This window comes from Aulonocara stuartgranti (genome assembly GCF_965226115.1).
Source record: "Aulonocara stuartgranti genome assembly, chromosome: 16".
Taxonomy (NCBI): domain Eukaryota; kingdom Metazoa; phylum Chordata; class Actinopteri; order Cichliformes; family Cichlidae; genus Aulonocara; species Aulonocara stuartgranti.
This window is the reverse complement of record NC_138952.1, coordinates 34727499-34798329: the sequence shown is the minus strand read 5'-3', so window position 1 is coordinate 34798329 and position 70831 is coordinate 34727499. Positions and strand designations below refer to the sequence as shown.

General features: G+C 38.6%; 1 protein-coding gene and 5 long non-coding RNA genes across 6 annotated transcripts; all 6 read left to right on the top strand.

Moving 5' to 3' along the window:
- Window positions 1-3391: 3391 nt before the first annotated feature.
- On the top strand, window positions 3392-6801 carry LOC309691312. Its single transcript, XR_014271950.1, has 2 exons — window positions 3392-6150; window positions 6280-6801. It is a non-coding gene; the product is annotated as an uncharacterized lncRNA (long non-coding RNA).
- Window positions 6802-7400: 599 nt separating this feature from the next.
- Window positions 7401-9783, top strand: LOC309691189. The gene is made up of 3 exons (XR_014271910.1): window positions 7401-7468; window positions 7965-8008; window positions 9078-9783. It is a non-coding gene; the product is annotated as an uncharacterized lncRNA (long non-coding RNA).
- Window positions 9784-44827: 35044 nt separating this feature from the next.
- LOC309691386 lies at window positions 44828-47959 on the top strand. The gene is made up of 2 exons (XR_014271986.1): window positions 44828-47308; window positions 47438-47959. It is a non-coding gene; the product is annotated as an uncharacterized lncRNA (long non-coding RNA).
- Window positions 47960-48558: 599 nt separating this feature from the next.
- LOC309691337 lies at window positions 48559-50839 on the top strand. Its single transcript, XR_014271963.1, has 3 exons — window positions 48559-48626; window positions 49123-49166; window positions 50236-50839. It is a non-coding gene; the product is annotated as an uncharacterized lncRNA (long non-coding RNA).
- A 2631-nt stretch (window positions 50840-53470) lies between these two features.
- On the top strand, window positions 53471-57782 carry LOC309690485. The gene is made up of 2 exons (XR_014271739.1): window positions 53471-57131; window positions 57261-57782. It is a non-coding gene; the product is annotated as an uncharacterized lncRNA (long non-coding RNA).
- Window positions 57783-60661: 2879 nt separating this feature from the next.
- On the top strand, window positions 60662-65481 carry LOC309691052 (uncharacterized protein). The gene is made up of 2 exons (XM_082508568.1): window positions 60662-60713; window positions 61121-65481. Exon 2 carries the CDS (start codon window positions 61695-61697, stop codon window positions 64566-64568), a length of 2874 nt encoding a protein of 957 aa, XP_082364694.1. The 5' UTR covers window positions 60662-60713; window positions 61121-61694; the 3' UTR covers window positions 64569-65481.
- Window positions 65482-70831: the final 5350 nt, after the last annotated feature.

Sequence of the window (70831 nt, the reverse complement as noted above, 5' to 3'; positions counted from 1 at the left end):
GCACTGAGGTCTGCTTATTGTAAATATCTTGTACTTGTTTTTACACCTTTTCATGTCAAAGTTGGCCTCTGTGCTTATCAGTGTTGGAAAGACTCTTTCTTGCACTGAGGTCTGCTTATTGTAAATATCTTGTACTTGTTTTTACACCTTTTCATGTCAAAGTTGGCCTCTGTGCTTATCAATGTTAGAAAGACTCTTTCTTGCACTGAGGTCTGCTTATTGTAAATATCTTGTACTTGTTTTTACACCTTTTCATGTCAAAGTTGGCCTCTGTGCTTATCAGTGTTGGAAAGACTCTTTCTTGCACTGAGGTCTGCTTATTGTTAATATCTTGTACTTGTTTGAACACCTTTTAATGTTAAAGTTGGCCTCTTTGCTTTTTCCGTGTTGGAAAGACTCTTTCTTGCACTGAGGTCTGCTTATTGTTAATATATTGTACTTGTTTGAACACCTTTTAATGTTAAAGTTGGCCTCTTTGCTTTTTCCGTGTTGGAAAGACTCTTTCTTGCACTGAGGTCTGCTTATTGTAAATATCTTGTACTTGTTTGAAGACCTTTTAATGTCAAAGTTGGCCTCTGTGCTTTTTCAGTGTTGAAAAGACTCTTTCTTGCACTGAGGTCTGCTTATTGTAAATATCTTGTACTTGTTTTTACACCTTTTCATGTCAAAGTTGGCCTCTGTGCTTTTTCCGTGTTGGAAAGGCTCTTTCTTGCACTGAGGTCTGCTTATTGTAAATATCTTATACTTGTTTGAACACCTTTTCATGTCAAAGTTGGCCTCTGTGCTTTTTCAGTGTTGGAACGACTCTTTCTTGCACTGAGGTCTGTTTATTGTAAATATCTTGTACTTGTTTTTACACCTTTTCATGTCAAAGTTGGCCTCTGTGCTTATCAGTGTTGGAACGACTCTTTCTTGCACTGAGGTCTGCTTATTGTAAATATCTTGTACTTGTTTTTACACCTTTTCATGTCAAAGTTGGCCTCAGTGCTTGTCAGTGTTGGAACGACTCTTTCTTGCACTGAGGTCTGCTTATTGTAAATATCTTGTACTTGTTTGAACACCTTTTAATGTCAAAGTTGGCCTCTGTGCTTATCAGTGTTGGAACGACTCTTTCTTGCACTGAGGTCTGCTTATTGTAAATATCTTGTACTTGTTTTTACACCTTTTAATGTCAAAGTTGGCCTCTGTGCTTGTCAGTGTTGGAAAGACACGTTTTTGCACTGAGATCTGCTTATTGTAAATATCTTGTACTTGTTTGAAGACCTTTTAATGTTAAAGTTGGCCTCTTTGCTTTTTCCGTGTTGGAAAGACTCTTTCTTGCACTGAGGGCTGCTTATTGTAAATATCTTGTACTTGTTTTTACACCTTTTCATGTCAAAGTTGGCATCTGTGCTTTTTCCGTGTTGGAAAGACTCTTTCTTGCACTGAGGGCTGCTTATTGTAAATATCTTGTACTTGTTTTTACACCTTTTCATGTCAAAGTTGGCATCTGTGCTTTTTCCGTGTTGGAAAGACTCTTTCTTGCACTGAGGGCTGCTTATTGTAAATATCTTGTACTTGTTTGAACACCTTTTCATGTCAAAGTTGGCATCTGTGCTTTTTCCGTGTTGGAAAGACTCTTTCTTGCACTGAGGGCTGCTTATTGTAAATATCTTGTACTTGTTTGAAGACCTTTTAATGTTAAAGTTGGCCTCTGTGCTTTTTCAGTGTTGAAAAGACTCTTTCTTGCACTGAGGTCTGCTTATTGTAAATATCTTGTACTTGTTTGAACACCTTTTCATGTCAAAGTTGGCCTCTGTGCTTTTTCAGTGTTAGAAAGACTCTTTCTTGCACTGAGGTCTGCTTATTGTTAATATCTTGTACTTGTTTTTATACCTTTTAATGTCAAAGTTGGCCTCTGTGCTTTTTCAGTGTTAGAAAGACTCTTTCTTGCACTGAGGTCTGCTTATTGTAAATATCTTGTACTTGTTTTTACACCTTTTCATGTCAAAGTTGGCCTCTGTGCTTATCAGTGTTGGAACGACTCTTTCTTGCACTGAGGTCTGCTTATTGTAAATATCTTATACTTGTTTGAACACCTTTTCATGTCAAAGTTGGCCTCTGAGCTTATCAGTGTTGGAAAGACTCTTTCTTGCACTGAGGTCTGCTTATTGTAAATATCTTGTACTTGTTTGAACACCTTTTAATGTCAAAGTTGGCCTCTGTGCTTTTTCAGTGTTGGAAAGACTCTTTCTTGCACTGAGGTCTGCTTATTGTTAATATATTGTACTTGTTTTTATACCTTTTAATGTCAAAGTTGGCCTCTGTGCTTTTTCAGTGTTGGAAAGACTCTTTCTTGCACTGAGGTCTGCTTATTGTAAATATCTTGTACTTGTTTTTACACCTTTTCATGTCAAAGTTGGCCTCTGTGCTTTTCAGTGTTGGAAAGACTCTTTCTTGCACTGAGGTCTGCTTATTGTAAATATCTTGTACTTGTTTTTACACCTTTTCATGTCAAAGTTGGCCTCTGTGCTTTTCAGTGTTGGAAAGACTCTTTCTTGCACTGAGGTCTGCTTATTGTAAATATCTTGTACTTGTTTGAACACCTTTTAATGTCAAAGTTGGCCTCTGTGCTTATCAGTGTTAGAAAGACTCTTTTTTGCACTGAGGTCTGCTTATTGTTAATATATTGTACTTGTTTTTATACCTTTTAATGTCAAAGTTGGCCTCTGTGCTTTTTCCGTGTTGGAAAGGCTCTTTCTTGCACTGAGGTCTGCTTATTGTAAATATCTTATACTTGTTTGAACACCTTTTCATGTCAAAGTTGGCCTCTGTGCTTTTTCAGTGTTGGAAAGACTCTTTCTTGCACTGAGGTCTGCTTATTGTAAATATCTTCTACTTGTTTGAACACCTTTTAATGTCAAAGTTGGCCTCTGTGCTTGTCAGTGTTGGAAAGACACGTTTTTGCACTGAGGTCTGCTTATTGTAAATATCTTGTACTTGTTTGAACACCTTTTAATGTCAAAGTTGGCCTCTGTGCTTTTTCAGTGTTGGAAAGACTCTTTCTTGCACTGAGGTCTGCTTATTGTAAATATCTTGTACTTGTTTTTACACCTTTTCATGTCAAAGTTGGCCTCTGTGCTTTTTCAGTGTTGGAAAGACTCTTTCTTGCACTGAGGGCTGCTTATTGTAAATATCTTGTACTTGTTTGAAGACCTTTTAATGTTAAAGTTGGCCTCTGTGCTTTTTCAGTGTTGGAAAGACTCTTTCTTGCACTGAGGTCTGCTTATTGTAAATATCTTGTACTTGTTTGAAGACCTTTTAATGTTAAAGTTGGCCTCTGTGCTTTTTCAGTGTTGGAAAGACTCTTTCTTGCACTGAGGTCTGCTTATTGTAAATATCTTGTACTTGTTTGAACACCTTTTAATGTCAAAGTTGGCCTCTGTGCTTATCAGTGTTGGAAAGACTCTTTCTTGCACTGAGGTCTGCTTGTTAAATAAAAAAGTGTAAAATTAAATTTCAATAAACTAACCATAATGCCAGCTCATATGCTCTTAACGCTGCATCTCTAACTCTTTTACAGGATTTGCAGTCTTCTGATTCCTGATGAGTTCCGTAAGTGACAAGCTTACTGACTGTGTTTACTCTTCTGTGTATTAGGTATTAGGAGTAGGTATGGGTGCAGGGGAAGGCTGTGTCCTGGCTGACTCTATTCATGAAAAATATAATCTGTGTTACAACAAGATTGAAATTGAGACTCAGCATTGTTTCCCAATTTTCCAAACCCATATGAACTGTAGCCTCAGCTTTCTGTGCTTAGCTGACAGGAGGGATAGCAGAACAGATGTGTTATAAAATTTTGAGCAATGTCCTTGTACAATATTTAAGCTGCTTGTAAAGTGAAGAAAGTAGACACTTTAATCAGCCCACTCCTACAACCTGAAATGTGTGAAAGTCTAAATATTTATCAGAGGGGCTCACTAAAGATGATTTCAACAGGACAAAACTGCTTAAACTACTTCAATCTCCCACTGTGACCACTGGTGCAGGGCAGGATGAGGGTTTGTAGGTCAGTTCCTGCTATTGCAGCATCACTGAGTGTCTATCTTAAGATAAACATCATTTATTTTTGAGGTCGGTTTTGATCAAGAACATAAGTATAGCCTGCATGAAACAACCAGAGCAGGAGGTTCAATCAAGAACACATATGACATATGACACATATCTGCTTGACACGAAAGCAGTGCACACTGAACTCAGGTAACATTTGTTATTAGAGGAGGTCAAAAAGTGTGTCAGTGAGAAATATCCATCAAAAGCATGATTTACACTAGCTGCAGCTCACAGTCAGCAACTCATCAGTTTTGTTGTTCAAACCAAACAAGAATTTTTCACATCATGTTGTCCTGCAGGAACTCACCAGATCACCTCTCCAGCACTTTGATCCCAAGACAGGAATACAATATGCAGAGTTAGTTTAATTGATTGGAATTCAGCTGTCATCTTCAGAGTGTTTCATTTGATAAAGTTAAGAACGAGAAATCAAGTGGTCAGAGCTATCATGGTGATATTCAGGGTCAGATTCTGTGCTAGTGCAAAACCTTCTTTTGGCCTGAAAAAGCTACTGTGGGGTTTACAACAGAGGAGCAATTGAAAGCCTGCAGGTCAAATTAGCGTCAGGATGCATTTGCAAAAATGTTTCGTGTGAGTAGAAAGTTCTCTGGGTGATCCAACCGTGCGTTAGTTGATATACAAACATGCAATGAGAACATTTCAGTAATTAGCTGTTAAGTGTCACCCAAACATGAGGAGGCCAGTGAAGGAGCCAGTGACGGTTTAACAAAAAGAATACAGTGTGAGTGCAGGTTTACATGTTTCTCTCTGAGAAAAAGAGACGTCGATGTGTTTCTATTAGTGTGAAATCCTTTTTAGAAATTAGGCACTGTGTGAGGTCATTTAGTAAGAGTCAGTGAATCTTTCACAGTTGTAAAACACATAAAAAGAAACAACATAAGTAACGTATGTTTTTTCCCGAGGGTGGTGGGGTAGGACTTCATGTGTGGGTGACTGAGAATGTCCATTTTATTAGATATGTTGTTGTAACTGTTTCAAAGTCAGTAATGCATGAATCTGCAATGATTTTTCTTCCTTAAAAGAGGACTGTGTACAGTGTCCATTTGTGTCTGTCTCCACGTTGGGTGATTGTGGAGTATGAATATGTGTGCATGAGGGTGGGAATGCCCGTTGGTGGCTGCGTGCGCCTGTTCGACTGTGTCTGTATGTCAGGTCGGTTACACTCCACGTCTCTGGGAACATCTCAGGCCCTCCAAGGTATGGAGGCCTATCTCGATTCACCACACTCCTTGCCGTTAGTTGATGCCCTCAGGCGTCGGTGTGTTGGTGGTTCTGGTGTCCGGGGCTGGGCGCTCAGGTATGTACCGGCTCACTCCCAGTGACTGCTTGGCGAGGTCTGGCACCCGTGGCTCCGTCAGGCCACTTCCGGGGGGTGGGGGGCTCTCAGTCCTCTGGCCTCTGGGCCTGTGGCTCAGGTCACTCTGCCACAGCTGTCTGCCGGCAGAGCCCACAGCCACATCACGGGCCCCCTGTGGCTTCTGCTCCGTGGCTGCTGGGTGACCTCTAATCTGGGGCTCTCCTCAGCGCTTCCCAGGAGGGTGGCATGGCTGCAACTCCGATGGTCCTCCTTGGGCTCTCACATTCTGGGGGCCTCTGGGTGTCTGGGGCCTGGATTTCCTCCATGCCTGCTACATGCACTGGGGGACAGACTATGGCTCCCTGTTAAAAGTAGAATGGGAGGCAGAGTCTTCAGTTTTATCTTTTGTCCTGTCTTCCTCTGCTCATCCCAACAGGTTGTGGCAGATGGCTGTCCCTTCCTCAGCCTGGTGCTACTGGAGGATTCTTTCTTTTAAAATGGAGTTTTTCCTTCCCACTGTTGTCAAAGCGCATGCTCATCAGAAATCATATGATTATTGGGTTTTTTCTGTATTTTTCAAAGATCCACATCAAAAGGAGCAGGTTAAAGTGGTTCTGGCATCTGACAAGGATTCCTCCTGGACGTCTCCCAGGTGAGGTGTACTGGACGAGCTCCCACCAGGAGGAGGCCCTGAATCAGACCCAAGACATGATGGAGTTCCCCTAGATAAGCTGGAGGAGGTGGGTGTGGAAAAGGAGGTCTGGAGTTCTCTGCTTAGGCTGCTGCCCCCACAACCCGGCCACAGATAAGTGAAATAAGTAGATCAAATATAACTTGGTGTTCTAAAGAATATTGTTGTTTCCTTGCAGGACACCAGGAGAGATGAGCCCTCCATCACAGATGGTGTGGTCACCTGCAGGTTCAAGGTCATTGCATCTTCAGCCCACATCTACTGCCACTGTACTTAAGGGAAGTTGGGACAATGTTAAAGACTTTCTTCAGACAATTGCATTTGGATGAGCTAAATTCATGACAGGCACTCAAGCAGTAATGCCTCGACTGACAAACGAACATACCAAGCTTCTGTGTTGTTTGAGCCAGAGACTGCACTTGTGGATGAACAATAAAAACATTTTATATTTATTATATTAGTAATGTAACTTGCAATAAAAAGTTATGGGAAGCTTAAACTTAGTTTCAGAATAATTAAATCTGAGACTTTGTTTCATTGAAAAGTTATTAAAGTTTTAAAGTGTGTGACAAATAAAATAATAAATTATTAAGTAACACCAGCTACAATATTGGAAATATGTGTGTTGTTCAGCAGAACAGTGTCCAGTATGTTGGCTGAAATGCTTTAAATTTGAAAATAAAAGTTGGGCTGATTTTAACGCATTACAAGAAGTGTTTTAATTATTATTTTCTAAATAAGCAGTGTTTATATTACGTGTAATGAAATAAGTTCAAGGATAATAAAAGGTAATGAGATTTAATTGCATTCAACTTATGTGCAGCAAAACTAAAAATAAGTTACGGAAGTGTTCAAATAATATGTGTGCTTTTAAAAATGCTCGTCTATTTAAAGACTACACAATCTGTGTTAATTCTAATTATACCACAATCCCTTGCCTGTTGTGTTAAATATACATAAACAGTATGTGTTATCAGATGAAAGTACAAAACTCTCAAGAACCCCCCTCCTAAATTTCAGGTGGCATTTTAAAAACATGCCATGACATAACACACAGCTGCTATAATCATTCAGTGAGGTCAAATGTCAATTATAGTTATAGGTTCTTGCTATATGTTATAACATAAACACAGCACAGTTGTAAGAATAATAGTTTCTAGGTTCTAAGGCTTTTTGTCAGTTTAATAGTGAGCTTTACGAGACTCATTTTCGTGCCAAAGGCTCGCACAGGCCTAAGTTCCCTTATGACAACTAGAGCTGGAAACAAGACCTCAAGCGATCCTAAGGCTAATTAATTAGCACGGCTAGCATTTAAAAAACATCTGTTAAATGTTGTCATTGCTAGCATATACCTGTATTACAGCATGGTAAGTAGCGAGAACGCAAAGTTTTTGTTACCTTTGAAAAGAAAAATGTGAAGCTATAATATTAGCATGAGCTATGCTAATGTTATTCACTGAAACAAACATCTCAGGTACTGACTTACTGCTTTCTAATATCTGTGTTTATTTCTGGATATACCTACATGGTTATTAGACATCCCACATAAAGGGTGACAAAGGCAGTAACTATAAATGACCATAACTTTACTGTAAATTACACTGATGGGCTCAGTTCATATAGTTATATCACGTGCACACGCATGTTAGCAACCGTAACCATGCAGGCTGTTGGTATATGAATGCTGCGCAAGGTTCCAGCTGTTCCTTTACACTTGCTCTTGGATTTGTCTTGACCTGCTCCAAGCTCAGCTTGTGGAAAGATAACTTTTGGAGAATATTTCTACAGAAAGCGGATTTTACTACAAAGCAACAACAACTACTGCATCTTTGGATCTTTTGTACTTGTGTTTCATCATAACAGCAAAGCTTGAAGATCGTGGACCCCGACTCGTCGACAGCCACCAGGTACATTTCAAAATTTCTTCAATTATTTCAAGAATCACTAGATGACTATAGTAATTTTACAGGTTCCAGTGTGAATATCACGTTTTAATGTGATCAAAATAAGTGTGTTCTAAGACTTTTCCTGGCAAATCGCTTTTATGCTTTAAATTTTCCAGGAGAGGTGTAGAATTTATTACCGACTGGTGTATGAATGTGAAAAAAGGTTTTACTTTGATTTGAAGCCTTCAAATTTGACACTTTTTTCCAATGAAATGGTTAAAATTAGCTTAAAATTCGTAAAATGCCCCCCTCCCCAAATATACATATGTATATGTGTATATCGGTTTCTATGGTAACAGCATCTCCTCACAATGTTAGGACATATAGGAGTAAACACACCAGGTCCCCTGTAGGTCCTGACATCATTTTCTTCTCAAAGGCTTCATTTGAATAAACTATAACTTTTTCCCAGCTACATATGCGATGATAAATAAAATAAAATGAAATAATATAAAAAAGAATATTAAAACATCAATCATAGTCAAAAATAATCATAAAGTCAAACTGTTACAAAAATGTGTTTTATTTTTAAAATTGTGTGTGGAGTTCTACTGCCTTTTTTGCATTAGCAATATTTAGGACATGGAATTGGTACATGGGGAGATTAAATGTTTCGTTATATTTTACATCGTTAATGAAAGAATTAAAAAAAATATGAGAATGAGCTGCTAAATTATTTATGGATTTTCTGCAGTATGCTATTCATGTCCAGTTCTTTACAAATCAGTACCTATTATCCATGACCTAGTCCAACGTAGTGTTTGCATAAAGGTTTAAAAAGAACAAATAAACAAAATGAATGTATACAAAATACAATACTGTTACCTTAAAAGTGTAGTGTGCACAGAGTGAGCTGCCTTGGCAGAGATTTGGATGCTTCACTTAATGATTGTGGACATAGTTGAAATCTTGTTTTCTTCTCACATGAACAAGTAAAGTGTCATTCAGTCTGATATGAATGTAGCCTGTAGCTTTAGCACTGGGTGCTTACTACATTCCTACTGTTATTTTAAACTTTGTTTCCTTACAGGCTGTCTTGACTACATTGTTGAACGTCCCAAGAACGAGACCTTTCTGAAGTCATCAGGATCCTTGATGACAGTCTCCTGAGCGCCATCTCTTCTGATGAAGCGTGGGACACTGATACCGTGCGTGTCAGTAAAGGTGAGTACATCGCCCTCTCATCCTCCCCCTCTTCTCATGAAGAACTGGATGCTGATGCGTGTCAGTGAAGTGGAAGGTGAGTACCCCCTCCCCACCTTGCTTTCTTGCACTGAGGTCTGCTTATTGTAAATATCTTGTACTTGTTTTTACACCTTTTAATGTCAAAGTTGGCCTCTGTGCTTTTTCAGTGTTGGAAAGACTCTTTCTTGCACTGAGGTCTGCTTATTGTAAATATCTTGTACTTGTATTTACACCTTTTAATGTCAAAGTTGGCCTCTGTGCTTATCAGTGTTGGAAAGACACTTTCTTGCACTGAGGTCTGCTTATTGTAAATATCTTGTACTTGTTTGAACACCTTTTCATGTCAAAGTTGGCCTTTGTGCTTTTTCAGTGTTGGAAAGACACTTTCTTGCACTGAGGTCTGCTTATTGTAAATATCTTGTACTTGTTTGAACACCTTTTCATGTCAAAGTTGGCCTTTGTGCTTTTTCAGTGTTGGAAAGACTCTTTCTTGCACTGAGGTCTGCTTATTGTAAATATCTTGTACTTGTTTGAACACCTTTTCATGTCAAAGTTGGCCTTTGTGCTTTTTCAGTGTTGGAAAGACTCTTTCTTGCACTGAGGTCTGCTTATTGTAAATATATTGTACTTGTTTGAAGACCTTTTAATGTCAAAGTTGGCCTCTGTGCTTTTTCAGTGTTGGAAAGACTCTTTCTTGCACTGAGGTCTGCTTATTGTAAATATCTTGTACTTGTTTTTACACCTTTTAATGTCAAAGTTGGCCTCTGTGCTTTTTCAGTGTTGGAAAGACTCTTTCTTGCACTGAGGTCTGCTTATTGTAAATATCTTGTACTTGTTTTTACACCTTTTCATGTCAAAGTTGGCCTCTGTGCTTATCAGTGTTAGAAAGACTCTTTCTTGAACCGAGGTCTGCTTATTGCAAATATCTTGTACTTGTTTTTACACCTTTGAATTTCAAAGTTGGCCTTTGTGCTTTTTCATTGGTGGAAAGACTCTTTCTTGCACTGAGGTCTGCTTATTGTAAATATATTGTGTTAACTTGTTATTTTCTGTTTTATCGCGAGAGTACTGTTGCCCGCGAAGGGTTGTTGTTGTTGTCCGTATGAAAAATGGCGGAATGAATAAAGCGCTGTGAATGAGAGTACGACGTCGTGTCTTTTGAGTTAACATTGGTAGCAGAGGATGGTTTCCAATTACAAAGTACCACCAAAGCTTGATGAAGCCAGGCCATACGAATGCTGGAAGAATGAAGTCAACATCTGGAGACGAGTTACGGAGCTGGATAAAAAGAAACAGGCACTCGCGGTGGTGCTGGGCCTTGAGGGAAGAGCCAGAGAAACGGCCATGGAGATACCCGCAGAAGATTTGGACAAAGATTACGGTATGGAAATACTGCTTGCAAAACTTGACGCGGTGTTTCAGAGAGAAGAGAAAGACCGCGCTTATGAAGCCTACTCGTGTTTTGACTCCATTGCAAAGAACCACAGCGTGTCCATGGCAGACTACATTATAGACTTTGAACAGCGTTATAACCGGATGAAAAAGTGGAGGAGTGTAACATTACTTTGTACACTAAAGCCTCAATGACAGACGCTGAAATTTTCCTGACTGAGGCACTGGGGTCAACCATTATTGATACTGCATGTACACGTACAGTTTGTGGTCAGAAGTGGCTAGATAGTTACATGCGTGACCTCAGCCAAGGCCAAGTAAACAAGCTGTTGCAATCAGAAACCCCCAGCTCCAGACCATTTCGCTTTGGGGATGGTATTGTAGTGTATTCCAGCAGAAAAGTGAAACTTCCAGCCAAAATTGGACAAACAAAATGTGACATTGAAAGTGAAGTAGTTCCTGTTGACATTCCACTACTACTGAGCAAAACGTCTCTCAAGAAAGCAGGGACTGTTCTAGACATGGAGAATGACAGTGTTGTCATGTTCAAGCAGCCTGTTCCTCTAGAGCTCACTAGTTCGGGACACTATTGCGTGGACATTAGAGATGAAAATACTACAGAAAGTTGCAATGAAAATGAAGTTCTCATGGTAACTGCTGAAATGTCTATAAAAGAGAAACAGAAAGTCCTTGTGAAACTTCATAAGCAGTTTGGTCATGCATCTGCAGAGAGGTTATTGAGGCTCATCCAAAGCTCTGGCAATACAGATAAACAATGTGCAGTTATTCTACAAGAGATAGTTCATGACTGTGACATTTGTCAGAAATATTGCAAAACCAAGCCGAGACCTGCTGTTGGTCTACCCCTGGCTTCTGAGTATAATGAGACAGTAGCGATGGATCTACATGAGCTGGAGCCCAATGTGTGGTACCTTCACATCATCGACCACTTCACACGCTTCAGTGCCGGCAGCATCGTAAAGACAAAGAAAGCTGCAGAGATCATCAACTCCTTCATTCACACCTGGATAAGCATTCACGGTGCCCCCAGACGGCTCTACACAGACAACGGCGGAGAGTTCAACAACACAGACATTCGGGACATGGCTGAAAACTTCAACATTGAGGTAAAAACAACGGCGGGGTATAGTCCCTGGAGCAACGGACTACTGGAGAGACATAACATGACACTTACAGAAATCCTCCTGAAGGTAAAAAAGGAACGTGGATGTGACTGGCACACTGCGCTAGACTGGGCCCTTATGGCCAAAAACAGTATGCTTAATGTACATGGTTATAGTCCACATCAACTTGTGTTTGGCCAAAACCCCAACCTTCCTTCTGTGTTGATGGATAAGCCACCTGCCTTAGAGGGCACAACTGTAAGTGCAAGAGTAGCTGAACATATCTCAGCATTACATGCTTCCAGGAAAGCATTTACTGAGGCAGAGTGTTCAGAAAGGATCAGGAGAGCACTACGCAAACAACTTAGGCCTACAGATGACAAATATGAGGCAGGAGATAAAGTATACTACAAACGAGTCGACTGTACAGAGTGGAAGGGTCCAGGTGTAGTTATTGGGCAGGATGGAACTGTTGTATTTGTAAGACATGGGGGGACTCTTGTAAGAGTACACCAGTCAAGATTGACTAAAGTGGATTCACAGACTGGAGATAAACAAATACCACACAGTACTACTGATGATGACAACAAAGACGCAGTTGAAAATGATGACACTGACACACCCGATGGTGAACAGAGTATTAGTGAGGAAGAAGACATCACTATTGACAGAGAAACCAACACTACAGAAAACATGTCTGTCACACAAACTGCAAATGAGCCCTCTACACCCACTGATCACGTCTCTGCAAATGTAAAATTAAGATCAGGACAGCTGATTGCTTTTACCAACAGAGACAACGGTGTTCAACACACAGCCAGAGTGCTAGGCAGAGCGGGAAAAGCAAAAGGGCAATACAAAAACTGGTACAATGTGCAATATCTTGAGCATGATGGTAGTGAAGGTGAAAACAGAGATGCAGATGTACTCATAACAAAAGATATTTCCTTTGATTCTGATAAGCAGCAGGAGATTGAGAGCTGGCAAAGTAATGGTGTGTTTGATGAAGTGAAAGACCTGGGTCAAAAATGTCTGTCTACTAGATGGGTCTGTACACTCAAAGAAACTACTAATGGTGTTGTCCCAAAGGCTCGACTTGTGGCACGGGGGTTTGAAGAGGTAAATACTAAAGAACTACAGAAAGACTCTCCAACATGTGCGTCTGAGTCCCTCAGACTGGTGCTAGCTGTGATATGTCAAAACAAGTGGAGAGTAAATTCAATGGACATTAAATCTGCCTTCTTGCAGGGAATGGAACTGTCAAGAGGCATCTATCTTCGTCCCCCACCTGAAGCTGGCAAGGACAATGTTCTATGGAAACTGAAAAAGTGTGTTTATGGACTTGCAGATGGTTCACTTTATTGGTACAATAAGGTCAAAGACATTATGCTCAAAACTGGTGGTAAAATATCACAGGTTGATCCTGCAGTGTTCTATTGGCAGAATGAACAATCTGAGGTTACAGGAGTGCTTGCATGTCACGTTGATGATTTCCTTTGGGCTGGTTCAAGTCACTTTGCAACTCATATCATTCCTGTACTGAAATCTACCTTCCTTGTGGGCCGTGAAGAACATGACAGCTTTTCTTATGTTGGTATGGACATTTGTACAGTTAATGATGTAATAGAGGTGCATCAACAACTTTACATTGACAACCTACAACCGGTTCAGTTACAAGCAGCACGGGCTGTACAGAGGGAGGCTTCCTTAAGTGAAACAGAACGTGAGCAACTCAGGTCAAAAATAGGACAGATTTTGTGGGTTGCCAAACAAACAAGGCCTGATGTTATGTTTGACACATGTAGCCTTGGATCTAATATCAAAGATGCAACTGTACAGTCTATTCATGAAGTGAACAAAGTAATCCGTAAACTTAAGGCAGAGAAAGTGACTCTTAAGTTTCAGCACTTGGGTAACAGTGAGGATCTGGCATATCAGTGATGCTTCATTTGGCAACCTTCCTGATGGCGGTACTCAAGGAGGGGCATTAATCGTCCTTATGGGTAAAGGAGGAAAGTTTTGTCCTCTCTTCTGGCAGTCTAAAAAAATCAGGCGCGTGGTCAGAAGTACACTGGCAGGAGAAACTCTTGCCATGTCAGATGGAATAGACAGTGCAGTCTTCCTGGCAACACTTTTTTCTGAGCTTACAACTGGTAACACTGGTCTAAACGCTCTTCCTTTGATCTGTGTGACTGATAATCATTCCTTGTTTGATGCACTCAAGTCTACTAAGCAGGTTACAGAGAAGAGACTGGGGCTAGAAATGAGCAGCATTAAAGAGCTCATACAAGGCAAGAAAATCAGACAGGTTTGTTGGTCAGATTCAAAATCTCAACTTGCTGATTGTCTGACAAAAAAGGGAGTTTCACCTTTAACCCTTCTAAAGGCGCTAGATGAAGGACTCTGGATACTGTAATCCTTTGTTTACAAAGTTGTCTTTGCATTCAAATGTACCATTGTTTATTGTGTGCAATGATAGTATGCTTTAAGTAAAGCAAAGCACTTTTGAAAATTTTTTTTTGTTTATATAAATATATACATATATGTATACAAATGTTTACAGGGGTGTGTTTATACTTTTATTTTATTTTATTTTAAGAAAGAGGGAGATTGTTAACTTGTTATTTTCTATTTTATCGCGAGAGTACTGTAGCCCGCGAAGGGTTGTTGTTGTTGTCCGTATGAAAAATGGCGGAACAAATAAAGCGCTGTGACTGAGAGTACGACGTCGTGTATTTTGAGTTAACACTTGTACTTGTTTTTACACCTTTTAATGTCAAAGTTGGTCTCTGTGATTTTTCAGTGTTGGAAAGACTCTTTCTTGCACTGAGGTCTGCTTATTGTAAATATCTTGTACTTGTTTGAACACCTTTTAATGTCAAAGTTGGCCTCTGTGCTTATCAGTGTTGGAAAGACTCTTTCTTGCACTGAGGTCTGCTTATTGTAAATATCTTCTACTTGTTTGAACACCTTTTAATGTCAAAGTTGGCCTCTGTGCTTTTTCAGTGTTGGAAAGACTCTTTCTTGCACTGAGGTCTGCTTATTGTAAATATCTTGTACTTGTTTGAACACCTTTTAATGTCAAAGTTGGCCTCTGTGCTTTTTCAGTGTTGGAAAGACTCTTTCTTGCACTGAGGTCTGCTTATTGTAAATATCTTGTACTTGTTTGAACACCTTTTCATGTCAAAGTTGGCCTCTGTGCTTATCAGTGTTGGAAAGACTCTTTCTTGCACTGAGGTCTGCTTATTGTAAATATCTTGTACTTGTTTTTACACCTTTTAATGTCAAAGTTGGCCTCTGCGCTTCCTCAGTGTTAGAAAGACTCTTTCTTGCACTGAGGTCTGCTTATTGTAAATATCTTGTACTTGTTTTTACACCTTTTAATGTCAAAGTTGGCCTCTGTGCTTGTCAGTGTTGGAAAGACTCTTTCTTGCACTGAGGTCTGCTTATTGTAAATATCTTGTACTTGTTTTTACACCTTTTAATGTTAAAGTTGGCCTCTGTGCTTATCAGTGTTGGAAAGACTCTTTCTTGCACTGAGGTCTGCTTATTGTAAATATCTTGTACTTATTTGAACACCTTTTAATGTCAAAGTTGGCCTCTGTGCTTATCAGTGTTGGAAAGACTCTTTCTTGCACTAAGGTCTGCTTATTGTAAATATCTTGTACTTGTTTTTACACCTTTTAATGTCAAAGTTGGCCTCTGTGCTTTTTCAGTGTTAGAAAGACTCTTTCTTGCACTGAGGTCTGCTTATTGTAAATATCTTGTACTTGTTTGAACACCTTTTAATGTCAAAGTTGGCCTCTGTGCTTATCAGTGTTGGAAAGACTCTTTCTTGCACTGAGGTCTGCTTATTGTAAATATCTTGTACTTGTTTGAACACCTTTTCATGTCAAAGTTGGCCTCTGCGCTTGTCAGTGTTGGAAAGACTCTTTCTTGCACTGAGGTCTGCTTATTGTAAATATCTTGTACTTGTTTGAACACCTTTTAATGTCAAAGTTGGCCTCTGTGCTTTTTCAGTGTTGGAAAGACTCTTTCTTGCACTGAGGTCTGCTTATTGTAAATATCTTGTACTTGTTTGAACACCTTTTAATGTCAAAGTTGGCCTCTGTGCTTTTTCAGTGTTGGAAAGACTCTTTCTTGCACTGAGGTCTGCTTATTGTAAATATCTTGTACTTGTTTTTACACCTTTTAATGTCAAAGTTGGCCTCTGTGCTTTTTCAGTGTTGGAAAGACTCTTTCTTGCACTGAGGTCTGCTTATTGTAAATATCTTGTACTTGTTTGAACACCTTTTCATGTCAAAGTTGGCCTCTGTGCTTATCAGTGTTGGAAAGACTCTTTCTTGCACTGAGGTCTGCTTATTGTAAATATCTTGTACTTGTTTTTACACCTTTTAATGTCAAAGTTGGCCTCTGCGCTTCCTCAGTGTTAGAAAGACTCTTTCTTGCACTGAGGTCTGCTTATTGTAAATATCTTGTACTTGTTTTTACACCTTTTAATGTCAAAGTTGGCCTCTGTGCTTGTCAGTGTTGGAAAGACTCTTTCTTGCACTGAGGTCTGCTTATTGTAAATATCTTGTACTTGATTTTTACACCTTTTCATGTCAAAGTTGGCCTCTGTGCTTATCAGTGTTGGAAAGACTCTTTCTTGCACTGAGGTCTGCTTATTGTAAATATCTTGTACTTATTTGAACACCTTTTAATGTCAAAGTTGGCCTCTGTGCTTATCAGTGTTGGAAAGACTCTTTCTTGCACTAAGGTCTGCTTATTGTAAATATCTTGTACTTGTTTTTACACCTTTTAATGTCAAAGTTGGCCTCTGTGCTTTTTCAGTGTTAGAAAGACTCTTTCTTGCACTGAGGTCTGCTTATTGTAAATATCTTGTACTTGATTTTACACCTTTTAATGTCAAAGTTGGCCTCTGTGCTTTTTCAGTGTTGGAAAGACTCTTTCTTGCACTGAGGTCTGCTTATTGTAAATATCTTGTACTTGTTTGAACACCTTTTAATGTCAAAGTTGGCCTCTTTGCTTTTTCAGTGTTGGAAAGACTCTTTCTTTCACTGAGGTCTGCTTATTGTAAATATCTTGTACTTGTTTGAACACCTTTTAATGTCAAAGTTGGCCTCTGTGCTTTTTCAGTGTTGGAAAGACTCTTTCTTGCACTGAGGTCTGCTTATTGTAAATATCTTGTACTTGATTTTACACCTTTTAATGTCAAAGTTGGCCTCTGTGCTTTTTCAGTGTTGGAAAGACTCTTTCTTGCACTGAGGTCTGCTTATTGTAAATATCTTGTACTTGTTTGAACACCTTTTAATGTCAAAGTTGGCCTCTGTGCTTATCAGTGTTGGAAAGACTCTTTCTTGCACTGAGGTCTGCTTATTGTAAATATCTTGTACTTATTTGAACACCTTTTAATGTCAAAGTTGGCCTCTTTGCTTTTTCCGTGTTGGAAAGACTCTTTCTTGCACTGAGGTCTGCTTATTGTTAATATCTTGTAGTTGTTTGAACACCTTTTCATGTCAAAGTTGGCCTCTATGCTTTTTCAGTGTTGGAAAGACTCTTTCTTGCACTGAGGTCTGCTTATTGTAAATATCTTGTACTTGTTTGAACACCTTTTAATGTCAAAGTTGGCCTCTGTGCTTATCAGTGTTGAAAAGACTCTTTCTTGCACTGAGGTCTGCTTATTGTAAATATCTTGTACTTGTTTGAACACCTTTTAATGTCAAAGTTGGCCTTTGTGCTTTTTCAGTGTTGAAAAGACTCTTTCTTGCACTGAGGTCTGCTTATTGTAAATATCTTGTACTTGTTTGAACACCTTTTCATGTCAAAGTTGGCCTCTGAGCTTATCAGTGATGGAAAGACTCTTTCTTGCACTGAGGTCTGCTTATTGTAAATATCTTGTACTTGTTTTTACACCTTTTCATGTCAAAGTTGGCCTCTGTGCTTATCAGTGTTGGAAAGACTCTTTCTTGCACCGAGGTCTGCTTATTGTAAATATCTTGTACTTGTTTGAACACCTTTTAATGTCAAAGTTGGCCTCTATGCTTTTTCAGTGTTGGAAAGACTCTTTCTTGCACTGAGGTCTGCTTATTGTAAATATCTTGTACTTGTTTTTACACCTTTTATGTCAAAGTTGGCCTCTGACCTTATCAGTGTTGGAAAGACTCTTTCTTGCACTGAGGTCTGCTTATTGTAAATATCTTGTACTTGTTTGAACACCTTTTAATGTCAAAGTTGGCCTCTGTGCTTTTTCAGTGTTGGAAAGACTCTTTCTTGCACTGAGGTCTGCTTATTGTAAATATCTTGTACTTGTTTGAACACCTTTTCATGTCAAAGTTGGCCTCTGTGCTTTTTCAGTGTTGGAAAGACTCTTTCTTGCACTGAGGTCTGCTTATTGTAAATATCTTGTACTTGTTTGAACACCTTTTCATGTCAAAGTTGGCCTCTTTGCTTTTTCCGTGTTGGAAAGACTCTTTCTTGCACTGAGGTCTGCTTATTGTAAATATCTTGTACTTGTTTGAACACCTTTTAATGTCAAAGTTGGCCTCTTTGCTTTTTCAGTGTTGGAAAGACTCTTTCTTGCACTGAGGTCTGCTTATTGTAAATATCTTGTACTTGTTTGAACACCTTTTCATGTCAAAGTTGGCCTCTGTGCTTATCAGTGTTGGAAAGACTCTTTCTTGCACTGAGGGCTGCTTATTGTAAATATCTTGTACTTGTTTGAACACCTTTTAATGTCAAAGTTGGCCTCTGTGCTTATCAGTGTTGAAAAGACTCTTTCTTGCACTGAGGTCTGCTTATTGTAAATATCTTGTACTTGTTTGAACACCTTTTCATGTCAAAGTTGGCCTCTGTGCTTGTCAGTGTTGGAAAGACTCTTTCTTGCACTGAGGTCTGCTTATTGTAAATATCTTGTACTTATTTGAACACCTTTTAATGTCAAAGTTGGCCTCTGTGCTTATCAGTGTTGGAAAGACTCTTTCTTGCACTGAGGTCTGCTTATTGTAAATATCTTGTACTTGTTTTTACACCTTTTCATGTCAAAGTTGGCCTCTGTGCTTATCAGTGTTGGAAAGACTCTTTCTTGCACTGAGGTCTGCTTATTGTAAATATCTTGTACTTATTTGAACACCTTTTAATGTCAAAGTTGGCCTCTGTGCTTATCAGTGTTGGAAAGACTCTTTCTTGCACTGAGGTCTGCTTATTGTAAATATCTTGTACTTGTTTTTACACCTTTTCATGTCAAAGTTGGCCTCTGTGCTTTTTCAGTGTTGGAAAGACTCTTTCTTGCACTGAGGGCTGCTTATTGTAAATATCTTGTACTTGTTTGAACACCTTTTAATGTCAAAGTTGGCCTCTGTGCTTATCAGTGTTGGAAAGACTCTTTCTTGCACTGAGGTCTGCTTATTGTAAATATCTTGTACTTGTTTGAAGACCTTTTAATGTCAAAGTTGGCCTCTGTGCTTTATCAGTGTTGGAAAGACTCTTTCTTGCACTGAGGTCTGCTTATTGTAAATATCTTGTACTTGTTTGAAGACCTTTTAATGTCAAAGTTGGCCTCTGTGCTTATCAGTGTTGGAAAGACTCTTTCTTGCACTGAGGTCTGCTTATTGTAAATATCTTGTACTTGATTTTACACCTTTTAATGTCAAAGTTGGCCTCTGTGCTTTTTCAGTGTTGGAAAGACTCTTTCTTGCACTGAGGTCTGCTTATTGTAAATATCTTGTACTTGTTTGAACACCTTTTAATGTCAAAGTTGGCCTCTGTGCTTATCAGTGTTGGAAAGACTCTTTCTTGCACTGAGGTCTGCTTATTGTAAATATCTTGTACTTGATTTTACACCTTTTAATGTCAAAGTTGGCCTCTGTGCTTTTTCAGTGTTGGAAAGACTCTTTCTTGCACTGAGGTCTGCTTATTGTAAATATCTTGTACTTGTTTGAACACCTTTTAATGTCAAAGTTGGCCTCTGTGCTTATCAGTGTTGGAAAGACTCTTTCTTGCACTGAGGTCTGCTTATTGTAAATATCTTGTACTTATTTGAACACCTTTTAATGTCAAAGTTGGCCTCTGTGCTTATCAGTGTTGGAAAGACTCTTTCTTGCACTGAGGTCTGCTTATTGTAAATATCTTGTACTTGTTTTTACACCTTTTCATGTCAAAGTTGGCCTCTGTGCTTTTTCAGTGTTGGAAAGACTCTTTCTTGCACTGAGGGCTGCTTATTGTAAATATCTTGTACTTGTTTGAACACCTTTTAATGTCAAAGTTGGCCTCTGTGCTTATCAGTGTTGGAAAGACTCTTTCTTGCACTGAGGTCTGCTTATTGTAAATATCTTGTACTTGATTTTTACCCCTTTTAATGTCAAAGTTGGCCTCTGTGCTTATCAGTGTTGGAAAGACTCTTTCTTGCACTGAGGTCTGCTTATTGTAAATATCTTGTACTTGTTTGAAGACCTTTTAATGTCAAAGTTGGCCTCTGTGCTTTATCAGTGTTGGAAAGACTCTTTCTTGCACTGAGGTCTGCTTATTGTAAATATCTTGTACTTGTTTGAAGACCTTTTAATGTCAAAGTTGGCCTCTGTGCTTATCAGTGTTGGAAAGACTCTTTCTTGCACTGAGGTCTGCTTATTGTAAATATCTTGTACTTGATTTTACACCTTTTAATGTCAAAGTTGGCCTCTGTGCTTTTTCAGTGTTGGAAAGACTCTTTCTTGCACTGAGGTCTGCTTATTGTAAATATCTTGTACTTGTTTGAACACCTTTTAATGTCAAAGTTGGCCTCTGTGCTTATCAGTGTTGGAAAGACTCTTTCTTGCACTGAGGTCTGCTTATTGTAAATATCTTGTACTTGATTTTACACCTTTTAATGTCAAAGTTGGCCTCTGTGCTTTTTCAGTGTTGGAAAGACTCTTTCTTGCACTGAGGTCTGCTTATTGTAAATATCTTGTACTTGTTTGAACACCTTTTAATGTCAAAGTTGGCCTCTTTGCTTTTTCCGTGTTGGAAAGACTCTTTCTTGCACTGAGGTCTGCTTATTGTAAATATCTTGTACTTGTTTTTACACCTTTTCATGTCAAAGTTGGCCTCTGTGCTTATCAGTGTTGGAAAGACTCTTTCTTGCACTGAGGTCTGCTTATTGTAAATATCTTGTACTTGTTTGAACACCTTTTAATGTCAAAGTTGGCCTCTGTGCTTTTTCCGTGTTGGAAAGACTCTTTCTTGCACTGAGGTCTGCTTATTGTAAATATCTTGTACTTGTTTTTACACCTTTTCATGTCAAAGTTGGCCTCTGTGCTTATCAGTGTTGGAAAGACTCTTTCTTGCACTGAGGTCTGCTTATTGTGAATATCTTGTACTTGTTTGAACACCTTTTAATGTCAAAGTTGGCCTCTGTGCTTATCAGTGTTAGAAAGACTCTTTCTTGCACTGAGGTCTGCTTATTGTAAATATCTTGTACTTGTTTGAACACCTTTTAATGTCAAAGTTGGCCTCTGTGCTTTTTCAGTGTTAGAAAGACTCTTTCTTGCACTGAGGTCTGCTTATTGTAAATATCTTGTACTTGTTTTTACACCTTTTCATGTCAAAGTTGGCCTCTGTGCTTATCAGTGTTGGAAAGACTCTTTCTTGCACTGAGGTCTGCTTATTGTGAATATCTTGTACTTGTTTGAAGACCTTTTAATGTCAAAGTTGGCCTCTGTGCTTATCAGTGTTAGAAAGACTCTTTCTTGCACTGAGGTCTGCTTATTGTAAATATCTTGTACTTGTTTGAACACCTTTTAATGTCAAAGTTGGCCTCTGTGCTTTTTCAGTGTTAGAAAGACTCTTTCTTGCACTGAGGTCTGCTTATTGTTAATATATTGTACTTGCTTTTATACCTTTTAATGTCAAAGTTGGCCTCTGTGCTTTTTCCGTGTTGGAAAGACTCTTTCTTGCACTGAGGTCTGCTTATTGTAAATATCTTGTACTTGTTTGAACACCTTTTAATGTCAAAGTTGGCCTCTGTGCTTTTCAGTGTTGGAAAGACTCTTTCTTGCACTGAGGTCTGCTTATTGTAAATATCTTGTACTTGTTTGAACACCTCTTCATGTCAAAGTTGGCCTCTGTGCTTTTTCAGTGTTAGAAAGACTCTTTCTTGCACTGAGGTCTGCTTATTGTAAATATCTTGTACTTGTTTGAACACCTTTTCATGTCAAAGTTGGCCTCTGTGCTTTTTCAGTGTTGGAAAGACTCTTTCTTGCACTGAGGTCTGCTTATTGTAAATATCTTGTACTTGTTTGAACACCTTTTAATGTCAAAGTTGGCCTCTGTGCTTATCAGTGTTGGAAAGACTCTTTCTTGCACTGAGGTCTGCTTATTGTAAATATCTTGTACTTGTTTTTACACCTTTTATGTCAAAGTTGGCCTCTGACCTTATCAGTGTTGGAAAGACTCTTTCTTGCACTGAGGTCTGCTTATTGTAAATATCTTGTACTTGTTTGAACACCTTTTAATGTCAAAGTTGGCCTCTTTGCTTTTTCCGTGTTGGAAAGACTCTTTCTTGCACTGAGGTCTGCTTATTGTAAATATCTTGTACTTGTTTGAACACCTTTTAATGTCAAAGTTGGCCTCTGTGCTTATCAGTGTTGGAAAGGCTCTTTCTTGCACTGAGGTCTGCTTATTGTAAATATCTTGTACTTGTTTTTGCACCTTTTATGTCAAAGTTGGCCTCTGCGCTTCCTCAGTGTTGGAAAGACTCTTTCTTGCACTGAGGTCTGCTTATTGTAAATATCTTGTACTTATTTGAACACCTTTTAATGTCAAAGTTGGCCTCTGTGCTTATCAGTTTTGGAAAGACTCTTTCTTGCACTGAGGTCTGCTTATTGTAAATATCTTGTACTTGTTTGAACACCTTTTAATGTCAAAGTTGGCCTCTGTGTTTTTTCAGTGTTGGAAAGACTCTTTCTTGCACTGAGGTCTGCTTATTGTAAATATCTTGTACTTGTTTTTGCACCTTTTATGTCAAAGTTGGCCTCTGCGCTTCCTCAGTGTTGGAAAGACTCTTTCTTGCACTGAGGTCTGCTTATTGTAAATATCTTGTACTTGTTTGAACACCTTTTAATGTCAAAGTTGGCCTCTGTGCTTTTTCAGTGTTGGAAAGACTCTTTCTTGCACTGAGGTCTGCTTATTGTAAATATCTTGTACTTGTTTGAAGACCTTTTAATGTCAAAGTTGGCCTCTTTGCTTTTTCAGTGTTGGAAAGACTCTTTCTTGCACTGAGGTCTGCTTATTGTAAATATCTTGTACTTGTTTGAACACCTTTTAATGTCAAAGTTGGCCTCTGTGCTTATCAGTGTTGGAAAGACTCTTTCTTGCACTGAGGGCTGCTTATTGTAAATATCTTGTACTTGTTTGAAGACCTTTTAATGTCAAAGTTGGCCTCTGTGCTTTTTCCGTGTTGGAAAGACTCTTTCTTGCACTGAGGTCTGCTTATTGTAAATATCTTGTACTTGATTTTACACCTTTTAATGTCAAAGTTGGCCTCTGTGCTTATCAGTGATGGAAAGACTCTTTCTTGCACTGAGGTCTGCTTATTGTAAATATCTTGTACTTGATTTTACACCTTTTCATGTCAAAGTTGGCCTCTGTGCTTATCAGTGTTGGAAAGACTCTTTCTTGCACTGAGGTCTGCTTATTGTAAATATCTTGTACTTGATTTTACACCTTTTCATGTCAAAGTTGGCCTCTGTGCTTATCAGTGTTGGAAAGGCTCTTTCTTGCACTGAGGGCTGCTTATTGTAAATATCTTGTACTTGTTTTTATACCTTTTAATGTCAAAGTTGGCCTCTGTGCTTATCAGTGTTGGAAAGACTCTTTCTTGCACTGAGGTCTGCTTATTGTAAATATCTTGTACTTGATTTTACACCTTTTCATGTCAAAGTTGGCCTCTGTGCTTATCAGTGTTGGAAAGACTCTTTCTTGCACTGAGGTCTGCTTATTGTTAATATATTGTACTTGTTTTTATACCTTTTCATGTCAAAGTTGGCCTCTGTGCTTATCAGTGTTGGAAAGACTCTTTCTTGCACTGAGGTCTGCTTATTGTAAATATCTTGTACTTGTTTGAACACCTTTTATGTTAAAGTTGGCCTCTGACCTTATCAGTGTTGGAAAGACTCTTTCTTGCACTGAGGTCTGCTTATTGTAAATATCTTGTACTTGTTTGAACACCTTTTCATGTCAAAGTTGGCCTCTGACCTTATCAGTGTTGGAAAGACTCTTTCTTGCACTGAGGTCTGCTTATTGTAAATATCTTGTACTTGTTTGAACACCTTTTATGTTAAAGTTGGCCTCTGACCTTATCAGTGATGGAAAGACTCTTTCTTGCACTGAGGTCTGCTTATTGTAAATATCTTGTACTTGATTTTACACCTTTTAATGTCAAAGTTGGCCTCTGCGCTTCTGCAGTGTTAGAAAGACTCTTTCTTGCACTTAGGTCTGCTTATTGTAAATATCTTGTACTTGTTTGAACACCTTTTCATGTCAAAGTTGGCCTCTGTGCTTATCAGTGTTGGAAAGACTCTTTCTTGCACTGAGGTCTGCTTATTGTAAATATCTTGTACTTGATTTTACACCTTTTAATGTCAAAGTTGGCCTCTGCGCTTCTGCAGTGTTAGAAAGACTCTTTCTTGCCCTGAGGTCTGCTTATTGTAAATATCTTGTACTTGTTTTTACACCTTTTAATGTCAAAGTTGGCCTCTGCGCTTCTGCAGTGTTAGAAAGGCTCTTTCTTGCCCTGAGGTCTGCTTATTGTAAATATCTTGTACTTGTTTGAACACCTTTTCATGTCAAAGTTGGCCTCTGTGCTTGTCAGTGTTGGAAAGACTCTTTCTTGCACTGAGGTCTGCTTATTGTAAATATCTTGTACTTGTTTGAACACCTTTTAATGTCAAAGTTGGCCTCTGTGCTTTTTCAGTGTTGGAAAGACTCTTTCTTGCACTGAGGTCTGCTTATTGTAAATATCTTGTACTTGTTTGAACACCTTTTCATGTCAAAGTTGGCCTCTGTGCTTGTCAGTGTTGGAAAGACTCTTTCTTGCACTGAGGTCTGCTTATTGTAAATATCTTGTACTTGTTTGAACACCTTTTAATGTCAAAGTTGGCCTCTGTGCTTTTTCAGTGTTGGAAAGACTCTTTCTTGCACTGAGGTCTGCTTATTGTAAATATCTTGTACTTGTTTTTACACCTTTTAATGTCAAAGTTGGCCTCTGTGCTTTTTCAGTGTTGGAAAGACTCTTTCTTGCACTGAGGTCTGCTTATTGTAAATATCTTGTACTTGTTTGAACACCTTTTAATGTCAAAGTTGGCCTCTGTGCTTTTTCAGTGTTGGAAAGACTCTTTCTTGCACTGAGGTCTGCTTATTGTAAATATCTTGTACTTGTTTGAACACCTTTTCATGTCAAAGTTGGCCTCTGTGCTTATCAGTGTTGGAAAGACTCTTTCTTGCACTGAGGTCTGCTTATTGTAAATATCTTGTACTTGTTTTTACACCTTTTAATGTCAAAGTTGGCCTCTGCGCTTCCTCAGTGTTAGAAAGACTCTTTCTTGCACTGAGGTCTGCTTATTGTAAATATCTTGTACTTGTTTTTACACCTTTTAATGTCAAAGTTGGCCTCTGTGCTTGTCAGTGTTGGAAAGACTCTTTCTTGCACTGAGGTCTGCTTATTGTAAATATCTTGTACTTGATTTTTACACCTTTTCATGTCAAAGTTGGCCTCTGTGCTTATCAGTGTTGGAAAGACTCTTTCTTGCACTGAGGTCTGCTTATTGTAAATATCTTGTACTTATTTGAACACCTTTTAATGTCAAAGTTGGCCTCTGTGCTTATCAGTGTTGGAAAGACTCTTTCTTGCACTAAGGTCTGCTTATTGTAAATATCTTGTACTTGTTTTTACACCTTTTAATGTCAAAGTTGGCCTCTGTGCTTTTTCAGTGTTAGAAAGACTCTTTCTTGCACTGAGGTCTGCTTATTGTAAATATCTTGTACTTGTTTGAACACCTTTTAATGTCAAAGTTGGCCTCTTTGCTTTTTCAGTGTTGGAAAGACTCTTTCTTTCACTGAGGTCTGCTTATTGTAAATATCTTGTACTTGTTTGAACACCTTTTAATGTCAAAGTTGGCCTCTGTGCTTTTTCAGTGTTGGAAAGACTCTTTCTTGCACTGAGGTCTGCTTATTGTAAATATCTTGTACTTGTTTGAACACCTTTTAATGTCAAAGTTGGCCTCTGTGCTTTTTCAGTGTTAGAAAGACTCTTTCTTGCACTGAGGTCTGCTTATTGTAAATATCTTGTACTTGATTTTACACCTTTTAATGTCAAAGTTGGCCTCTGTGCTTTTTCAGTGTTGGAAAGACTCTTTCTTGCACTGAGGTCTGCTTATTGTAAATATCTTGTACTTGTTTGAACACCTTTTCATGTCAAAGTTGGCCTCTGTGCTTATCAGTGTTGGAAAGACTCTTTCTTGCACTGAGGTCTGCTTATTGTAAATATCTTGTACTTATTTGAACACCTTTTAATGTCAAAGTTGGCCTCTTTGCTTTTTCCGTGTTGGAAAGACTCTTTCTTGCACTGAGGTCTGCTTATTGTAAATATCTTGTACTTGATTTTACACCTTTTAATGTCAAAGTTGGCCTCTGTGCTTTTTCAGTGTTGGAAAGACTCTTTCTTGCACTGAGGTCTGCTTATTGTAAATATCTTGTACTTGTTTGAACACCTTTTAATGTCAAAGTTGGCCTCTGTGCTTATCAGTGTTGGAAAGACTCTTTCTTGCACTGAGGTCTGCTTATTGTAAATATCTTGTACTTATTTGAACACCTTTTAATGTCAAAGTTGGCCTCTTTGCTTTTTCCGTGTTGGAAAGACTCTTTCTTGCACTGAGGTCTGCTTATTGTTAATATCTTGTAGTTGTTTGAACACCTTTTCATGTCAAAGTTGGCCTCTATGCTTTTTCAGTGTTGGAAAGACTCTTTCTTGCACTGAGGTCTGCTTATTGTAAATATCTTGTACTTGTTTGAACACCTTTTAATGTCAAAGTTGGCCTCTGTGCTTATCAGTGTTGAAAAGACTCTTTCTTGCACTGAGGTCTGCTTATTGTAAATATCTTGTACTTGTTTGAACACCTTTTAATGTCAAAGTTGGCCTTTGTGCTTTTTCAGTGTTGAAAAGACTCTTTCTTGCACTGAGGTCTGCTTATTGTAAATATCTTGTACTTGTTTGAACACCTTTTCATGTCAAAGTTGGCCTCTGAGCTTATCAGTGATGGAAAGACTCTTTCTTGCACTGAGGTCTGCTTATTGTAAATATCTTGTACTTGTTTTTACACCTTTTCATGTCAAAGTTGGCCTCTGTGCTTATCAGTGTTGGAAAGACTCTTTCTTGCACCGAGGTCTGCTTATTGTAAATATCTTGTACTTGTTTGAACACCTTTTAATGTCAAAGTTGGCCTCTATGCTTTTTCAGTGTTGGAAAGACTCTTTCTTGCACTGAGGTCTGCTTATTGTAAATATCTTGTACTTGTTTTTACACCTTTTATGTCAAAGTTGGCCTCTGACCTTATCAGTGTTGGAAAGACTCTTTCTTGCACTGAGGTCTGCTTATTGTAAATATCTTGTACTTGTTTGAACACCTTTTAATGTCAAAGTTGGCCTCTGTGCTTTTTCAGTGTTGGAAAGACTCTTTCTTGCACTGAGGTCTGCTTATTGTAAATATCTTGTACTTGTTTGAACACCTTTTCATGTCAAAGTTGGCCTCTGTGCTTTTTCAGTGTTGGAAAGACTCTTTCTTGCACTGAGGTCTGCTTATTGTAAATATCTTGTACTTGTTTGAACACCTTTTCATGTCAAAGTTGGCCTCTTTGCTTTTTCCGTGTTGGAAAGACTCTTTCTTGCACTGAGGTCTGCTTATTGTAAATATCTTGTACTTGTTTGAACACCTTTTAATGTCAAAGTTGGCCTCTTTGCTTTTTCAGTGTTGGAAAGACTCTTTCTTGCACTGAGGTCTGCTTATTGTAAATATCTTGTACTTGTTTGAACACCTTTTCATGTCAAAGTTGGCCTCTGTGCTTGTCAGTGTTGGAAAGACTCTTTCTTGCACTGAGGTCTGCTTATTGTAAATATCTTGTACTTGTTTGAACACCTTTTAATGTCAAAGTTGGCCTCTGTGCTTATCAGTGTTGGAAAGACTCTTTCTTGCACTGAGGTCTGCTTATTGTAAATATCTTATACTTATTTGAACACCTTTTAATGTCAAAGTTGGCCTCTGTGCTTATCAGTGTTGGAAAGACTCTTTCTTGCACTGAGGGCTGCTTATTGTAAATATCTTGTACTTGTTTGAACACCTTTTAATGTCAAAGTTGGCCTCTGTGCTTATCAGTGTTGAAAAGACTCTTTCTTGCACTGAGGTCTGCTTATTGTAAATATCTTGTACTTGTTTGAACACCTTTTCATGTCAAAGTTGGCCTCTGTGCTTGTCAGTGTTGGAAAGACTCTTTCTTGCACTGAGGTCTGCTTATTGTAAATATCTTGTACTTGTTTGAACACCTTTTAATGTCAAAGTTGGCCTCTGTGCTTATCAGTGTTGGAAAGACTCTTTCTTGCACTGAGGTCTGCTTATTGTAAATATCTTGTACTTATTTGAACACCTTTTAATGTCAAAGTTGGCCTCTGTGCTTATCAGTGTTGGAAAGACTCTTTCTTGCACTGAGGTCTGCTTATTGTAAATATCTTGTACTTGTTTTTACACCTTTTCATGTCAAAGTTGGCCTCTGTGCTTTTTCCGTGTTGGAAAGACTCTTTCTTGCACTGAGGTCTGCTTATTGTAAATATCTTGTACTTGTTTGAACACCTTTTAATGTCAAAGTTGGCCTCTGTGCTTATCAGTGTTGGAAAGACTCTTTCTTGCACTGAGGTCTGCTTATTGTAAATATCTTGTACTTGATTTTTACCCCTTTTAATGTCAAAGTTGGCCTCTGTGCTTATCAGTGTTGGAAAGACTCTTTCTTGCACTGAGGTCTGCTTATTGTAAATATCTTGTACTTGTTTGAAGACCTTTTAATGTCAAAGTTGGCCTCTGTGCTTTATCAGTGTTGGAAAGACTCTTTCTTGCACTGAGGTCTGCTTATTGTAAATATCTTGTACTTGATTTTACACCTTTTAATGTCAAAGTTGGCCTCTGTGCTTTTTCAGTGTTGGAAAGACTCTTTCTTGCACTGAGGTCTGCTTATTGTAAATATCTTGTACTTGTTTGAACACCTTTTAATGTCAAAGTTGGCCTCTGTGCTTATCAGTGTTGGAAAGACTCTTTCTTGCACTGAGGTCTGCTTATTGTAAATATCTTGTACTTGATTTTACACCTTTTAATGTCAAAGTTGGCCTCTGTGCTTTTTCAGTGTTGGAAAGACTCTTTCTTGCACTGAGGTCTGCTTATTGTAAATATCTTGTACTTGTTTGAACACCTTTTAATGTCAAAGTTGGCCTCTGTGCTTATCAGTGTTGGAAAGACTCTTTCTTGCACTGAGGTCTGCTTATTGTAAATATCTTGTACTTGTTTGAACACCTTTTAATGTCAAAGTTGGCCTCTTTGCTTTTTCCGTGTTGGAAAGACTCTTTCTTGCACTGAGGTCTGCTTATTGTAAATATCTTGTACTTGTTTTTACACCTTTTCATGTCAAAGTTGGCCTCTGTGCTTATCAGTGTTGGAAAGACTCTTTCTTGCACTGAGGTCTGCTTATTGTAAATATCTTGTACTTGTTTGAACACCTTTTAATGTCAAAGTTGGCCTCTGTGCTTTTTCCGTGTTGGAAAGACTCTTTCTTGCACTGAGGTCTGCTTATTGTAAATATCTTGTACTTGTTTTTACACCTTTTCATGTCAAAGTTGGCCTCTGTGCTTATCAGTGTTGGAAAGACTCTTTCTTGCACTGAGGTCTGCTTATTGTGAATATCTTGTACTTGTTTGAACACCTTTTAATGTCAAAGTTGGCCTCTGTGCTTATCAGTGTTAGAAAGACTCTTTCTTGCACTGAGGTCTGCTTATTGTAAATATCTTGTACTTGTTTGAACACCTTTTAATGTCAAAGTTGGCCTCTGTGCTTTTTCAGTGTTAGAAAGACTCTTTCTTGCACTGAGGTCTGCTTATTGTAAATATCTTGTACTTGTTTTTACACCTTTTCATGTCAAAGTTGGCCTCTGTGCTTATCAGTGTTGGAAAGACTCTTTCTTGCACTGAGGTCTGCTTATTGTGAATATCTTGTACTTGTTTGAACACCTTTTAATGTCAAAGTTGGCCTCTGTGCTTATCAGTGTTAGAAAGACTCTTTCTTGCACTGAGGTCTGCTTATTGTAAATATCTTGTACTTGTTTGAACACCTTTTAATGTCAAAGTTGGCCTCTGTGCTTTTTCAGTGTTAGAAAGACTCTTTCTTGCACTGAGGTCTGCTTATTGTTAATATATTGTACTTGCTTTTATACCTTTTAATGTCAAAGTTGGCCTCTGTGCTTTTTCCGTGTTGGAAAGACTCTTTCTTGCACTGAGGTCTGCTTATTGTAAATATCTTGTACTTGTTTGAACACCTTTTAATGTCAAAGTTGGCCTCTGTGCTTTTCAGTGTTGGAAAGACTCTTTCTTGCACTGAGGTCTGCTTATTGTAAATATCTTGTACTTGTTTGAACACCTCTTCATGTCAAAGTTGGCCTCTGTGCTTTTTCAGTGTTGGAAAGACTCTTTCTTGCACTGAGGTCTGCTTATTGTAAATATCTTGTACTTGTTTGAACACCTTTTAATGTCAAAGTTGGCCTCTGTGCTTATCAGTGTTGGAAAGACTCTTTCTTGCACTGAGGTCTGCTTATTGTAAATATCTTGTACTTGTTTTTGCACCTTTTATGTCAAAGTTGGCCTCTGCGCTTCCTCAGTGTTGGAAAGACTCTTTCTTGCACTGAGGTCTGCTTATTGTAAATATCTTGTACTTATTTGAACACCTTTTAATGTCAAAGTTGGCCTCTGTGCTTATCAGTTTTGGAAAGACTCTTTCTTGCACTGAGGTCTGCTTATTGTAAATATCTTGTACTTGTTTTTGCACCTTTTATGTCAAAGTTGGCCTCTGCGCTTCCTCAGTGTTGGAAAGACTCTTTCTTGCACTGAGGTCTGCTTATTGTAAATATCTTGTACTTGTTTGAACACCTTTTAATGTCAAAGTTGGCCTCTGTGCTTTTTCAGTGTTGGAAAGACTCTTTCTTGCACTGAGGTCTGCTTATTGTAAATATCTTGTACTTGTTTGAAGACCTTTTAATGTCAAAGTTGGCCTCTTTGCTTTTTCAGTGTTGGAAAGACTCTTTCTTGCACTGAGGTCTGCTTATTGTAAATATCTTGTACTTGTTTGAACACCTTTTAATGTCAAAGTTGGCCTCTGTGCTTTTTCAGTGTTGGAAAGACTCTTTCTTGCACTGAGGTCTGCTTATTGTAAATATCTTGTACTTGTTTGAACACCTTTTAATGTCAAAGTTGGCCTCTGTGCTTATCAGTGTTGGAAAGACTCTTTCTTGCACTGAGGGCTGCTTATTGTAAATATCTTGTACTTGTTTGAAGACCTTTTAATGTCAAAGTTGGCCTCTGTGCTTTTTCCGTGTTGGAAAGACTCTTTCTTGCACTGAGGTCTGCTTATTGTAAATATCTTGTACTTGATTTTACACCTTTTAATGTCAAAGTTGGCCTCTGTGCTTATCAGTGATGGAAAGACTCTTTCTTGCACTGAGGTCTGCTTATTGTAAATATCTTGTACTTGATTTTACACCTTTTCATGTCAAAGTTGGCCTCTGTGCTTATCAGTGTTGGAAAGACTCTTTCTTGCACTGAGGTCTGCTTATTGTAAATATCTTGTACTTGATTTTACACCTTTTCATGTCAAAGTTGGCCTCTGTGCTTATCAGTGTTGGAAAGGCTCTTTCTTGCACTGAGGTCTGCTTATTGTAAATATCTTGTACTTGATTTTACACCTTTTCATGTCAAAGTTGGCCTCTGTGCTTATCAGTGTTGGAAAGACTCTTTCTTGCACTGAGGTCTGCTTATTGTAAATATCTTGTACTTGATTTTACACCTTTTCATGTCAAAGTTGGCCTCTGTGCTTATCAGTGTTGGAAAGACTCTTTCTTGCACTGAGGTCTGCTTATTGTTAATATATTGTACTTGTTTTTATACCTTTTCATGTCAAAGTTGGCCTCTGTGCTTATCAGTGTTGGAAAGACTCTTTCTTGCACTGAGGTCTGCTTATTGTAAATATCTTGTACTTGTTTGAACACCTTTTATGTTAAAGTTGGCCTCTGACCTTATCAGTGTTGGAAAGACTCTTTCTTGCACTGAGGTCTGCTTATTGTAAATATCTTGTACTTGTTTGAACACCTTTTCATGTCAAAGTTGGCCTCTGACCTTATCAGTGTTGGAAAGACTCTTTCTTGCACTGAGGTCTGCTTATTGTAAATATCTTGTACTTGTTTGAACACCTTTTATGTTAAAGTTGGCCTCTGACCTTATCAGTGATGGAAAGACTCTTTCTTGCACTGAGGTCTGCTTATTGTAAATATCTTGTACTTGATTTTACACCTTTTAATGTCAAAGTTGGCCTCTGCGCTTCTGCAGTGTTAGAAAGACTCTTTCTTGCACTTAGGTCTGCTTATTGTAAATATCTTGTACTTGTTTGAACACCTTTTCATGTCAAAGTTGGCCTCTGTGCTTATCAGTGTTGGAAAGACTCTTTCTTGCACTGAGGTCTGCTTATTGTAAATATCTTGTACTTGATTTTACACCTTTTAATGTCAACGTTGGCCTCTGCGCTTCTGCAGTGTTAGAAAGACTCTTTCTTGCCCTGAGGTCTGCTTATTGTAAATATCTTGTACTTGTTTTTACACCTTTTAATGTCAAAGTTGGCCTCTGCGCTTCTGCAGTGTTAGAAAGGCTCTTTCTTGCCCTGAGGTCTGCTTATTGTAAATATCTTGTACTTGTTTGAACACCTTTTCATGTCAAAGTTGGCCTCTGTGCTTGTCAGTGTTGGAAAGACTCTTTCTTGCACTGAGGTCTGCTTATTGTAAATATCTTGTACTTGTTTGAACACCTTTTAATGTCAAAGTTGGCCTCTGTGCTTTTTCAGTGTTGGAAAGACTCTTTCTTGCACTGAGGTCTGCTTATTGTTAATATCTTGTACTTGTTTTTACACCTTTACATGTCAAAGTTGGCCTCTCTGCTTTTTCAGTGTTGGAAAGACTCTTTCTTGCACTGAGGTCTGCTTATTGTAAATATCTTGTACTTGTTTGAACACCTTTTAATGTCAAAGTTGGCCTCTGTGCTTATCAGTGTTGGAAAGACTCTTTCTTGCACTGAGGTCTGCTTATTGTAAATATCTTGTACTTGTTTGAACACCTTTTCATGTCAAAGTTGGCCTCTGTGCTTTTTCAGTTTTGGAAAGACTCTTTCTTGCACTGAGGTCTGCTTATTGTAAATATCTTGTACTTATTTGAACACCTTTTAATGTCAAAGTTGGCCTCTGTGCTTATCAGTGTTGGAAAGACTCTTTCTTGCACTGAGGTCTGCTTATTGTAAATATCTTGTACTTGTTTGAACACCTTTTAATGTCAAAGTTGGCCTCTGTGTTTTTTCAGTGTTGGAAAGACTCTTTCTTGCACTGAGGTCTGCTTATTGTAAATATCTTGTACTTATTTGAACACCTTTTAATGTCAAAGTTGGCCTCTGTGCTTATCAGTGTTGGAAAGACTCTTTCTTGCACTGAGGTCTGCTTATTGTAAATATCTTGTACTTGTTTGAACACCTTTTAATGTCAAAGTTGGCCTCTGTGCTTTTTCAGTGTTGGAAAGACTCTTTCTTGCACTGAGGTCTGCTTATTGTAAATATCTTGTACTTGATTTTACACCTTTTCATGTCAAAGTTGGCCTCTGTGCTTATCAGTGTTGGAAAGACTCTTTCTTGCACTGAGGTCTGCTTATTGTAAATATCTTGTACTTGTTTGAACACCTTTTAATGTCAAAGTTGGCCTCTGTGCTTATCAGTGTTGGAAAGACTCTTTCTTGCACTGAGGTCTGCTTATTGTTAATATATTGTACTTGTTTTTATACCTTTTCATGTCAAAGTTGGCCTCTGTGCTTATCAGTGTTGGAAAGACTCTTTCTTGCACTGAGGTCTGCTTATTGTAAATATCTTGTACTTGTTTGAACACCTTTTAATGTCAAAGTTGGCCTCTGTGCTTTTTCAGTGTTGGAAAGACTCTTTCTTGCACTGAGGTCTGCTTATTGTAAATATCTTGTACTTGTTTGAACACCTTTTAATGTCAAAGTTGGCCTCTGTGCTTTTTCAGTGTTGGAAAGACTCTTTCTTGCACTGAGGTCTGCTTATTGTAAATATCTTGTACTTGTTTGAACACCTTTTAATGTCAAAGTTGGCCTCTGTGCTTTTTCAGTGTTGGAAAGACTCTTTCTTGCACTGAGGGCTGCTTATTGTAAATATCTTGTACTTGTTTGAACACCTTTTAATGTCAAAGTTGGCCTCTTTGCTTTTTCCGTGTTGGAAAGACTCTTTCTTGCACTGAGGTCTGCTTATTGTAAATATCTTGTACTTGATTTTACACCTTTTCATGTCAAAGTTGGCCTCTGTGCTTTTTCAGTGTTGGAAAGACTCTTTCTTGCACTGAGGTCTGCTTATTGTAAATATCTTGTACTTGTTTTTATACCTTTTAATGTCAAAGTTGGCCTCTGTGCTTTTTCAGTGTTGGAAAGACTCTTTCTTGCACTGAGGTCTGCTTATTGTAAATATCTTGTACTTGTTTGAACACCTTTTAATGTCAAAGTTGGCCTCTGTGCTTATCAGTGTTGGAAAGACTCTTTCTTGCACTGAGGTCTGCTTATTGTAAATATCTTGTACTTGTTTGAACACCTTTTCATGTCAAAGTTGGCCTCTGAGCTTATCAGTGATGGAAAGACTCTTTCTTGCACTGAGGTCTGCTTATTGTAAATATCTTGTACTTGTTTGAACACCTTTTAATGTCAAAGTTGGCCTCTGTGCTTATCAGTGTTGGAAAGACTCTTTCTTGCACTGAGGTCTGCTTATTGTAAATATCTTGTACTTGTTTTTACACCTTTTCATGTCAAAGTTGGCCTCTGTGCTTTTTCAGTGTTGAAAAGACTCTTTCTTGCACTGAGGTCTGCTTATTGTAAATATCTTGTACTTGTTTGAACACCTTTTAATGTCAAAGTTGGCCTCTGTGCTTATCAGTGTTGGAAAGACTCTTTCTTGCACTGAGGTCTGCTTATTGTAAATATCTTGTACTTATTTGAACACCTTTTAATGTCAAAGTTGGCCTCTGTGCTTATCAGTGTTGGAAAGACTCTTTCTTGCACTGAGGGCTGCTTATTGTAAATATCTTGTACTTGTTTGAAGACCTTTTAATGTCAAAGTTGGCCTCTGTGCTTATCAGTGTTGGAAAGACTCTTTCTTGCACTGAGGTCTGCTTATTGTAAATATCTTGTACTTGTTTGAAGACCTTTTAATGTCAAAGTTGGCCTCTGTGCTTATCAGTGTTGGAAAGACTCTTTCTTGCACTGAGGGCTGCTTATTGTAAATATCTTGTACTTGTTTGAAGACCTTTTAATGTCAAAGTTGGCCTCTGTGCTTATCAGTGTTGGAAAGACTCTTTCTTGCACTGAGGTCTGCTTATTGTAAATATCTTGTACTTGATTTTACACCTTTTAATGTCAAAGTTGGCCTCTGTGCTTTTTCAGTGTTGGAAAGACTCTTTCTTGCACTGAGGTCTGCTTATTGTAAATATCTTGTACTTGTTTGAACACCTTTTAATGTCAAAGTTGGCCTCTGTGCTTTTTCAGTGTTGGAAAGACTCTTTCTTGCACTGAGGTCTGCTTATTGTAAATATCTTGTACTTGTTTGAACACCTTTTAATGTCAAAGTTGGCCTCTGTGCTTTTTCAGTGTTGGAAAGACTCTTTCTTGCACTGAGGTCTGCTTATTGTAAATATCTTGTACTTGATTTTACACCTTTTAATGTCAAAGTTGGCCTCTGTGCTTTTTCAGTGTTGGAAAGACTCTTTCTTGCACTGAGGTCTGCTTATTGTAAATATCTTGTACTTGTTTGAACACCTTTTAATGTCAAAGTTGGCCTCTGTGCTTATCAGTGTTGGAAAGACTCTTTCTTGCACTGAGGTCTGCTTATTGTAAATATCTTGTACTTATTTGAACACCTTTTAATGTCAAAGTTGGCCTCTTTGCTTTTTCCGTGTTGGAAAGACTCTTTCTTGCACTGAGGTCTGCTTATTGTAAATATCTTGTACTTGTTTTTATACCTTTTCATGTCAAAGTTGGCCTCTGTGCTTTTTCAGTGTTGGAAAGACTCTTTCTTGCACTGAGGTCTGCTTATTGTAAATATCTTGTACTTGTTTGAACACCTTTTAATGTCAAAGTTGGCCTCTGTGCTTTTTCAGTGTTGGAAAGACTCTTTCTTGCACTGAGGTCTGCTTATTGTAAATATCTTGTACTTGTTTGAACACCTTTTAATGTCAAAGTTGGCCTCTGTGCTTTTTCAGTGTTGGAAAGACTCTTTCTTGCACTGAGGTCTGCTTATTGTAAATATCTTGTACTTGATTTTACACCTTTTAATGTCAAAGTTGGCCTCTGAGCTTATCAGTGTTGGAACGACTCTTTCTTGCACTGAGGTCTGCTTATTGTAAATATCTTGTACTTGATTTTACACCTTTTAATGTCAAAGTTGGCCTCTGTGCTTTTTCAGTGTTGGAAAGACTCTTTCTTGCACTGAGGTCTGCTTATTGTAAATATCTTGTACTTGTTTGAACACCTTTTAATGTCAAAGTTGGCCTCTGTGCTTATCAGTGTTGGAAAGACTCTTTCTTGCACTGAGGTCTGCTTATTGTAAATATCTTGTACTTATTTGAACACCTTTTAATGTCAAAGTTGGCCTCTTTGCTTTTTCCGTGTTGGAAAGACTCTTTCTTGCACTGAGGTCTGCTTATTGTTAATATCTTGTAGTTGTTTGAACACCTTTTCATGTCAAAGTTGGCCTCTATGCTTTTTCAGTGTTGGAAAGACTCTTTCTTGCACTGAGGTCTGCTTATTGTAAATATCTTGTACTTGTTTGAACACCTTTTAATGTCAAAGTTGGCCTCTGTGCTTATCAGTGTTGAAAAGACTCTTTCTTGCACTGAGGTCTGCTTATTGTAAATATCTTGTACTTGTTTGAACACCTTTTAATGTCAAAGTTGGCCTTTGTGCTTTTTCAGTGTTGAAAAGACTCTTTCTTGCACTGAGGTCTGCTTATTGTAAATATCTTGTACTTGTTTGAACACCTTTTCATGTCAAAGTTGGCCTCTGAGCTTATCAGTGATGGAAAGACTCTTTCTTGCACTGAGGTCTGCTTATTGTAAATATCTTGTACTTGTTTTTACACCTTTTCATGTCAAAGTTGGCCTCTGTGCTTATCAGTGTTGGAAAGACTCTTTCTTGCACCGAGGTCTGCTTATTGTAAATATCTTGTACTTGTTTGAACACCTTTTAATGTCAAAGTTGGCCTCTATGCTTTTTCAGTGTTGGAAAGACTCTTTCTTGCACTGAGGTCTGCTTATTGTAAATATCTTGTACTTGTTTTTACACCTTTTATGTCAAAGTTGGCCTCTGACCTTATCAGTGTTGGAAAGACTCTTTCTTGCACTGAGGTCTGCTTATTGTAAATATCTTGTACTTGTTTGAACACCTTTTAATGTCAAAGTTGGCCTCTGTGCTTTTTCAGTGTTGGAAAGACTCTTTCTTGCACTGAGGTCTGCTTATTGTAAATATCTTGTACTTGTTTGAACACCTTTTAATGTCAAAGTTGGCCTCTTTGCTTTTTCAGTGTTGGAAAGACTCTTTCTTGCACTGAGGTCTGCTTATTGTAAATATCTTGTACTTGTTTTTACACCTTTTCATGTCAAAGTTGGCCTCTGTGCTTATCAGTGTTGGAAAGACTCTTTCTTGCACTGAGGTCTGCTTATTGTAAATATCTTGTACTTGTTTGAACACCTTTTAATGTCAAAGTTGGCCTCTGTGCTTTTTCCGTGTTGGAAAGACTCTTTCTTGCACTGAGGTCTGCTTATTGTAAATATCTTGTACTTGTTTTTACACCTTTTCATGTCAAAGTTGGCCTCTGTGCTTATCAGTGTTGGAAAGACTCTTTCTTGCACTGAGGTCTGCTTATTGTGAATATCTTGTACTTGTTTGAACACCTTTTAATGTCAAAGTTGGCCTCTGTGCTTATCAGTGTTAGAAAGACTCTTTCTTGCACTGAGGTCTGCTTATTGTAAATATCTTGTACTTGTTTGAACACCTTTTAATGTCAAAGTTGGCCTCTGTGCTTTTTCAGTGTTAGAAAGACTCTTTCTTGCACTGAGGTCTGCTTATTGTAAATATCTTGTACTTGTTTTTACACCTTTTCATGTCAAAGTTGGCCTCTGTGCTTATCAGTGTTGGAAAGACTCTTTCTTGCACTGAGGTCTGCTTATTGTGAATATCTTGTACTTGTTTGAACACCTTTTAATGTCAAAGTTGGCCTCTGTGCTTATCAGTGTTAGAAAGACTCTTTCTTGCACTGAGGTCTGCTTATTGTAAATATCTTGTACTTGTTTGAACACCTTTTAATGTCAAAGTTGGCCTCTGTGCTTTTTCAGTGTTAGAAAGACTCTTTCTTGCACTGAGGTCTGCTTATTGTTAATATATTGTACTTGCTTTTATACCTTTTAATGTCAAAGTTGGCCTCTGTGCTTTTTCCGTGTTGGAAAGACTCTTTCTTGCACTGAGGTCTGCTTATTGTAAATATCTTGTACTTGTTTGAACACCTTTTAATGTCAAAGTTGGCCTCTGTGCTTTTCAGTGTTGGAAAGACTCTTTCTTGCACTGAGGTCTGCTTATTGTAAATATCTTGTACTTGTTTGAACACCTCTTCATGTCAAAGTTGGCCTCTGTGCTTTTTCAGTGTTAGAAAGACTCTTTCTTGCACTGAGGTCTGCTTATTGTAAATATCTTGTACTTGTTTGAACACCTTTTCATGTCAAAGTTGGCCTCTGTGCTTTTTCAGTGTTGGAAAGACTCTTTCTTGCACTGAGGTCTGCTTATTGTAAATATCTTGTACTTGTTTGAACACCTTTTAATGTCAAAGTTGGCCTCTGTGCTTCTGCAGTGTTAGAAAGACTCTTTCTTGCACTGAGGGCTGCTTATTGTAAATATCTTGTACTTGTTTTTACACCTTTTATGTCAAAGTTGGCCTCTGACCTTATCAGTGTTGGAAAGGCTCTTTCTTGCACTGAGGTCTGCTTATTGTAAATATCTTGTACTTGTTTTTGCACCTTTTATGTCAAAGTTGGCCTCTGCGCTTCCTCAGTGTTGGAAAGACTCTTTCTTGCACTGAGGTCTGCTTATTGTAAATATCTTGTACTTGTTTGAACACCTTTTAATGTCAAAGTTGGCCTCTGTGTTTTTTCAGTGTTGGAAAGACTCTTTCTTGCACTGAGGTCTGCTTATTGTAAATATCTTGTACTTATTTGAACACCTTTTAATGTCAAAGTTGGCCTCTGTGCTTATCAGTTTTGGAAAGACTCTTTCTTGCACTGAGGTCTGCTTATTGTAAATATCTTGTACTTGTTTGAACACCTTTTAATGTCAAAGTTGGCCTCTGTGTTTTTTCAGTGTTGGAAAGACTCTTTCTTGCACTGAGGTCTGCTTATTGTAAATATCTTGTACTTGATTTTACACCTTTTAATGTCAGAGTTGGCCTCTGTGCTTTTTCAGTGTTGGAAAGACTCTTTCTTGCACTGAGGTCTGCTTATTGTAAATATCTTGTACTTATTTGAACACCTTTTAATGTCAAAGTTGGCCTCTGTGCTTATCAGTGTTGGAAAGACTCTTTCTTGCACTGAGGTCTGCTTATTGTAAATATCTTGTACTTGTTTGAACACCTTTTAATGTCAAAGTTGGCCTCTTTGTTTTTTCCGTGTTGGAAAGACTCTTTCTTGCACTGAGGTCTGCTTATTGTAAATATCTTGTACTTGATTTTTACACCTTTTCATGTCAAAGTTGGCCTCTGTGCTTTTTCATTGTTGGAAAGACTCTTTCTTGCACTGAGGTCTGCTTATTGTAAATATCTTGTACTTGATTTTTACACCTTTTCATGTCAAAGTTGGCCTCTGTGCTTATCAGTGTTGGAAAGACTCTTTCTTGCACTGAGGTCTGCTTATTGTAAATATCTTGTACTTGTTTGAACACCTTTTAATGTCAAAGTTGGCCTCTGTGCTTTTTCAGTGTTGGAAAGACTCTTTCTTGCACTGAGGTCTGCTTATTGTAAATATCTTGTACTTGTTTGAACACCTTTTAATGTCAAAGTTGGCCTCTGTGCTTATCAGTGTTGGAAAGACTCTTTCTTGCACTGAGGTCTGCTTATTGTAAATATCTTGTACTTGTTTGAAGACCTTTTAATGTCAAAGTTGGCCTCTTTGCTTTTTCCGTGTTGGAAAGACTCTTTCTTGCACCGAGGTCTGCTTATTGTAAATATCTTGTACTTGTTTGAAGACCTTTTAATGTCAAAGTTGGCCTCTGTGCTTTTTCAGTGTTGGAAAGACTCTTTCTTGCACTGAGGTCTGCTTATTGTAAATATCTTGTACTTGTTTGAACACCTTTTAATGTCAAAGTTGGCCTCTGTGCTTATCAGTGTTGGAAATACTCTTTCTTGCACTGAGGTCTGCTTATTGTAAATATCTTGTACTTGTTTGAAGACCTTTTAATGTCAAAGTTGGCCTCTTTGCTTTTTCCGTGTTGGAAAGACTCTTTCTTGCACCGAGGTCTGCTTATTGTAAATATCTTGTACTTGTTTGAAGACCTTTTAATGTCAAAGTTGGCCTCTGTGCTTTTTCAGTGTTGGAAAGACTCTTTCTTGCACTGAGGTCTGCTTATTGTAAATATCTTGTACTTGATTTTTACACCTTTTCATGTCAAAGTTGGCCTCTGTGCTTATCAGTGTTGGAAAGACTCTTTCTTGCACTGAGGTCTGCTTATTGTAAATATCTTGTACTTGATTTTTACACCTTTTAATGTCAAAGTTGGCCTCTGTGCTTTTTCAGTGTTGGAAAGACTCTTTCTTGCACTGAGGTCTGCTTATTGTAAATATCTTGTACTTGTTTGAACACCTTTTAATGTCAAAGTTGGCCTCTGTGCTTTTTCAGTGTTGGAAAGACTCTTTCTTGCACTGAGGTCTGCTTATTGTAAATATCTTGTACTTGTTTGAACACCTTTTAATGTCAAAGTTGGCCTCTGTGCTTATCAGTGTTGGAAAGACTCTTTCTTGCACTGAGGGCTGCTTATTGTAAATATCTTGTACTTGTTTGAAGACCTTTTAATGTCAAAGTTGGCCTCTTTGCTTTTTCCGTGTTGGAAAGACTCTTTCTTGCACCGAGGTCTGCTTATTGTAAATATCTTGTACTTGTTTGAACACCTTTTAATGTCAAAGTTGGCCTCTGTGCTTTTTCAGTGTTGGAAAGACTCTTTCTTGCACTGAGGTCTGCTTATTGTAAATATCTTGTACTTGATTTTACACCTTTTAATGTCAAAGTTGGCCTCTGTGCTTTTTCAGTGTTGGAAAGACTCTTTCTTGCACTGAGGTCTGCTTATTGTAAATATCTTGTACTTGATTTTACACCTTTTCATGTCAAAGTTGGCCTCTGTGCTTTTTCAGTGTTGGAAAGACTCTTTCTTGCACTGAGGTCTGCTTATTGTAAATATCTTGTACTTGATTTTACACCTTTTAATGTCAAAGTTGGCCTCTGACCTTATCAGTGTTGGAAAGACTCTTTCTTGCACTGAGGTCTGCTTATTGTAAATATCTTGTACTTGTTTGAACACCTTTTCATGTCAAAGTTGGCCTCTGTGCTTGTCAGTGTTGGAAAGACTCTTTCTTGCACTGAAGTCTGCTTATTGTAAATATCTTGTACTTATTTGAACACCTTTTAATGTCAAAGTTGGCCTCTGTGCTTTTTCAGTGTTGGAAAGACTCTTTCTTGCACTGAGGTCTGCTTATTGTAAATATCTTGTACTTGTTTGAACACCTTTTAATGTCAAAGTTGGCCTCTGTGCTTTTTCCGTGTTGAAAAGACTCTTTCTTGCACTGAGGTCTGCTTATTGTAAATATCTTGTACTTGTTTGAACACCTTTTCATGTCAAAGTTGGCCTCTGTGCTTGTCAGTGTTGGAAAGACTCTTTCTTGCACTGAAGTCTGCTTATTGTAAATATCTTGTACTTGATTTTACACCTTTTCATGTCAAAGTTGGCCTCTGTGCTTTTTCAGTGTTGAAAAGACTCTTTCTTGCACTGAGGTCTGCTTATTGTAAATATCTTGTACTTGTTTGAACACCTTTTAATGTCAAAGTTGGCCTCTGTGCTTATCAGTGTTGGAAAGACTCTTTCTTGCACTGAGGTCTGCTTATTGTAAATATCTTGTACTTGATTTTTACCCCTTTTAATGTCAAAGTTGGCCTCTGTGCTTATCAGTGTTGGAAAGACTCTTTCTTGCACTGAGGTCTGCTTATTGTAAATATCTTGTACTTGTTTGAAGACCTTTTAATGTCAAAGTTGGCCTCTGTGCTTATCAGTGTTGGAAAGACTCTTTCTTGCACTGAGGTCTGCTTATTGTAAATATCTTGTACTTGATTTTACACCTTTTAATGTCAAAGTTGGCCTCTGTGCTTTTTCAGTGTTGGAAAGACTCTTTCTTGCACTGAGGTCTGCTTATTGTAAATATCTTGTACTTGATTTTACACCTTTTAATGTCAAAGTTGGCCTCTGTGCTTTTTCAGTGTTGGAAAGACTCTTTCTTGCACTGAGGTCTGCTTATTGTAAATATCTTGTACTTGATTTTACACCTTTTCATGTCAAAGTTGGCCTCTGTGCTTATCAGTGTTGGAAAGACTCTTTCTTGCACTGAGGTCTGCTTATTGTAAATATCTTGTACTTGTTTGAACACCTTTTAATGTCAAAGTTGGCCTCTGTGCTTTTTCCGTGTTGGAAAGACTCTTTCTTGCACTGAGGTCTGCTTATTGTGAATATCTTGTACTTGTTTGAACACCTTTTAATGTCAAAGTTGGCCTCTGTGCTTATCAGTGTTAGAAAGACTCTTTCTTGCACTGAGGTCTGCTTATTGTAAATATCTTGTACTTGTTTGAACACCTTTTAATGTCAAAGTTGGCCTCTGTGCTTTTTCAGTGTTAGAAAGACTCTTTCTTGCACTGAGGTCTGCTTATTGTAAATATCTTGTACTTGTTTTTACACCTTTTCATGTCAAAGTTGGCCTCTGTGCTTATCAGTGTTGGAAAGACTCTTTCTTGCACTGAGGTCTGCTTATTGTGAATATCTTGTACTTGTTTGAACACCTTTTAATGTCAAAGTTGGCCTCTGTGCTTATCAGTGTTAGAAAGACTCTTTCTTGCACTGAGGTCTGCTTATTGTAAATATCTTGTACTTGTTTTTACACCTTTTCATGTCAAAGTTGGCCTCTGTGCTTATCAGTGTTGGAAAGACTCTTTCTTGCACTGAGGTCTGCTTATTGTGAATATCTTGTACTTGTTTGAACACCTTTTAATCTCAAAGTTGGCCTCTGTGCTTATCAGTGTTAGAAAGACTCTTTCTTGCACTGAGGTCTGCTTATTGTAAATATCTTGTACTTGTTTGAACACCTTTTAATGTCAAAGTTGGCCTCTGTGCTTTTTCAGTGTTAGAAAGACTCTTTCTTGCACTGAGGTCTGCTTATTGTTAATATATTGTACTTGCTTTTATACCTTTTAATGTCAAAGTTGGCCTCTGTGCTTTTTCCGTGTTGGAAAGACTCTTTCTTGCACTGAGGTCTGCTTATTGTAAATATCTTGTACTTGTTTGAACACCTCTTCATGTCAAAGTTGGCCTCTGTGCTTTTTCAGTGTTAGAAAGACTCTTTCTTGCACTGAGGTCTGCTTATTGTAAATATCTTGTACTTGTTTTTACACCTTTTCATGTCAAAGTTGGCCTCTGTGCTTTTCAGTGTTGGAAAGACTCTTTCTTGCACTGAGGTCTGCTTATTGTAAATATCTTGTACTCGTTTGAACACCTTTTAATGTCAAAGTTGGCCTCTGTGCTTATCAGTGTTAGAAAGACTCTTTTTTGCACTGAGGTCTGCTTATTGTTAATATATTGTACTTGTTTTTATACCTTTTAATGTCAAAGTTGGCCTCTGTGCTTTTTCCGTGTTGGAAAGGCTCTTTCTTGCACTGAGGTCTGCTTATTGTAAATATCTTATACTTGTTTGAACACCTTTTCATGTCAAAGTTGGCCTCTGTGCTTTTTCAGTGTTGGAAAGACTCTTTCTTGCACTGAGGTCTGCTTATTGTAAATATCTTCTACTTGTTTGAACACCTTTTAATGTCAAAGTTGGCCTCTGTGCTTGTCAGTGTTGGAAAGACACGTTTTTGCACTGAGGTCTGCTTATTGTAAATATCTTGTACTTGTTTTTACACCTTTTCATGTCAAAGTTGGCCTCTGTGCTTTTTCAGTGTTGGAAAGACTCTTTCTTGCACTGAGGGCTGCTTATTGTAAATATCTTGTACTTGTTTGAAGACCTTTTAATGTTAAAGTTGGCCTCTTTGCTTTTTCCGTGTTGGAAAGACTCTTTCTTGCACTGAGGTCTGCTTATTGTAAATATCTTGTACTTGTTTGAACACCTTTTCATGTCAAAGTTGGCCTCTGTGCTTATCAGTGTTGGAAAGACTCTTTCTTGCACTGAGGTCTGCTTGTTAAATAAAAAAGTGTAAAATTAAATTTCAATAAACTAACCATAATGCCAGCTCATATGCTCTTAACGCTGCATCTCTAACTCTTTTACAGGATTTGCAGTCTTCTGATTCCTGATGAGTTCCGTAAGTGACAAGCTTACTGACTGTGTTTACTCTTCTGTGTATTAGGTATTAGGAGTAGGTATGGGCGCAGGGGAAGGCTGTGTCCTGGCTGACTCTATTCATGAAAAATATAATCTGTGTTACAACAAGATTGAAATTGAGACTCAGCATTGTTTCCCAATTTTCCAAACCCATATGAACTGTAGCCTCAGCTTTCTGTGCTTAGCTGACAGGAGGGATAGCAGAACAGATGTGTTATAAAATTTTGAGCAATGTCCTTGTACAATATTTAAGCTGCTTGTAAAGTGAAGAAAGTAGACACTTTAATCAGCCCACTCCTACAACCTGAAATGTGTGAAAGTCTAAATATTTATCAGAGGGGCTCACTAAAGATGATTTCAACAGGACAAAACTGCTTAAACTACTTCAATCTCCCACTGTGACCACTGGTGCAGGGCAGGATGAGGGTTTGTAGGTCAGTTCCTGCTATTGCAGCATCACTGAGTGTCTATCTTAAGATAAACATCATTTATTTTTGAGGTCGGTTTTGATCAAGAACATAAGTATAGCCTGCATGAAACAACCAGAGCAGGAGGTTCAATCAAGAACACATATGACATATGACACATATCTGCTTGACACGAAAGCAGTGCACACTGAACTCAGGTAACATTTGTTATTAGAGGAGGTCAAAAAGTGTGTCAGTGAGAAATATCCATCAAAAGCATGATTTACACTAGCTGCAGCTCACAGTCAGCAACTCATCAGTTTTGTTGTTCAAACCAAACAAGAATTTTTCACATCATGTTGTCCTGCAGGAACTCACCGGATCACCTCTCCAGCACTTTGATCCCAAGACAGGAATACAATATGCAGAGTTAGTTTAATTGATTGGAATTCAGCTGTCATCTTCAGAGTGTTTCATTTGATAAAGTTAAGAACGAGAAATCAAGTGGTCAGAGCTATCATGGTGATATTCAGGGTCAGATTCTGTGCTAGTGCAAAACCTTCTTTTGGCCTGAAAAAGCTACTGTGGGGTTTACAACAGAGGAGCAATTGAAAGCCTGCAGGTCAAATTAGCGTCAGGATGCATTTGCAAAAATGTTTCGTGTGAGTAGAAAGTTCTCTGGGTGATCCAACCGTGCGTTAGTTGATATACAAACATGCAATGAGAACATTTCAGTAATTAGCTGTTAAGTGTCACCCAAACATGAGGAGGCCAGTGAAGGAGCCAGTGACGGTTTAACAAAAAGAATACAGTGTGAGTGCAGGTTTACATGTTTCTCTCTGAGAAAAAGAGACGTCGATGTGTTTCTATTAGTGTGAAATCCTTTTTAGAAATTAGGCACTGTGTGAGGTCATTTAGTAAGAGTCAGTGAATCTTTCACAGTTGTAAAACACATAAAAAGAAACAACATAAGTAACGTATGTTTTTTCCCGAGGGTGGTGGGGTAGGACTTCATGTGTGGGTGACTGAGAATGTCCATTTTATTAGATATGTTGTTGTAACTGTTTCAAAGTCAGTAATGCATGAATCTGCAATGATTTTTCTTCCTTAAAAGAGGACTGTGTACAGTGTCCATTTGTGTCTGTCTCCACGTTGGGTGATTGTGGAGTATGAATATGTGTGCATGAGGGTGGGAATGCCCGTTGGTGGCTGCGTGCGCCTGTTCGACTGTGTCTGTATGTCAGGTCGGTTACACTCCACGTCTCTGGGAACATCTCAGGCCCTCCAAGGTATGGAGGCCTATCTCGATTCACCACACTCCTTGCCGTTAGTTGATGCCCTCAGGCGTCGGTGTGTTGGTGGTTCTGGTGTCCGGGGCTGGGCGCTCAGGTATGTACCGGCTCACTCCCAGTGACTGCTTGGCGAGGTCTGGCACCCGTGGCTCCGTCAGGCCACTTCCGGGGGGTGGGGGGCTCTCAGTCCTCTGGCCTCTGGGCCTGTGGCTCAGGTCACTCTGCCACAGCTGTCTGCCGGCAGAGCCCACAGCCACATCACGGGCCCCCTGTGGCTTCTGCTCCGTGGCTGCTGGGTGACCTCTAATCTGGGGCTCTCCTCAGCGCTTCCCAGGAGGGTGGCATGGCTGCAACTCCGATGGTCCTCCTTGGGCTCTCACATTCTGGGGGCCTCTGGGTGTCTGGGGCCTGGATTTCCTCCATGCCTGCTACATGCACTGGGGGACAGACTATGGCTCCCTGTTAAAAGTAGAATGGGAGGCAGAGTCTTCAGTTTTATCTTTTGTCCTGTCTTCCTCTGCTCATCCCAACAGGTTGTGGCAGATGGCTGTCCCTTCCTCAGCCTGGTGCTACTGGAGGATTCTTTCTTTTAAAATGGAGTTTTTCCTTCCCACTGTTGTCAAAGCGCATGCTCATCAGAAATCATATGATTATTGGGTTTTTTCTGTATTTTTCAAAGATCCACATCAAAAGGAGCAGGTTAAAGTGGTTCTGGCATCTGACAAGGATTCCTCCTGGACGTCTCCCAGGTGAGGTGTACTGGACGAGCTCCCACCAGGAGGAGGCCCTGAATCAGACCCAAGACATGATGGAGTTCCCCTAGATAAGCTGGAGGAGGTGGGTGTGGAAAAGGAGGTCTGGAGTTCTCTGCTTAGGCTGCTGCCCCCACAACCCGGCCACAGATAAGTGAAATAAGTAGATCAAATATAACTTGGTGTTCTAAAGAATATTGTTGTTTCCTTGCAGGACACCAGGAGAGATGAGCCCTCCATCACAGATGGTGTGGTCACCTGCAGGTTCAAGGTCATTGCATCTTCAGCCCACATCTACTGCCACTGTACTTAAGGGAAGTTGGGACAATGTTAAAGACTTTCTTCAGACAATTGCATTTGGATGAGCTAAATTCATGACAGGCACTCAAGCAGTAATGCCTCGACTGACAAACGAACATACCAAGCTTCTGTGTTGTTTGAGCCAGAGACTGCACTTGTGGATGAACAATAAAAACATTTTATATTTATTATATTAGTAATGTAACTTGCAATAAAAAGTTATGGGAAGCTTAAACTTAGTTTCAGAATAATTAAATCTGAGACTTTGTTTCATTGAAAAGTTATTAAAGTTTTAAAGTGTGTGACAAATAAAATAATAAATTATTAAGTAACACCAGCTACAATATTGGAAATATGTGTGTTGTTCAGCAGAACAGTGTCCAGTATGTTGGCTGAAATGCTTTAAATTTGAAAATAAAAGTTGGGCTGATTTTAACGCATTACAAGAAGTGTTTTAATTATTATTTTCTAAATAAGCAGTGTTTATATTACGTGTAATGAAATAAGTTCAAGGATAATAAAAGGTAATGAGATTTAATTGCATTCAACTTATGTGCAGCAAAACTAAAAATAAGTTACGGAAGTGTTCAAATAATATGTGTGCTTTTAAAAATGCTCGTCTATTTAAAGACTACACAATCTGTGTTAATTCTAATTATACCACAATCCCTTGCCTGTTGTGTTAAATATACATAAACAGTATGTGTTATCAGATGAAAGTACAAAACTCTCAAGAACCCCCCTCCTAAATTTCAGGTGGCATTTTAAAAACATGCCATGACATAACACACAGCTGCTATAATCATTCAGTGAGGTCAAATGTCAATTATAGTTATAGGTTCTTGCTATATGTTATAACATAAACACAGCACAGTTGTAAGAATAATAGTTTCTAGGTTCTAAGGCTTTTTGTCAGTTTAATAGTGAGCTTTACGAGACTCATTTTCGTGCCAAAGGCTCGCACAGGCCTAAGTTCCCTTATGACAACTAGAGCTGGAAACAAGACCTCAAGCGATCCTAAGGCTAATTAATTAGCACGGCTAGCATTTAAAAAACATCTGTTAAATGTTGTCATTGCTAGCATATACCTGTATTACAGCATGGTAAGTAGCGAGAACGCAAAGTTTTTGTTACCTTTGAAAAGAAAAATGTGAAGCTATAATATTAGCATGAGCTATGCTAATGTTATTCACTGAAACAAACATCTCAGGTACTGACTTACTGCTTTCTAATATCTGTGTTTATTTCTGGATATACCTACATGGTTATTAGACATCCCACATAAAGGGTGACAAAGGCAGTAACTATAAATGACCATAACTTTACTGTAAATTACACTGATGGGCTCAGTTCATATAGTTATATCACGTGCACACGCATGTTAGCAACCGTAACCATGCAGGCTGTTGGTATATGAATGCTGCGCAAGGTTCCAGCTGTTCCTTTACACTTGCTCTTGGATTTGTCTTGACCTGCTCCAAGCTCAGCTTGTGGAAAGATAACTTTTGGAGAATATTTCTACAGAAAGCGGATTTTACTACAAAGCAACAACAACTACTGCATCTTTGGATCTTTTGTACTTGTGTTTCATCATAACAGCAAAGCTTGAAGATCGTGGACCCCGACTCGTCGACAGCCACCAGGTACATTTCAAAATTTCTTCAATTATTTCAAGAATCACTAGATGACTATAGTAATTTTACAGGTTCCAGTGTGAATATCACGTTTTAATGTGATCAAAATAAGTGTGTTCTAAGACTTTTCCTGGCAAATCGCTTTTATGCTTTAAATTTTCCAGGAGAGGTGTAGAATTTATTACCGACTGGTGTATGAATGTGAAAAAAGGTTTTACTTTGATTTGAAGCCTTCAAATTTGACACTTTTTTCCAATGAAATGGTTAAAATTAGCTTAAAATTCGTAAAATGCCCCCCTCCCCAAATATACATATGTATATGTGTATATCGGTTTCTATGGTAACAGCATCTCCTCACAATGTTAGGACATATAGGAGTAAACACACCAGGTCCCCTGTAGGTCCTGACATCATTTTCTTCTCAAAGGCTTCATTTGAATAAACTATAACTTTTTCCCAGCTACATATGCGATGATAAATAAAATAAAATGAAATAATATAAAAAAGAATATTAAAACATCAATCATAGTCAAAAATAATCATAAAGTCAAACTGTTACAAAAATGTGTTTTATTTTTAAAATTGTGTGTGGAGTTCTACTGCCTTTTTTGCATTAGCAATATTTAGGACATGGAATTGGTACATGGGGAGATTAAATGTTTCGTTATATTTTACATCGTTAATGAAAGAATTAAAAAAAATATGAGAATGAGCTGCTAAATTATTTATGGATTTTCTGCAGTATGCTATTCATGTCCAGTTCTTTACAAATCAGTACCTATTATCCATGACCTAGTCCAACGTAGTGTTTGCATAAAGGTTTAAAAAGAACAAATAAACAAAATGAATGTATACAAAATACAATACTGTTACCTTAAAAGTGTAGTGTGCACAGAGTGAGCTGCCTTGGCAGAGATTTGGATGCTTCACTTAATGATTGTGGACATAGTTGAAATCTTGTTTTCTTCTCACATGAACAAGTAAAGTGTCATTCAGTCTGATATGAATGTAGCCTGTAGCTTTAGCACTGGGTGCTTACTACATTCCTACTGTTATTTTAAACTTTGTTTCCTTACAGGCTGTCTTGACTACATTGTTGAACGTCCCAAGAACGAGACCTTTCTGAAGTCATCAGGATCCTTGATGACAGTCTCCTGAGCGCCATCTCTTCTGATGAAGCGTGGGACACTGATACCGTGCGTGTCAGTAAAGGTGAGTACATCGCCCTCTCATCCTCCCCCTCTTCTCATGAAGAACTGGATGCTGATGCGTGTCAGTGAAGTGGAAGGTGAGTACCCCCTCCCCACCTTGCTTTCTTGCACTGAGGTCTGCTTATTGTAAATATCTTGTACTTGTTTTTACACCTTTTAATGTCAAAGTTGGCCTCTGTGCTTTTTCAGTGTTGGAAAGACTCTTTCTTGCACTGAGGTCTGCTTATTGTAAATATCTTGTACTTGTATTTACACCTTTTAATGTCAAAGTTGGCCTCTGTGCTTATCAGTGTTGGAAAGACACTTTCTTGCACTGAGGTCTGCTTATTGTAAATATCTTGTACTTGTTTGAACACCTTTTCATGTCAAAGTTGGCCTTTGTGCTTTTTCAGTGTTGGAAAGACACTTTCTTGCACTGAGGTCTGCTTATTGTAAATATCTTGTACTTGTTTGAACACCTTTTCATGTCAAAGTTGGCCTTTGTGCTTTTTCAGTGTTGGAAAGACTCTTTCTTGCACTGAGGTCTGCTTATTGTAAATATCTTGTACTTGATTTTACACCTTTTAATGTCAAAGTTGGCCTCTGTGCTTTTTCAGTGTTGGAAAGACTCTTTCTTGCACTGAGGTCTGCTTATTGTTAATATCTTGTACTTGATTTTACACCTTTTCATGTCAAAGTTGGCCTCTGTGCTTTTTCAGTGTTGGAAAGACTCTTTCTTGCACTGAGGTCTGCTTATTGTAAATATCTTGTACTTGATTTTACACCTTTTAATGTCAAAGTTGGCCTCTGACCTTATCAGTGTTGGAAAGACTCTTTCTTGCACTGAGGGCTGCTTATTGTAAATATCTTGTACTTGTTTTTATACCTTTTAATGTCAAAGTTGGCCTCTGACCTTATCAGTGTTGGAAAGACTCTTTCTTGCACTGAGGTCTGCTTATTGTAAATATCTTGTACTTGTTTGAACACCTTTTAATGTCAAAGTTGGCCTCTGTGCTTTTTCAGTGTTGAAAAGACTCTTTCTTGCACTGAGGTCTGCTTATTGTAAATATCTTGTACTTGTTTGAACACCTTTTCATGTCAAAGTTGGCCTCTGTGCTTGTCAGTGTTGGAAAGACTCTTTCTTGCACTGAAGTCTGCTTATTGTAAATATCTTGTACTTATTTGAACACCTTTTAATGTCAAAGTTGGCCTCTGTGCTTTTTCAGTGTTGGAAAGACTCTTTCTTGCACTGAGGTCTGCTTATTGTAAATATCTTGTACTTGTTTGAACACCTTTTAATGTCAAAGTTGGCCTCTGTGCTTTTTCCGTGTTGAAAAGACTCTTTCTTGCACTGAGGTCTGCTTATTGTAAATATCTTGTACTTGTTTGAACACCTTTTCATGTCAAAGTTGGCCTCTGTGCTTGTCAGTGTTGGAAAGACTCTTTCTTGCACTGAAGTCTGCTTATTGTAAATATCTTGTACTTGATTTTACACCTTTTCATGTCAAAGTTGGCCTCTGTGCTTTTTCAGTGTTGAAAAGACTCTTTCTTGCACTGAGGTCTGCTTATTGTAAATATCTTGTACTTGTTTGAACACCTTTTAATGTCAAAGTTGGCCTCTGTGCTTATCAGTGTTGGAAAGACTCTTTCTTGCACTGAGGTCTGCTTATTGTAAATATCTTGTACTTGATTTTTACCCCTTTTAATGTCAAAGTTGGCCTCTGTGCTTATCAGTGTTGGAAAGACTCTTTCTTGCACTGAGGTCTGCTTATTGTAAATATCTTGTACTTGTTTGAAGACCTTTTAATGTCAAAGTTGGCCTCTGTGCTTATCAGTGTTGGAAAGACTCTTTCTTGCACTGAGGTCTGCTTATTGTAAATATCTTGTACTTGTTTGAAGACCTTTTAATGTCAAAGTTGGCCTCTGTGCTTATCAGTGTTGGAAAGACTCTTTCTTGCACTGAGGTCTGCTTATTGTAAATATCTTGTACTTGATTTTACACCTTTTAATGTCAAAGTTGGCCTCTGTGCTTTTTCAGTGTTGGAAAGACTCTTTCTTGCACTGAGGTCTGCTTATTGTAAATATCTTGTACTTGATTTTACACCTTTTAATGTCAAAGTTGGCCTCTGTGCTTTTTAAGTGTTGGAAAGACTCTTTCTTGCACTGAGGTCTGCTTATTGTAAATATCTTGTACTTGATTTTACACCTTTTCATGTCAAAGTTGGCCTCTGTGCTTATCAGTGTTGGAAAGACTCTTTCTTGCACTGAGGTCTGCTTATTGTAAATATCTTGTACTTGTTTGAACACCTTTTAATGTCAAAGTTGGCCTCTGTGCTTTTTCCGTGTTGGAAAGACTCTTTCTTGCACTGAGGTCTGCTTATTGTGAATATCTTGTACTTGTTTGAACACCTTTTAATGTCAAAGTTGGCCTCTGTGCTTATCAGTGTTAGAAAGACTCTTTCTTGCACTGAGGTCTGCTTATTGTAAATATCTTGTACTTGTTTGAACACCTTTTAATGTCAAAGTTGGCCTCTGTGCTTTTTCAGTGTTAGAAAGACTCTTTCTTGCACTGAGGTCTGCTTATTGTAAATATCTTGTACTTGTTTTTACACCTTTTCATGTCAAAGTTGGCCTCTGTGCTTATCAGTGTTGGAAAGACTCTTTCTTGCACTGAGGTCTGCTTATTGTGAATATCTTGTACTTGTTTGAACACCTTTTAATGTCAAAGTTGGCCTCTGTGCTTATCAGTGTTAGAAAGACTCTTTCTTGCACTGAGGTCTGCTTATTGTAAATATCTTGTACTTGTTTTTACACCTTTTCATGTCAAAGTTGGCCTCTGTGCTTATCAGTGTTGGAAAGACTCTTTCTTGCACTGAGGTCTGCTTATTGTGAATATCTTGTACTTGTTTGAACACCTTTTAATCTCAAAGTTGGCCTCTGTGCTTATCAGTGTTAGAAAGACTCTTTCTTGCACTGAGGTCTGCTTATTGTAAATATCTTGTACTTGTTTGAACACCTTTTAATGTCAAAGTTGGCCTCTGTGCTTTTTCAGTGTTAGAAAGACTCTTTCTTGCACTGAGGTCTGCTTATTGTTAATATATTGTACTTGCTTTTATACCTTTTAATGTCAAAGTTGGCCTCTGTGCTTTTTCCGTGTTGGAAAGACTCTTTCTTGCACTGAGGTCTGCTTATTGTAAATATCTTGTACTTGTTTGAACACCTCTTCATGTCAAAGTTGGCCTCTGTGCTTTTTCAGTGTTAGAAAGACTCTTTCTTGCACTGAGGTCTGCTTATTGTAAATATCTTGTACTTGTTTTTACACCTTTTCATGTCAAAGTTGGCCTCTGTGCTTTTCAGTGTTGGAAAGACTCTTTCTTGCACTGAGGTCTGCTTATTGTAAATATCTTGTACTTGTTTTTACACCTTTTCATGTCAAAGTTGGCCTCTGTGCTTTTCAGTGTTGGAAAGACTCTTTCTTGCACTGAGGTCTGCTTATTGTAAATATCTTGTACTCGTTTGAACACCTTTTAATGTCAAAGTTGGCCTCTGTGCTTATCAGTGTTAGAAAGACTCTTTTTTGCACTGAGGTCTGCTTATTGTTAATATATTGTACTTGTTTTTATACCTTTTAATGTCAAAGTTGGCCTCTGTGCTTTTTCCGTGTTGGAAAGGCTCTTTCTTGCACTGAGGTCTGCTTATTGTAAATATCTTATACTTGTTTGAACACCTTTTCATGTCAAAGTTGGCCTCTGTGCTTTTTCAGTGTTGGAAAGACTCTTTCTTGCACTGAGGTCTGCTTATTGTAAATATCTTCTACTTGTTTGAACACCTTTTAATGTCAAAGTTGGCCTCTGTGCTTTTTCAGTGTTGGAAAGACTCTTTCTTGCACTGAGGGCTGCTTATTGTAAATATCTTGTACTTGTTTGAAGACCTTTTAATGTTAAAGTTGGCCTCTTTGCTTTTTCCGTGTTGGAAAGACTCTTTCTTGCACTGAGGTCTGCTTATTGTAAATATCTTGTACTTGTTTGAACACCTTTTCATGTCAAAGTTGGCCTCTGTGCTTATCAGTGTTGGAAAGACTCTTTCTTGCACTGAGGTCTGCTTGTTAAATAAAAAAGTGTAAAATTAAATTTCAATAAACTAACCATAATGCCAGCTCATATGCTCTTAACGCTGCATCTCTAACTCTTTTACAGGATTTGCAGTCTTCTGATTCCTGATGAGTTCCGTAAGTGACAAGCTTACTGACTGTGTTTACTCTTCTGTGTATTAGGTATTAGGAGTAGGTATGGGTGCAGGGGAAGGCTGTGTCCTGGCTGACTCTATTCATGAAAAATATAATCTGTGTTACAACAAGATTGAAATTGAGACTCAGCATTGTTTCCCAATTTTCCAAACCCATATGAACTGTAGCCTCAGCTTTCTGTGCTTAGCTGACAGGAGGGATAGCAGAACAGATGTGTTATAAAATTTTGAGCAATGTCCTTGTACAATATTTAAGCTGCTTGTAAAGTGAAGAAAGTAGACACTTTAATCAGCCCACTCCTACAACCTGAAATGTGTGAAAGTCTAAATATTTATCAGAGGGGCTCACTAAAGATGATTTCAACAGGACAAAACTGCTTAAACTACTTCAATCTCCCACTGTGACCACTGGTGCAGGGCAGGATGAGGGTTTGTAGGTCAGTTCCTGCTATTGCAGCATCACTGAGTGTCTATCTTAAGATAAACATCATTTATTTTTGAGGTCGGTTTTGATCAAGAACATAAGTATAGCCTGCATGAAACAACCAGAGCAGGAGGTTCAATCAAGAACACATATGACATATGACACATATCTGCTTGACACGAAAGCAGTGCACACTGAACTCAGGTAACATTTGTTATTAGAGGAGGTCAAAAAGTGTGTCAGTGAGAAATATCCATCAAAAGCATGATTTACACTAGCTGCAGCTCACAGTCAGCAACTCATCAGTTTTGTTGTTCAAACCAAACAAGAATTTTTCACATCATGTTGTCCTGCAGGAACTCACCGGATCACCTCTCCAGCACTTTGATCCCAAGACAGGAATACAATATGCAGAGTTAGTTTAATTGATTGGAATTCAGCTGTCATCTTCAGAGTGTTTCATTTGATAAAGTTAAGAACGAGAAATCAAGTGGTCAGAGCTATCATGGTGATATTCAGGGTCAGATTCTGTGCTAGTGCAAAACCTTCTTTTGGCCTGAAAAAGCTACTGTGGGGTTTACAACAGAGGAGCAATTGAAAGCCTGCAGGTCAAATTAGCGTCAGGATGCATTTGCAAAAATGTTTCGTGTGAGTAGAAAGTTCTCTGGGTGATCCAACCGTGCGTTAGTTGATATACAAACATGCAATGAGAACATTTCAGTAATTAGCTGTTAAGTGTCACCCAAACATGAGGAGGCCAGTGAAGGAGCCAGTGACGGTTTAACAAAAAGAATACAGTGTGAGTGCAGGTTTACATGTTTCTCTCTGAGAAAAAGAGACGTCGATGTGTTTCTATTAGTGTGAAATCCTTTTTAGAAATTAGGCACTGTGTGAGGTCATTTAGTAAGAGTCAGTGAATCTTTCACAGTTGTAAAACACATAAAAAGAAACAACATAAGTAACGTATGTTTTTTCCCGAGGGTGGTGGGGTAGGACTTCATGTGTGGGTGACTGAGAATGTCCATTTTATTAGATATGTTGTTGTAACTGTTTCAAAGTCAGTAATGCATGAATCTGCAATGATTTTTCTTCCTTAAAAGAGGACTGTGTACAGTGTCCATTTGTGTCTGTCTCCACGTTGGGTGATTGTGGAGTATGAATATGTGTGCATGAGGGTGGGAATGCCCGTTGGTGGCTGCGTGCGCCTGTTCGACTGTGTCTGTATGTCAGGTCGGTTACACTCCACGTCTCTGGGAACATCTCAGGCCCTCCAAGGTATGGAGGCCTATCTCGATTCACCACACTCCTTGCCGTTAGTTGATGCCCTCAGGCGTCGGTGTGTTGGTGGTTCTGGTGTCCGGGGCTGGGCGCTCAGGTATGTACCGGCTCACTCCCAGTGACTGCTTGGCGAGGTCTGGCACCCGTGGCTCCGTCAGGCCACTTCCGGGGGGTGGGGGGCTCTCAGTCCTCTGGCCTCTGGGCCTGTGGCTCAGGTCACTCTGCCACAGCTGTCTGCCGGCAGAGCCCACAGCCACATCACGGGCCCCCTGTGGCTTCTGCTCCGTGGCTGCTGGGTGACCTCTAATCTGGGGCTCTCCTCAGCGCTTCCCAGGAGGGTGGCATGGCTGCAACTCCGATGGTCCTCCTTGGGCTCTCACATTCTGGGGGCCTCTGGGTGTCTGGGGCCTGGATTTCCTCCATGCCTGCTACATGCACTGGGGGACAGACTATGGCTCCCTGTTAAAAGTAGAATGGGAGGCAGAGTCTTCAGTTTTATCTTTTGTCCTGTCTTCCTCTGCTCATCCCAACAGGTTGTGGCAGATGGCTGTCCCTTCCTCAGCCTGGTGCTACTGGAGGATTCTTTCTTTTAAAATGGAGTTTTTCCTTCCCACTGTTGTCAAAGCGCATGCTCATCAGAAATCATATGATTATTGGGTTTTTTCTGTATTTTTCAAAGATCCACATCAAAAGGAGCAGGTTAAAGTGGTTCTGGCATCTGACAAGGATTCCTCCTGGACGTCTCCCAGGTGAGGTGTACTGGACGAGCTCCCACCAGGAGGAGGCCCTGAATCAGACCCAAGACATGATGGAGTTCCCCTAGATAAGCTGGAGGAGGTGGGTGTGGAAAAGGAGGTCTGGAGTTCTCTGCTTAGGCTGCTGCCCCCACAACCCGGCCACAGATAAGTGAAATAAGTAGATCAAATATAACTTGGTGTTCTAAAGAATATTGTTGTTTCCTTGCAGGACACCAGGAGAGATGAGCCCTCCATCACAGATGGTGTGGTCACCTGCAGGTTCAAGGTCATTGCATCTTCAGCCCACATCTACTGCCACTGTACTTAAGGGAAGTTGGGACAATGTTAAAGACTTTCTTCAGACAATTGCATTTGGATGAGCTAAATTCATGACAGGCACTCAAGCAGTAATGCCTCGACTGACAAACGAACATACCAAGCTTCTGTGTTGTTTGAGCCAGAGACTGCACTTGTGGATGAACAATAAAAACATTTTATATTTATTATATTAGTAATGTAACTTGCAATAAAAAGTTATGGGAAGCTTAAACTTAGTTTCAGAATAATTAAATCTGAGACTTTGTTTCATTGAAAAGTTATTAAAGTTTTAAAGTGTGTGACAAATAAAATAATAAATTATTAAGTAACACCAGCTACAATATTGGAAATATGTGTGTTGTTCAGCAGAACAGTGTCCAGTATGTTGGCTGAAATGCTTTAAATTTGAAAATAAAAGTTGGGCTGATTTTAACGCATTACAAGAAGTGTTTTAATTATTATTTTCTAAATAAGCAGTGTTTATATTACGTGTAATGAAATAAGTTCAAGGATAATAAAAGGTAATGAGATTTAATTGCATTCAACTTATGTGCAGCAAAACTAAAAATAAGTTACGGAAGTGTTCAAATAATATGTGTGCTTTTAAAAATGCTCGTCTATTTAAAGACTACACAATCTGTGTTAATTCTAATTATACCACAATCCCTTGCCTGTTGTGTTAAATATACATAAACAGTATGTGTTATCAGATGAAAGTACAAAACTCTCAAGAACCCCCCTCCTAAATTTCAGGTGGCATTTTAAAAACATGCCATGACATAACACACAGCTGCTATAATCATTCAGTGAGGTCAAATGTCAATTATAGTTATAGGTTCTTGCTATATGTTATAACATAAACACAGCACAGTTGTAAGAATAATAGTTTCTAGGTTCTAAGGCTTTTTGTCAGTTTAATAGTGAGCTTTACGAGACTCATTTTCGTGCCAAAGGCTCGCACAGGCCTAAGTTCCCTTATGACAACTAGAGCTGGAAACAAGACCTCAAGCGATCCTAAGGCTAATTAATTAGCACGGCTAGCATTTAAAAAACATCTGTTAAATGTTGTCATTGCTAGCATATACCTGTATTACAGCATGGTAAGTAGCGAGAACGCAAAGTTTTTGTTACCTTTGAAAAGAAAAATGTGAAGCTATAATATTAGCATGAGCTATGCTAATGTTATTCACTGAAACAAACATCTCAGGTACTGACTTACTGCTTTCTAATATCTGTGTTTATTTCTGGATATACCTACATGGTTATTAGACATCCCACATAAAGGGTGACAAAGGCAGTAACTATAAATGACCATAACTTTACTGTAAATTACACTGATGGGCTCAGTTCATATAGTTATATCACGTGCACACGCATGTTAGCAACCGTAACCATGCAGGCTGTTGGTATATGAATGCTGCGCAAGGTTCCAGCTGTTCCTTTACACTTGCTCTTGGATTTGTCTTGACCTGCTCCAAGCTCAGCTTGTGGAAAGATAACTTTTGGAGAATATTTCTACAGAAAGCGGATTTTACTACAAAGCAACAACAACTACTGCATCTTTGGATCTTTTGTACTTGTGTTTCATCATAACAGCAAAGCTTGAAGATCGTGGACCCCGACTCGTCGACAGCCACCAGGTACATTTCAAAATTTCTTCAATTATTTCAAGAATCACTAGATGACTATAGTAATTTTACAGGTTCCAGTGTGAATATCACGTTTTAATGTGATCAAAATAAGTGTGTTCTAAGACTTTTCCTGGCAAATCGCTTTTATGCTTTAAATTTTCCAGGAGAGGTGTAGAATTTATTACCGACTGGTGTATGAATGTGAAAAAAGGTTTTACTTTGATTTGAAGCCTTCAAATTTGACACTTTTTTCCAATGAAATGGTTAAAATTAGCTTAAAATTCGTAAAATGCCCCCCTCCCCAAATATACATATGTATATGTGTATATCGGTTTCTATGGTAACAGCATCTCCTCACAATGTTAGGACATATAGGAGTAAACACACCAGGTCCCCTGTAGGTCCTGACATCATTTTCTTCTCAAAGGCTTCATTTGAATAAACTATAACTTTTTCCCAGCTACATATGCGATGATAAATAAAATAAAATGAAATAATATAAAAAAGAATATTAAAACATCAATCATAGTCAAAAATAATCATAAAGTCAAACTGTTACAAAAATGTGTTTTATTTTTAAAATTGTGTGTGGAGTTCTACTGCCTTTTTTGCATTAGCAATATTTAGGACATGGAATTGGTACATGGGGAGATTAAATGTTTCGTTATATTTTACATCGTTAATGAAAGAATTAAAAAAAATATGAGAATGAGCTGCTAAATTATTTATGGATTTTCTGCAGTATGCTATTCATGTCCAGTTCTTTACAAATCAGTACCTATTATCCATGACCTAGTCCAACGTAGTGTTTGCATAAAGGTTTAAAAAGAACAAATAAACAAAATGAATGTATACAAAATACAATACTGTTACCTTAAAAGTGTAGTGTGCACAGAGTGAGCTGCCTTGGCAGAGATTTGGATGCTTCACTTAATGATTGTGGACATAGTTGAAATCTTGTTTTCTTCTCACATGAACAAGTAAAGTGTCATTCAGTCTGATATGAATGTAGCCTGTAGCTTTAGCACTGGGTGCTTACTACATTCCTACTGTTATTTTAAACTTTGTTTCCTTACAGGCTGTCTTGACTACATTGTTGAACGTCCCAAGAACGAGACCTTTCTGAAGTCATCAGGATCCTTGATGACAGTCTCCTGAGCGCCATCTCTTCTGATGAAGCGTGGGACACTGATACCGTGCGTGTCAGTAAAGGTGAGTACATCGCCCTCTCATCCTCCCCCTCTTCTCATGAAGAACTGGATGCTGATGCGTGTCAGTGAAGTGGAAGGTGAGTACCCCCTCCCCACCTTGCTTTCTTGCACTGAGGTCTGCTTATTGTAAATATCTTGTACTTGTTTTTACACCTTTTAATGTCAAAGTTGGCCTCTGTGCTTATCAGTGTTGGAAAGACACTTTCTTGCACTGAGGTCTGCTTATTGTAAATATCTTGTACTTGTTTTTACACCTTTTCATGTCAAAGTTGGCCTTTGTGCTTTTTCAGTGTTGGAAAGACTCTTTCTTGCACTGAGGTCTGCTTATTGTAAATATCTTGTACTTGTTTGAACACCTTTTCATGTCAAAGTTGGCCTTTGTGCTTTTTCAGTGTTGGAAAGACTCTTTCTTGCACTGAGGTCTGCTTATTGTAAATATCTTGTACTTGTTTGAACACCTTTTCATGTCAAAGTTGGCCTTTGTGCTTTTTCAGTGTTGGAAAGACTCTTTCTTGCACTGAGGTCTGCTTATTGTAAATATATTGTACTTGTTTGAAGACCTTTTAATGTCAAAGTTGGCCTCTGTGCTTTTTCAGTGTTGGAAAGACTCTTTCTTGCACTGAGGTCTGCTTATTGTAAATATCTTGTACTTGTTTTTACACCTTTTAATGTCAAAGTTGGCCTCTGTGCTTTTTCAGTGTTGGAAAGACTCTTTCTTGCACTGAGGTCTGCTTATTGTAAATATCTTGTACTTGTTTTTACACCTTTTCATGTCAAAGTTGGCCTCTGTGCTTATCAGTGTTAGAAAGACTCTTTCTTGAACCGAGGTCTGCTTATTGCAAATATCTTGTACTTGTTTTTACACCTTTGAATTTCAAAGTTGGCCTTTGTGCTTTTTCATTGGTGGAAAGACTCTTTCTTGCACTGAGGTCTGCTTATTGTAAATATATTGTGTTAACTTGTTATTTTCTGTTTTATCGCGAGAGTACTGTTGCCCGCGAAGGGTTGTTGTTGTTGTCCGTATGAAAAATGGCGGAATGAATAAAGCGCTGTGAATGAGAGTACGACGTCGTGTCTTTTGAGTTAACATTGGTAGCAGAGGATGGTTTCCAATTACAAAGTACCACCAAAGCTTGATGAAGCCAGGCCATACGAATGCTGGAAGAATGAAGTCAACATCTGGAGACGAGTTACGGAGCTGGATAAAAAGAAACAGGCACTCGCGGTGGTGCTGGGCCTTGAGGGAAGAGCCAGAGAAACGGCCATGGAGATACCCGCAGAAGATTTGGACAAAGATTACGGTATGGAAATACTGCTTGCAAAACTTGACGCGGTGTTTCAGAGAGAAGAGAAAGACCGCGCTTATGAAGCCTACTCGTGTTTTGACTCCATTGCAAAGAACCACAGCGTGTCCATGGCAGACTACATTATAGACTTTGAACAGCGTTATAACCGGATGAAAAAGTGGAGGAGTGTAACATTACTTTGTACACTAAAGCCTCAATGACAGACGCTGAAATTTTCCTGACTGAGGCACTGGGGTCAACCATTATTGATACTGCATGTACACGTACAGTTTGTGGTCAGAAGTGGCTAGATAGTTACATGCGTGACCTCAGCCAAGGCCAAGTAAACAAGCTGTTGCAATCAGAAACCCCCAGCTCCAGACCATTTCGCTTTGGGGATGGTATTGTAGTGTATTCCAGCAGAAAAGTGAAACTTCCAGCCAAAATTGGACAAACAAAATGTGACATTGAAAGTGAAGTAGTTCCTGTTGACATTCCACTACTACTGAGCAAAACGTCTCTCAAGAAAGCAGGGACTGTTCTAGACATGGAGAATGACAGTGTTGTCATGTTCAAGCAGCCTGTTCCTCTAGAGCTCACTAGTTCGGGACACTATTGCGTGGACATTAGAGATGAAAATACTACAGAAAGTTGCAATGAAAATGAAGTTCTCATGGTAACTGCTGAAATGTCTACAAAAGAGAAACAGAAAGTCCTTGTGAAACTTCATAAGCAGTTTGGTCATGCATCTGCAGAGAGGTTATTGAGGCTCATCCAAAGCTCTGGCAATACAGATAAACAATGTGCAGTTATTCTACAAGAGATAGTTCATGACTGTGACATTTGTCAGAAATATTGCAAAACCAAGCCGAGACCTGCTGTTGGTCTACCCCTGGCTTCTGAGTATAATGAGACAGTAGCGATGGATCTACATGAGCTGGAGCCCAATGTGTGGTACCTTCACATCATCGACCACTTCACACGCTTCAGTGCCGGCAGCATCGTAAAGACAAAGAAAGCTGCAGAGATCATCAACTCCTTCATTCACACCTGGATAAGCATTCACGGTGCCCCCAGACGGCTCTACACAGACAACGGCGGAGAGTTCAACAACACAGACATTCGGGACATGGCTGAAAACTTCAACATTGAGGTAAAAACAACGGCGGGGTATAGTCCCTGGAGCAACGGACTACTGGAGAGACATAACATGACACTTACAGAAATCCTCCTGAAGGTAAAAAAGGAACGTGGATGTGACTGGCACACTGCGCTAGACTGGGCCCTTATGGCCAAAAACAGTATGCTTAATGTACATGGTTATAGTCCACATCAACTTGTGTTTGGCCAAAACCCCAACCTTCCTTCTGTGTTGATGGATAAGCCACCTGCCTTAGAGGGCACAACTGTAAGTGCAAGAGTAGCTGAACATATCTCAGCATTACATGCTTCCAGGAAAGCATTTACTGAGGCAGAGTGTTCAGAAAGGATCAGGAGAGCACTACGCAAACAACTTAGGCCTACAGATGACAAATATGAGGCAGGAGATAAAGTATACTACAAACGAGTCGACTGTACAGAGTGGAAGGGTCCAGGTGTAGTTATTGGGCAGGATGGAACTGTTGTATTTGTAAGACATGGGGGGACTCTTGTAAGAGTACACCAGTCAAGATTGACTAAAGTGGATTCACAGACTGGAGATAAACAAATACCACACAGTACTACTGATGATGACAACAAAGACGCAGTTGAAAATGATGACACTGACACACCCGATGGTGAACAGAGTATTAGTGAGGAAGAAGACATCACTATTGACAGAGAAACCAACACTACAGAAAACATGTCTGTCACACAAACTGCAAATGAGCCCTCTACACCCACTGATCACGTCTCTGCAAATGTAAAATTAAGATCAGGACAGCTGATTGCTTTTACCAACAGAGACAACGGTGTTCAACACACAGCCAGAGTGCTAGGCAGAGCGGGAAAAGCAAAAGGGCAATACAAAAACTGGTACAATGTGCAATATCTTGAGCATGATGGTAGTGAAGGTGAAAACAGAGATGCAGATGTACTCATAACAAAAGATATTTCCTTTGATTCTGATAAGCAGCAGGAGATTGAGAGCTGGCAAAGTAATGGTGTGTTTGATGAAGTGAAAGACCTGGGTCAAAAATGTCTGTCTACTAGATGGGTCTGTACACTCAAAGAAACTACTAATGGTGTTGTCCCCAAGGCTCGACTTGTGGCACGGGGGTTTGAAGAGGTAAATACTAAAGAACTACAGAAAGACTCTCCAACATGTGCGTCTGAGTCCCTCAGACTGGTGCTAGCTGTGATATGTCAAAACAAGTGGAGAGTAAATTCAATGGACATTAAATCTGCCTTCTTGCAGGGAATGGAACTGTCAAGAGGCATCTATCTTCGTCCCCCACCTGAAGCTGGCAAGGACAATGTTCTATGGAAACTGAAAAAGTGTGTTTATGGACTTGCAGATGGTTCACTTTATTGGTACAATAAGGTCAAAGACATTATGCTCAAAACTGGTGGTAAAATATCACAGGTTGATCCTGCAGTGTTCTATTGGCAGAATGAACAATCTGAGGTTACAGGAGTGCTTGCATGTCACGTTGATGATTTCCTTTGGGCTGGTTCAAGTCACTTTGCAACTCATATCATTCCTGTACTGAAATCTACCTTCCTTGTGGGCCGTGAAGAACATGACAGCTTTTCTTATGTTGGTATGGACATTTGTACAGTTAATGATGTAATAGAGGTGCATCAACAACTTTACATTGACAACCTACAACCGGTTCAGTTACAAGCAGCACGGGCTGTACAGAGGGAGGCTTCCTTAAGTGAAACAGAACGTGAGCAACTCAGGTCAAAAATAGGACAGATTTTGTGGGTTGCCAAACAAACAAGGCCTGATGTTATGTTTGACACATGTAGCCTTGGATCTAATATCAAAGATGCAACTGTACAGTCTATTCATGAAGTGAACAAAGTAATCCGTAAACTTAAGGCAGAGAAAGTGACTCTTAAGTTTCAGCACTTGGGTAACAGTGAGGATCTGGCATATCAGTGATGCTTCATTTGGCAACCTTCCTGATGGCGGTACTCAAGGAGGGGCATTAATCGTCCTTATGGGTAAAGGAGGAAAGTTTTGTCCTCTCTTCTGGCAGTCTAAAAAAATCAGGCGCGTGGTCAGAAGTACACTGGCAGGAGAAACTCTTGCCATGTCAGATGGAATAGACAGTGCAGTCTTCCTGGCAACACTTTTTTCTGAGCTTACAACTGGTAACACTGGTCTAAACGCTCTTCCTTTGATCTGTGTGACTGATAATCATTCCTTGTTTGATGCACTCAAGTCTACTAAGCAGGTTACAGAGAAGAGACTGGGGCTAGAAATGAGCAGCATTAAAGAGCTCATACAAGGCAAGAAAATCAGACAGGTTTGTTGGTCAGATTCAAAATCTCAACTTGCTGATTGTCTGACAAAAAAGGGAGTTTCACCTTTAACCCTTCTAAAGGCGCTAGATGAAGGACTCTGGATACTGTAATCCTTTGTTTACAAAGTTGTCTTTGCATTCAAATGTACCATTGTTTATTGTGTGCAATGATAGTATGCTTTAAGTAAAGCAAAGCACTTTTGAAAATTTTTTTTTGTTTATATAAATATATACATATATGTATACAAATGTTTACAGGGGTGTGTTTATACTTTTATTTTATTTTATTTTAAGAAAGAGGGAGATTGTTAACTTGTTATTTTCTATTTTATCGCGAGAGTACTGTAGCCCGCGAAGGGTTGTTGTTGTTGTCCGTATGAAAAATGGCGGAACAAATAAAGCGCTGTGACTGAGAGTACGACGTCGTGTATTTTGAGTTAACACTTGTACTTGTTTTTACACCTTTTAATGTCAAAGTTGGTCTCTGTGATTTTTCAGTGTTAGAAAGACTCTTTCTTGCACTGAGGTCTGCTTATTGTAAATATCTTGTACTTGTTTGAACACCTTTTAATGTCAAAGTTGGCCTCTGTGCTTATCAGTGTTGGAAAGACTCTTTCTTGCACTGAGGTCTGCTTATTGTAAATATCTTGTACTTGTTTGAACACCTTTTAATGTCAAAGTTGGCCTCTGTGCTTATCAGTGTTGGAAAGACTCTTTCTTGCACTGAGGTCTGCTTATTGTAAATATCTTGTACTTGTTTGAACACCTTTTAATGTCAAAGTTGGCCTCTGTGCTTATCAGTGTTGGAAAGACTCTTTCTTGCACTGAGGTCTGCTTATTGTAAATATCTTGTACTTGTTTGAACACCTTTTCATGTCAAAGTTGGCCTCTGCGCTTGTCAGTGTTGGAAAGACTCTTTCTTGCACTGAGGTCTGCTTATTGTAAATATCTTGTACTTGTTTTTACACCTTTTAATGTCAAAGTTGGCCTCTGTGCTTTTTCAGTGTTGGAAAGACTCTTTCTTGCACTGAGGTCTGCTTATTGTAAATATCTTGTACTTGTTTGAACACCTTTTAATGTCAAAGTTGGCCTCTGTGCTTTTTCAGTGTTGGAAAGACTCTTTCTTGCACTGAGGTCTGCTTATTGTAAATATCTTGTACTTGTTTGAACACCTTTTAATGTCAAAGTTGGCCTCTGTGCTTTTTCAGTGTTGGAAAGACTCTTTCTTGCACTGAGGTCTGCTTATTGTAAATATCTTGTACTTGTTTTTACACCTTTTAATGTTAAAGTTGGCCTCTGTGCTTATCAGTGTTGGAAAGAATCTTTCTTGCACTGAGGTCTGCTTATTGTAAATATCTTGTACTTATTTGAACACCTTTTAATGTCAAAGTTGGCCTCTGTGCTTTTTCAGTGTTGGAAAGACTCTTTCTTGCACTGAGGTCTGCTTATTGTAAATATCTTGTACTTGTTTGAACACCTTTTAATGTCAAAGTTGGCCTCTGTGCTTTTTCAGTGTTGGAAAGACTCTTTCTTGCACTGAGGTCTGCTTATTGTAAATATCTTGTACTTGTTTGAACACCTTTTCATGTCAAAGTTGGCCTCTGTGCTTATCAGTGTTGGAAAGACTCTTTCTTGCACTAAGGTCTGCTTATTGTAAATATCTTGTACTTGTTTTTACACCTTTTAATGTCAAAGTTGGCCTCTGCGCTTCCTCAGTGTTAGAAAGACTCTTTCTTGCACTGAGGTCTGCTTATTGTAAATATCTTGTACTTGTTTTTACACCTTTTAATGTTAAAGTTGGCCTCTGTGCTTATCAGTGTTGGAAAGACTCTTTCTTGCACTGAGGTCTGCTTATTGTAAATATCTTGTACTTATTTGAACACCTTTTAATGTCAAAGTTGGCCTCTGTGCTTATCAGTGTTGGAAAGACTCTTTCTTGCACTGAGGTCTGCTTATTGTAAATATCTTGTACTTGTTTTTACACCTTTTAATGTCAAAGTTGGCCTCTGTGCTTTTTCAGTGTTAGAAAGACTCTTTCTTGCACTGAGGTCTGCTTATTGTAAATATCTTGTACTTGTTTGAACACCTTTTAATGTCAAAGTTGGCCTCTGTGCTTATCAGTGTTGGAAAGACTCTTTCTTGCACTGAGGTCTGCTTATTGTAAATATCTTGTACTTATTTGAACACCTTTTAATGTCAAAGTTGGCCTCTTTGCTTTTTCAGTGTTGGAAAGACTCTTTCTTTCACTGAGGTCTGCTTATTGTAAATATCTTGTACTTGTTTGAACACCTTTTAATGTCAAAGTTGGCCTCTGTGCTTTTTCAGTGTTAGAAAGACTCTTTCTTGCACTGAGGTCTGCTTATTGTAAATATCTTGTACTTGTTTGAACACCTTTTCATGTCAAAGTTGGCCTCTGAGCTTATCAGTGATGGAAAGACTCTTTCTTGCACTGAGGTCTGCTTATTGTAAATATCTTGTACTTGTTTTTACACCTTTTCATGTCAAAGTTGGCCTCTGTGCTTATCAGTGTTGGAAAGACTCTTTCTTGCACCGAGGTCTGCTTATTGTAAATATCTTGTACTTGTTTGAACACCTTTTAATGTCAAAGTTGGCCTCTATGCTTTTTCAGTGTTGGAAAGACTCTTTCTTGCACTGAGGTCTGCTTATTGTAAATATCTTGTACTTGTTTGAACACCTTTTCATGTCAAAGTTGGCCTCTGTGCTTATCAGTGTTGGAAAGACTCTTTCTTGCACTGAGGTCTGCTTATTGTAAATATCTTGTACTTGTTTTTACACCTTTTAATGTCAAAGTTGGCCTCTGCGCTTCCTCAGTGTTAGAAAGACTCTTTCTTGCACTGAGGTCTGCTTATTGTAAATATCTTGTACTTGTTTTTACACCTTTTAATGTCAAAGTTGGCCTCTGTGCTTGTCAGTGTTGGAAAGACTCTTTCTTGCACTGAGGTCTGCTTATTGTAAATATCTTGTACTTGTTTTTACACCTTTTAATGTTAAAGTTGGCCTCTGTGCTTATCAGTGTTGGAAAGACTCTTTCTTGCACTGAGGTCTGCTTATTGTAAATATCTTGTACTTATTTGAACACCTTTTAATGTCAAAGTTGGCCTCTGTGCTTTTTCAGTGTTGGAAAGACTCTTTCTTGCACTGAGGTCTGCTTATTGTAAATATCTTGTACTTGTTTGAACACCTTTTAATGTCAAAGTTGGCCTCTGTGCTTTTTCAGTGTTGGAAAGACTCTTTCTTGCACTGAGGTCTGCTTATTGTAAATATCTTGTACTTGTTTGAACACCTTTTCATGTCAAAGTTGGCCTCTGTGCTTTTTCAGTGTTAGAAAGACTCTTTCTTGCACTGAGGTCTGCTTATTGTAAATATCTTGTACTTATTTGAACACCTTTTAATGTCAAAGTTGGCCTCTGTGCTTATCAGTGTTGGAAAGACTCTTTCTTGCACTAAGGTCTGCTTATTGTAAATATCTTGTACTTGTTTTTACACCTTTTAATGTCAAAGTTGGCCTCTGTGCTTTTTCAGTGTTAGAAAGACTCTTTCTTGCACTGAGGTCTGCTTATTGTAAATATCTTGTACTTGTTTGAACACCTTTTAATGTCAAAGTTGGCCTCTGTGCTTATCAGTGTTGGAAAGACTCTTTCTTGCACTGAGGTCTGCTTATTGTAAATATCTTGTACTTGTTTTTACACCTTTTAATGTCAAAGTTGGCCTCTGTGCTTGTCAGTGTTGGAAAGACTCTTTCTTGCACTGAGGTCTGCTTATTGTAAATATCTTGTACTTGTTTTTACACCTTTTAATGTTAAAGTTGGCCTCTGTGCTTATCAGTGTTGGAAAGACTCTTTCTTGCACTGAGGTCTGCTTATTGTAAATATCTTGTACTTGTTTTTACACCTTTTAATGTCAAAGTTGGCCTCTGTGCTTTTTCAGTGTTAGAAAGACTCTTTCTTGCACTGAGGTCTGCTTATTGTAAATATCTTGTACTTATTTGAACACCTTTTAATGTCAAAGTTGGCCTCTGTGCTTATCAGTGTTGGAAAGACTCTTTCTTGCACTAAGGTCTGCTTATTGTAAATATCTTGTACTTGTTTTTACACCTTTTAATGTCAAAGTTGGCCTCTGTGCTTTTTCAGTGTTAGAAAGACTCTTTCTTGCACTGAGGTCTGCTTATTGTAAATATCTTGTACTTGTTTGAACACCTTTTAATGTCAAAGTTGGCCTCTGTGCTTATCAGTGTTGGAAAGACTCTTTCTTGCACTGAGGTCTGCTTATTGTAAATATCTTGTACTTATTTGAACACCTTTTAATGTCAAAGTTGGCCTCTTTGCTTTTTCAGTGTTGGAAAGACTCTTTCTTTCACTGAGGTCTGCTTATTGTAAATATCTTGTACTTGTTTGAACACCTTTTAATGTCAAAGTTGGCCTCTGTGCTTTTTCAGTGTTGGAAAGACTCTTTCTTGCACTGAGGTCTGCTTATTGTAAATATCTTGTACTTGTTTGAACACCTTTTAATGTCAAAGTTGGCCTCTGTGCTTATCAGTGTTGGAAAGACTCTTTCTTGCACCGAGGTCTGCTTATTGTAAATATCTTGTACTTGTTTTTACACCTTTTCATGTCAAAGTTGGCCTCTGTGCTTATCAGTGTTGGAAAGACTCTTTCTTGCACCGAGGTCTGCTTATTGTAAATATCTTGTACTTGTTTGAACACCTTTTAATGTCAAAGTTGGCCTCTATGCTTTTTCAGTGTTGGAAAGACTCTTTCTTGCACTGAGGTCTGCTTATTGTAAATATCTTGTACTTGTTTTTACACCTTTTATGTCAAAGTTGGCCTCTGACCTTATCAGTGTTGGAAAGACTCTTTCTTGCACTGAGGTCTGCTTATTGTAAATATCTTGTACTTGTTTGAACACCTTTTAATGTCAAAGTTGGCCTCTGTGCTTTTTCAGTGTTGAAAAGACTCTTTCTTGCACTGAGGTCTGCTTATTGTAAATATCTTGTACTTGTTTGAACACCTTTTCATGTCAAAGTTGGCCTCTGTGCTTGTCAGTGTTGGAAAGACACGTTTTTGCACTGAGGTCTGCTTATTGTAAATATCTTGTACTTGTTTTTACACCTTTTCATGTCAAAGTTGGCCTCTGAGCTTATCAGTGTTGGAAAGGCTCTTTCTTGCACTGACGTCTGCTTATTGTAAATATCTTGTACTTGATTTTTACACCTTTTCATGTCAAAGTTGGCCTCTTTGCTTTTTCCGTGTTGGAAAGACTCTTTCTTGCACTGAGGTCTGCTTATTGTAAATATCTTGTACTTGTTTGAACACCTTTTAATGTCAAAGTTGGCCTCTGTGCTTATCAGTGTTGGAAAGACTCTTTCTTGCACTGACGTCTGCTTATTGTAAATATCTTGTACTTGTTTGAACACCTTTTAATGTCAAAGTTGGCCTCTGTGATTTTTCAGTGTTGGAAAGACTCTTTCTTGCACTGAGGTCTGCTTATTGTAAATATCTTGTACTTGTTTGAACACCTTTTCATGTCAAAGTTGGCCTCTGTGCTTGTCAGTGTTGGAAAGACACGTTTTTGCACTGAGGTCTGCTTATTGTAAATATCTTGTACTTGTTTTTACACCTTTTCATGTCAAAGTTGGCCTCTGAGCTTATCAGTGTTGGAAAGGCTCTTTCTTGCACTGACGTCTGCTTATTGTAAATATCTTGTACTTGATTTTTACACCTTTTCATGTCAAAGTTGGCCTCTTTGCTTTTTCCGTGTTGGAAAGACTCTTTCTTGCACTGAGGTCTGCTTATTGTAAATATCTTGTACTTGTTTGAACACCTTTTAATGTCAAAGTTGGCCTCTTTGCTTTTTCAGTGTTGGAAAGACTCTTTCTTGC

Excerpts from the sequence above, each read along its gene's own strand:
- LOC309691052 (XM_082508568.1), top strand. The coding sequence starts at position 61,695 with ATGACAGACGCTGAAATTTTCCTGACTGAGGCACTGGGGTCAACCATT.